Source organism: Equus przewalskii, chromosome 15 (genome assembly GCF_037783145.1).
Source record: "Equus przewalskii isolate Varuska chromosome 15, EquPr2, whole genome shotgun sequence".
NCBI classification, from domain to species: domain Eukaryota; kingdom Metazoa; phylum Chordata; class Mammalia; order Perissodactyla; family Equidae; genus Equus; species Equus przewalskii.
In genome coordinates this window covers 51,955,502-52,027,590 of record NC_091845.1, presented here as the reverse complement: position 1 = coordinate 52,027,590, position 72,089 = coordinate 51,955,502, and positions in this window count along the sequence as shown.

Genomic DNA, 72,089 nt, shown 5'->3' with positions numbered 1-72,089 from the left:
ATAATGATAGCAAACTTTTATAAAATGAATCCTTATTATATGCCTGGCATTGGGCAAATTGCCATGTGGTATTTAGCTCGTTAAATCTTTAAAAGGTAGAAACTATCATTAAGTTGATTTTATAGGCAAGAAAACCAAAGGTAGAGGTTAAGTAGTTTTTCCAAGGTTAAATACTTACTTTAATGGTGGTGCTAGGATTTGAAAGCAAAACCTGTCTGTCTCAGGGTCTATGCCATTAACCTCTATGCTAATTTGATAAATCAATAGTGTCAATATGTTAAGAGAGAAGGTTTAAATCCTACAGCTCCCACACTAAGGAGAGTGGGAAGAAAGAAGGCATCAACACAGTGTCTACTATGTACAGAGAAGATAGGTACCATGGAGCCCATCTTCAGGATGAAGAAATGCAGATTCAGAGATGTTCAGTAACTTGACTAGGGGCTGCTAGGATTTGGCCTTTGGGCTGTGGTACTCCAAGGAAGGTCATCACAGCAGAGGTTTAGGACAGGCCTACCCGGGAATTTGAGTGTGCCTAAAGTGGTGTCAAGGATGCCCTCAAGATAGCCAGGCAGAGGGTCTGGAGTGACTTCAGACCTTGAGTGGGTTGTCTTTGGTCTTTAGAGCATCATCTGGGGGTTTTTAGGGGTCCTGGGGGTCAGAGCATAATGGGATCTGCTGGCACATCCCCCAACCCCTGCAAGAAGATCAGCAGTCATGTTAAGTGTGGCTAAAGGGCTCCCCTGCCCATGGTGGAGAGGGTGCCCAAGGAGCAATGGTCACAGAACAAGTCTGACCTGTCAGGGGATGGGTATCTCTGCCTCCACAGGTATCACTCACTTCTGCCTATTTGTACCTGATGTGCCCTTCTGGTGGAGTCCAAGCTGCCAGATGGCTCTTCTGACAATGTGAGTGCATGGTGCAAATAGGCCATTTATGGTTGATATGAAAATGTTTAACTGGCTGTGAAATCTGTTTACATGATCACGAGAAATTTCAACATTACATTTGTCAATGAAAGAAAAGGAAGAAACTTAGATTGCTAAAGCATTTCAACTGCAGTAATTTTTGGAACAATTTTAGGAAATAGTTTTATATCTTTTCTCATCACTTGTATAAACTTGCATGAATCCTTGTATGGACAAAGATTTTTCTCATTTTTGGCCGTCAAGAATTTGAAAAGAACATCTTTAAATTGCCTTGATCAGGAATTGAACATAACCATTTCAAGCCTAAAAAGTCTTGTTATGGAAATAACCTCAAATTTCCTGTTAAAAATTTAAAAAAACGTTTCATTTGGAAGTTTTATATACATTCATACTTAGTATCTTCTATAACACTTTATATTTTAATTTTCTTATATTTATACAATAAAGTAAATGTAATAACTTTTCTCCAAGTCCCACATAGATGTACCCCATTCACTAAACTCCTCAAGTTTGCTCCAGTGTGCCAAATATCTTCATTTTCTATTTGTTCTATGGTGTGATACAAGCTGGGAAGTATTGTGAGTCAGTCTGCTTAGTAGCTTCCTTCTGGATTAGTTCTGGCTGGATTAATTAGGATGAAGGTACCAGCTCAGGGTCCAGGGGCCTAAGTCAATACCAAAGAAACAGAACAATTAGGAGTTAAGGTCAAATTAGGCTCAGGTAGATGGAGCTCAGGAATGGGGAAGAGGGGCTTGGCCAATATGAGTCAATTCAGGCAGGCTCTGAATTGGGAAAGGGCAAGAACATAAAGTCCATGGTGAAAGAGGATGCTGACCATGCATTCTTGGCCAGGACTAGTTTAGGAGGATGTCATTCTAACACCTGGTTCACTTGGCAGAGATGGAATCTTGGGGAGAAGAAGGAGTGGCCAAACTGGTGGCAGGAGGATGCCTGGGGGACTCACTGCCGTTGAGGGGGGCTAAGCTGAGGCAAAGACTTGAGAACACCATCACAGTTGTGGTGGCCAGCAATGTGAGTTCGAGCTTGTCAGATACCATGAGTAGGAGGAAGCTCCTATTGTGGACCTGCTGAGTAAGATAGAGCTCGTCCTGCTCTGGGGGGCTTGAGGCTAGGGATGGTTGGAAGATTAAATTCTCCAGGCAACTAAAAAAGGCTCCTTTCAGTTCCAATCCGTATGGAGGACATAAAGATGCATCCTGGAGATCCCTAGTGTGGCTAAAATGGTTAAAGTGACCCATTGGTCCAGTTCCACCCCCAGGGAGCTCAGGCGAGTATCTGTTTCCAAGAGCAGTGAGCTCCGTCACATCTGGGCCTGTGGAGAAACCACCTCAGCCCTCTTAGCCCACAATTCATGCCTGAGCAGGCCTCTATCACAGCTTTGTTCAGTTGCATGGGCAGTGGGGTGGTGGCTGTCCCCTCATGGATGGCCTATGACACAATTTAGCCGTCTGTAGTGGTTAGCCTTTGCTGCACAATAAACCACTCCAAAATTTTTAGCTTAAATAATAACCATTTTTTTATCTCACAGTTTTGTGGGGGTTGTTATTCTGACCTTGTCTGGGCTTGGCTGGGTTTGCTCACGTGTCTGTGGTCAGTTGGTGGGTCAGCTGGGGCCTGGCTGGTTCTGTATGGTCTCACTCACATATCTGGCCATTGGCTGGCTCCTTACCTGGTAGAGTGTCTTTCATCCTCAAGTGGGCTAGTCTGGGCTTGTTCACGTGGTGGCAGGAATCCAAGAACAGGAAGAGAACAAACTCCAATGAGAAGGTGCTTTCCAAGCCTCTGCTGGCTTCACATTTGCTTCTGTCTCGTTTGCTGAAGCAAGTCACATGGTCAGGCCCAGAACCAATGTGAGACGAGGAGGGTACTACCAAAGGGATATGTGAACAAGTTGGGTCATTTTTCCAATTAACCCACCACACCATCATTTCAATTAATGTTTGCAAAGGAGGATTGCCCTAGGAGGCAGTGAGTACTCCACTCTTATCAGGAAAGCTAGGAGAAGGGATCCAAGCAAGTACCTAGTTCTGGCTAGCGTAGGTGACTTTAAAGTCTTTCCTCAAACTTCTATTCCTCCATGTTTTAACTAACTCCTAATTTGGGGCACTTTGGGCATTGTGTGGAGGTTAGCCTGCAAATACTACTGCTCTCTCTACTTCTTCTGGGCTAGTTTTTTCCTTCTAGAATGCATTCTCTTAATACTGCTTATGTTCAGAAGCCAGTCACTTCTCTAAGCAGACTTCATCCCTTCCAGACTTAGAATTTATATATATTTTTTCTTTTATAGCCAATAGAGTATTTATCAAAAATGATGATGGTCTGACCCAGGATGAAGCAGGGTAAAGAGTTTTCTCAGGAATGTTTATATGGATGTTGTGCTGGGTCTGATAATCTTAATGTTTAGGCATAGTTTGTTTGGAAAATGAATATCCCAGCTTGAAACTGGAATGGATATTTTATTATGGATGCCAACGTTAATGGTATTTTTATAGCAACAAAGCATATCTTGAACCCAGGCATTCCTCTTTATTCCAGAATCTTATCAATAGTTATTTTGGCCAAGGTTTAGCACAAAAGATCGATTCTCTGTTTATTCCTTTGGCTTTTACATTGATTGTGTATTTGTACTGTTGTACTGAATATGGTTACTTATATATATGTACATGAATAAAATATGTTTAATAAGCATGCATAAAATATATGAACTTGAAAACTGTTCCCTGGTGGAACATTATGGTCTTAGTTGAAATATCTAAGTGACTTCCAAAAGAAATCATTAGTTCCACTCTAGTGTGTTTTGTTCCTGCATAGGAGGTCACACTACACACAACTATGATTCCTAAATTTTTTTGTTGTTGTTCTACAAGTCCCCTGAGAATTCTAGTAACTCTTATGTACAGGACAGAGCAAATAAAAAAGAAAACACAAAAAACTGTTGGATTGGTTCCTTGAAGGGCAGACAAGCCTTTTGATTCTACTACATTATTATGGTGGAGGATCTTTAAAATGAAGAAATATTGTATTGTGGTAGATTGCAAAAATGCTCCCTTTCCTCCCCCCCCCCCACCCCTGCCGTGTCTATGCCCTTTGCAAAGTGACTTTGTAAGTCCTCTCATCAAGAGATGAAGTTTACCTCCCCTCCTCTGAATCTGAGCTGGCTTTATGACTTGCTTTGCCAGTGGAATTTAGTGGAAATGACTGTCGCCAGTTTCGAATGTAGGCCTCAAGAGATCTTGTGCACTCATCTGGCTCTCTTGGGATTCCATCTTCTACCAATGTGATCAAGCCCAAGCTAGCTTGCTGGAAGTTGAGAGATGATGTGGACCAGAACCAAGTCAGTCCAGCTGTCTCAGACAAGGCCACCAAAGATTAACAAAGCTTTCCTCTGCCGCTGACTGCAGATACATGGGTGAGCACAGCCAAGATCAGATAAACCTGGCTCAGATCTGCTGAGTCACTCAGCCAACCTGTAAACTCATGAACCTTAACAAACACTTGTTGTTTTAAACCACTAAGTTTTGGAGTGGTTTGTTATGCAACAACAGCTAGGTGATACAGATAGGATCACAAGAAAGTGAGGGAAGGGTTCATGTCTGATTCTCTAGTTATTATGAGCTTCTAGAACAGGATACGTGTTCATTATTAAATGTTTATTAAATTTATGAGTACAACATGATTTATTTGGTTTCCTGGGTTGGAAGTATTTCCGATGGCATAGCTAGAAGGATGGTCATTTCCCTCATAAACTGTGGGATTTCTATAGGAGAGGAATGGGTTCTGTAGCAGAGGTGCTAGTTGTTCCACAATATCTGCTTTCACCTTCTTCTGTAGTTCTAGACCCTTAGTTTTCAGTTGGACATATGGCTTCCTGCAATAAACATTATATTTTCTGGCCTCTTTCACAACTATCTATATGACCAAGTTCTGGCCAATAGGATGTAAGTGAAGGGGAGGGGACATACTCTTTTTTTTCCCTTCCTTCATTCCTCCTGGTTGGAATAGAGATGTGCTGGCTGGGAGTAGGGCAGCCATATTGGAAAATAGGGTAGAAATCATGCTGAGGGGACAACAGCAGCAAATTTAAGGGTCTTGCATCCCTGATGCCTTTATGAGACTTTCTATGGTCAATGTTCTTAATTATTCACTTCCTATTCCTTGTAGGAGAATCATTCATTCTTGCTCATTGCCAGTGATTAACAGTACCTCCCTACAGACTTCCTCACTCTATTTTTAGGCTTAGCCCTGTGACTTGTTTTGGTCAATGAGATGTGAGCAGAGTGATGTATGTCATGTGCAATGAAGAGCTTTAAAAGCCACTGCACCTTTCCCAACTCTCTTTCTCCTTCTCTATGTCACAAGCCAGCATATCCCAAATAGGGGCTGATCCTTCAGGCTGGGTCCTAGAAGAAGGAAACAAGTGGAGCAGAGTCATAGCAGCCAACCTACTCTTATGTGAGTGAGAAATACACATTTATGGTTGTAAGGTTTTGAGGATGGATTTGGAGAAGGCTTATCTTTAGACTTCTTTCATGTGAGGTAGAAATTAACATCTGTCTTGTTTGAAATGTTATTTTGTGTTTCTGTCACTCATGGCTAAATTGAATTGTAGCTAACTGCCTTTTATCTTATTCCTGAGTAAGAATGGTGTGACCATTCATTCAATGGACACATACTCAGTATGGAGGGTTAAGACTAGCACTGTGCAAGGCACTGGGGACACAATGGTGATCAAAAAAGACCCAGTCTCTGTTCTCATGGTGCTGACAGTCTACTAAGGAACCCAGACATGGAATAAAAAAGACAATTCAGGAAACTTTCAGGGAACCATAAAGGAGTAGAGTAGGTTTACCTGTGTGAGATTGGGAAGTCAGGGAAGATCTCTTTGAGGAAGCGGTATTTAGTTGACATCCAAAGGAGGAAAAAGAATCAGTTAGGTGGAGAGTTGTGGAGGACAGAGAGAAGAGCACACCAGGCAGAGGAAACAGCAGGTGTGAAGGCCCTGAGGCAGAAAAGAACTTTGTGTATTTGAGGGATGAAAGAAGTCAGAGTGGCTACAAGGTGAATGAGCAAGGAGAAAAATGGACAGATGAAGCTGGAGAATGTGGCAGAGGCCAGACTGCATAGAGCCTCATACACCATTCCAAGTATTTTGGTTGTTTTTTTGAGAGCATTGGGGAACCATTGAACATAACCTAATATAATTCAGTCTGTGCCTTAAGAGCACTTGTTTGGCTGTGTGAAAAATAAACTGAAGGAAAATGTATGACTCAGGGAGGCCAATGCTGGGGATCCCTTATGGAGTACATATGGATGTATATATTGTTTTACCCTTTACGTTTAGATCTCCAATCCATCTGGAATTGATTTTGTCTATAGTAAGTGTCAAGATTTACTTTTTTCCCAAATAGATATCCAGTGACCCAGCACCATTTACTGGAAATGTCCTTGTCCCACTGCTCTCCTATCACACCTTTGTCATAGATCTGTTTCTAGACTATCTATTTAGTTCCATTGGCATATTTTTCTATCCTTTCACAAATGCCACAATGTCTCCATTACTGTAGCTGTATGATAAATCTTGATATCTAATGTATAAGTTTTCCACCTTTGTTCTTCTTTAAGACTATCTTGGATACTTTTGCCCTTTGCTTTTTCATGTAAATTTTAGAGTCAGTTTGTCAATTTTCTCACACACAGGCACCCACACACACCCCTACTGACATTTTGATAAGGACTGTATTAAATCCACAGATCCTTTTGGGTGAAATTGAGATCTTTACAATCTTAGATCTTCCAATTCATGAGCATGGTACATACCTCCATTTATTTAGGCTTCTTTAATTTCTCTCAATAATGTTTTGTACTTTTCTGTTAAAGGTCTTACATGTATTTCTTTAGATTTTTTCCTCATGATTTTTGGTGCTATTGAAAATGGTGTCTTTAAAATTTTATTTTCTAGTTGTTGACGTAAATAAATGCAAGTAAGTTTTGAATATTAATCTTTAATCTAGTAATCTTGCTAAATTCATTTATTAATTCTAAAGTTTGTGGATTATTTTTCATGTATATAATCATATCATTTATGAACAATGAAAATATTACTTCTTTCATTCTAATATATATGCTTTTTATTTCTTTCTCTTGTCTTATTGAGCTAGTTAAAATCTCCAGTACAGTGCTGAATAGAAATGGGGTGGCAAGAATCCTTGCCTTGTTCTCAGGCAGCTGGGAAAGCTCAGTGGCCAGCCATGACCACGACTTCATTTTCTTAAGTGTTGAGGAATATGGGAGGGACAAAGTGAGACAAAGAGAAAAGGAGAGAGAGACAGAGAAAAGTAGAAGAAAGAGAAATGAAGAGATGCCCTGAGATCAGATGTGACAAGCCTCCAGTGCTGTGATGGCTGAGAAATAACAGGACTTTGAAGGAGAAATGGGAATGCTATGCAAATAGCCTGAAGTAGCCTCCAAGGTTACAGAGTATGCCGGCTGGCCCGTTAGTAAGGCTCATGGATGCTATTGTTTGGTGAATGTGGTTATTAATTTAACAATACTATTCTTACTTTGAATGCCTGTATTTGAATGGCCCATGTGTGCCTGAGGGCCATGTGTACTCCTGGGGGGCTTTTCGGCAGGCCACTCCACGTATTTGCATTATTTACCTGGCGGTTTATGGTGTTTGAGATTTCACCCAAGGATACATCCTCAGCATCCAAAGGTCTGTTAAAAACAATCTATTAGAATGCCTATTCTACAATGATGCTAGGAAACTGTGTTTTCACTGGGTTGTGCTTTAACTTATATTGTGTTTATGTATGAAATTGAAGAGTTGAATTTTTGACAGTTTGGTGAAAATGAGCGCCCTCAAAAGGGACAAGTGCTTCGAAATGTCAGTGGGAATAAAGTTACTTGGAGGTGTTGCCCCTGCCTTGGAAGGATATTTCTCATTCGTCATTTATGCATTCATTCTGTTTGCTAATCATTCATTCAGTCATTATTATGGAACACCCATGGTGTACCAGGTACTAGGGCAATGTTGTATTGGTAATTGTTTAACAACCAGCTTTCTGAATGAAATAGCCCTGATTTGGAGCATTTACCAATTTCTTTGATACAAATATTACCATCATGGTTGGTGTCAAGGTATCAACATTATAACACTGAACATGGAGTTAGGAAGAGATGCTAACAATGAGCTTGTTCAAGTTCATGTGAGGCAGCACCCACGCATCTCTGTATTCTAGACACTGCAGATAAACAAATGACCAAAAGTCTTAGACAAGAAGTCATGTTTGAGTAGGAGTTAGCTAGCCAAAGGTAGGAGTGGAGTGAGGTGGTTAAGGGGGAGGAATTTCAGGCAAAAGAGAATCTTGTGCTAGGACCCTGTGGCTGCAGCACAGGCAGCAAGAAGAAAGGTCACCTGATGAGAAGATTAAGTGGAGTTTTCCTCCCCTGGGTTCTGGGAGATCCACAGGGTTCTGGGAAGGATTGTCTGCTGTGCACTACCTGTAAACAGAAAGATCAGGTAGGTTTCTAATTTGCTTGTTATGGCTTACACTTTACCAGTGATTCTTAAACTTTACAACACATTAGAATCACCTCAAAGGCTTATTAAAACAGGGCTGCTGGAATCCACCCCGGAGGTCTGAGATGTGACCAGATCATGCTGCTGGTGCCGCCCTGAGGACTACACTTTGAGAACCATTGGAGTAGCCCATTTGGTGCAACCAAAGCTTGGATTTGATTGGCCCCAGAGACCATGCTCTTGTTACTCTTTTGTTTTTCCTAGTCTTTTTACCTGGAGGGATTATGTCTGCTACTGTGCAGCAAATCCTTTGCTGCATATTATGTGTCCTATGAAAGACAGTATTTCAGAAATGACACTAATATCAGTAAGCCAAATTTGAGAGTCATGGTTTGAAAGACAAAATCTTTTTGGCAGATTTAGGTGACTATACTTTGATGTCAGTACTGGCCCGTTTGCTTTGGGTAATTAAGGTTCCCACAAATACCCAAAAATTGATATCCCAAGAATGGAATTGTCTTGTAGCACCATCTAACATGAAATTGTCCCCCTCATTTTTCCACGAAAGGACTATTTATTTGGATACCTCTTACCCACTACTTATAAATTCTGTTCTTGACAAAATACTAAAGAAATCAGTGTCAGTCCATCAATCATTTATTGAACACCTATGATGTAGTGTGATGTTGGCAACCTCTTTTTTAATTTAGAGCTACTTTCTACTTCCTCTGACTTCCCAGCCCTAGCTAAAATCTCACTTGTTCCTTTGACTGGGATGCTTGACCAGCTGAAAAATGATTTTTTTATGCTGTGTGAAAATCCCATTATTAATTTCACCTGGTTGCTTACAGCCAGCACTTGGATGCCAAGTACTTCTTTGGATATGAGAAATTTGGCCAAAATTGCCTTTGAGGACTCTTACCTACAATGCATCTTATGAAGTTCCCTTGGTTACTGTCTTCTATCCCTAAAGATGAATTTTGGTTCACAAGATAACCACTTTACCCTAGAGATCATAAAGTGATTCAGAAAAAAACACTACACCATGTTTCTTTTCAAAGTATTCTTCATTACCAACAAAAACCTTGAAAAATTTTTCAGATATACAGTTATCCATGTCTGGACCAGATGCATATACATCCATTTACTTATTTCGAATTCTTAAATAAGAAAGAATAGGGGTGAGGCAAGGCTGGGAATGGACTATTTCATTTGATATTGACCACCTGCTGTCTACATAGTTCTTTTGTCCAAGACACTGTTAGTATGTTGAAGAAGCAATGAGTCACAGTCTGTCTGGAGAGATAAGACAAATTCACGTGGTCCAGGTAATTAACAATGCAAGACGGTGTAAACCAAATGGCAAAATGTGTCATTTTAGGCACTAAACATTCCCCAGGTTCATAGAGCAGGCTGATCCTGGGGGTGCAGAGTGGGTAGCAGGCCTCCTGGATGAGGAAGACAGGTTTTTGGATGTTGGGCTCCGCCCCTGCTCTTACCCTCTCCCTTCTATAACCCTTGCGGTGGTAGGAGAGGGCATTCTGCTAAAGAGTGAGGCACTTTGAGGGGCAGAGGGGGCATGCTGAGGAGCAGTGGGCAGGTGAGGTAAGGTGGGCCCACATATTGGAGTCACTTCAGCAGCAAGCTGAGGACTTTGAACTTGAACCTACAGTTAATTAATATGGCCTTAGGGATTTTAGAGGACAACTTCAAGGTCATAACCTTATATTTTAGTAAGACTAGTTGTGTGGCAATGTGCAGGGGCTGGAATTGGACTAGGCAGAGAGAGAAGTATGGAGACCTAGGCACAATCCCGATGCAGGTGAAGATGGCCTGAGCAGTGTGGTATCCATGAGAGAGAGAGACAGGGAGGGACGGACTTTGCAAAGGCAAAGCGTGAGAGCGCCACTTGTCTTCTTTTTATGCACAGAAATGGGAAGATTGGTACCGCCACTGAGAGAAATGGGCCAGGTAGGACGGCTCCAGTCTGACTAGGACGGGGACTGATGCTTTCTGTTTGGAGTCTCTGGTCTGTGCACTGAGAACTGACCATCCTCAGCAGTCTGTTCAGTGGGTGGCTGGAAGTAGAGGGTTGGCATCTAGCTGAGGGTTGGATTGGAGGTAGCTACCCGACAGTGGTTAGCAGAGACACTCGATCTGGCACTGTGAAGTAGAATCAGATTGCCAAGTGACAGTATGCAATCGAAAAGGATAGGGACAGCGTTTATTTGCAGACTTTTTGTTCATGGCTTATTATGTGCCAGACATGGTGCTGAATACTTTGCATCTACTGTCTTGCTAGGTCCTCACCAAAACCATCACCCTACAGTGCAGCCCACCAGCAAAGGAAGACGAATGGCTGAAGAGAGGGAACGATCCAAAGTGGAGAGTCTTTGTGCAAGGATGGGGCTGAATGGTTGAGAGCACTAGCTGTGACCTTGGGCAACAACTAACTTAACCTTTCTGAGGCTCCATGTTTTCAGCTTAATATAAGGATAATAATAATCACCCCTATGTTCTGTTATCTATTGCTGCATAACAAACCACTCACAACTTAATGTCTTAAAAGGCCAATACTCATTTGTTGTACTTGTGAATCTGCAATTTGGGCAGGGCCAGGTCGGGACAACTTGTCTCTGCTTCAGAAGGCCTGGGGCCTGTGTTGGGCTGGCTTGAGGGGCTGGGGCTGGCCGAGCATCCCTCTCTGCACAAACTCTCAGGGCCTGTCTGTGTGGCCTTTCCACATGCTCTCTCCATCACGTCAGCTCAGAGTTCTAAGAGCGAATGTTCTAAGAAACAGAAAGTAGAGGCTGCCAGTCCATTAAGGCTGAGGCCTGGAAGCTGGCACAGCTGGCACAGCTGCACTTCCACTGTGTTTCTGTTGGTCAAAGCAGCTTTAGATTCAGGAGAAGGAGACAGACCCCACCTCTCAAAGGATGGCCCTCTTTTGTGGCCCTCTGTAACTGTCATTTCATAGTGTTGTTGAAGATTGAATAAGACAGTGAACATGAAGGACTTAGCAGACCACCTGGAAGATCCTAAGAGCTCAGTAAATGGTAGCTATTGTCATTATTCAAGGAAGCATCAGAATTATCAGAGAGGGACGAGGGATTGAATAGAGGTCCTGTGACTCAATGACCAAGAGGCCATTGGTGATCTTATAGAGACAGAGACAGAGAACTTAGAGAGACTCCTTGTTTTCATGGCTGTGGTAGAGGTGGGGTGGCCACTGTGCAGCAGGTAAGGAGTGAGTGGGTGGTGACTCCAGGAAGGCAGTACCTGGGCTTGAGAAGGTCAACTACGGAGGACAGAGAGAAACTGGAGAGTAGCTGTGGGTGGGCAGGGGGTGGGCTGAAGCCCTCCAGGGGATGGTTCTCCCAGGATGGCTGAGGTGTGGGGGTGGCCTGGAGTGGGGAGACATGCTTGTGTGAAGGACAAGGAGAAGGAGAGAGAGGTGCTTGGAAGAGGAACGGGGGTGAGGCAGAGGGACTGAGGGAAAGTGTGTGGGTATGTGTGTATTTGAAAGGCCAAATTTATTCTAAGCAAGCTATTTATTTAAGATTTTCATGCAAATGAAGACAACAGGGATATAAGCTCCTTAGAGGAGGACCTTTGAGAGGAAGAAGGGTTTACAGTCCTCATTTCAGGCCGGCAGACACGCAGCTGCCCATGCCAGGCTAAGGGCAAAGCTTAAGCTGAGTGGGGGTCTGGATGGGTGGAGAGGGAAGTGTTAAGTCTGTGGTGTCAGCGGTTGGGGATGTCGACTGTTCGCTTAAGAGCAGAGAGTCACATAACCAGGGTAATATGAAGCCAAGGCCACATGAAGAGCAGTTTGGGAGGCCTTGAGAACTAAAATATTTATGGTTTTTCCCTTACCCATGCGTAATTTACCAAAAAGAAAAAATTAAATTATAAAATTAGTATTAAGAAGTCAATCAAGTTTATGATGTTTCCCACGATGCTTTGATACTTTTTGCCTTTTGCATTTGCATTTGATGCATTTTGAAATAGCAATTGTCAATGTTTTAAAAACATGAAGTTTTGGTACCCTTGCTTTGTAGGAGGTTAAGTCTGGGCTTGACTGGCCTGGAGGATAGCCTGGTGCTGTGTGCAAGGCCCGCTGTCCCCAACTCTAGCCCTGGTGTGAGCTGCTGGCCCTGAAATGCCTTCCTTGCAGACTCAGCTTTTTGGGTGAAGAGTCCTCCCAACTCCTCAGCCCCCTTGGCCAGACCAGGGTCTTGCCCGGCTGTCTACTGTCCTGTGTGAATATGCTGGAGAATTTATCCCTGGGGATTCCTTTTGTTTCCGACATGGGCTTTACCAGGGCAGGGAAGTCTTGGTTTGTTTCTTGCTGTATCTCCAGAGCTTAGTCTAGTGGCTGGTAAGGTAGCTGGCACTTGATCGTTTATTACGTGTATGTAAGAATGAAGGGGACATCATGGGGGACAGGGCACAAGAGGAGCACTGACAGCAGACCTTGGGTATTTTACAAATGTCACTGGCTCTCGGCAGAGGGGAAGAATGAAGTAGTTCAGATAATTAATGGCCGATTCCTTAAGAAATGGTTTCTATGTTCCAGGAAGGGAACATGGGGGAAAGGAAGGGTTAGTTCCATGGATCCTGGGTAGGTTTTTTTTTCTCCACAAAAACTGAGAAGTTTATACTTCTATTTGAAATGCAGAGTGAAACTGTGTACGGCCCTTTAAAAAAGTAGAATGCATTTACTTCGGCACAGGCCATATGGGACTTGGGAGTGGGCGTCCATGGTACCAAAATAAACTCCCTGGATTCGCAGCCATGAGCAGTAAGTCTGGAGCAAAGTTTCTCGTTCACCTTAGAAAACTTGAATTTATTTTAAACAATTTAAAATAGAGTAGGCTTTTCCCTTTATAAAACCAGTGCAGGCCTATTATAGAAAATTGGGAAAACACAGAAAAGGCAAAGTCTTGTTAAATGAACTTCTCAGAGCATAGGTAGGGTGCTGGGTGACGGCTGCAGGGAAGACCCCGGAGACAGCAAGAGACTAGAACCTAAGGGACATTTCTGGGGCAACTTTGAGAAGTGGGCTGTGGCAGGGTCCCCTCTATCTTCTGAAGGCTGCGAGTCCTCTCCTGGGCTTGGGGCAGGGTCTGTGCTGTCAGCCTGTACCTGTACCTCCACATTACAGTATCCGAATGTCTGTAATCCCCAAAAGAAGACGTGGCCTCTCCTTGGGGGAAACAAAGTAGACTGGTGTTCTGCAAAGATCATCTATTTTCTCCAGCAGCTTCTGGAGGGTGTCCAGGGAACACAGGGAAGCTGTAATCAACCCTGAAGGCCAACGGGACTTTTTCTTCCAACCAACAACTTGTTAGAGGCTTCCTACTTCGTACTGAGCCTTGTGCTAGGGGTACAGTGGTGAGTGAATAGGCGTGATGCTGGCCCTCATGGACCTTACGATTCAGATTATATCAGCTTAATTTACGTGTATCGTCATACTTAACTGAGAGAATATGGGCCTCTGATCATAGGACCCCAGGAAAGCCTGCAGCCCCACCCTCTAGTCCTACCCAGCTCTGTCATTTGGGGAAGGGGTCCTCATCACCTTCACCGACCCACTGCAGAATCCTTGGAGTTTTTCTTAGTTGCCCTCTGTTTACTTTACCTCAGAGGTTGGTGTTCTAGGATTTGAAGGAAGCAGCACGGAGTCTTCATGGAGCTGGGTGATGGATGCAGGCCCAGCCATCCTTTCCCTGCTAGTGGCGACGCAGGTGGAGAAACCTGGATCCCAGCAACATGGTGGGTGAGGTTGAGCTCAGCAGCCTGGGCCTGCCCACCGAGCAACTCTTTGTATCTCCTCAGTGACGCAGGCAATCAGTGTCCTCATTGTACCTCATCTTTTCTTCTCACAGAACTTGAATCAGGAAGCTTCCGGAACTTACATAAAAGGGGCTGGTGACAGCTTAAGCTAATACCCTATCCATGGGATTTCCATCACAAGAAAGATCTAAACCTTGAGTCAAAAGGGAAAATGCTGATGCTGGCTTCTCGGACAGTGGTTAGGAGAGAAATTTTTTTGGACTAGCTTGTTTGTAGGAGAGCCCTGGATGTAAAATGTGGAGGCCTCTGGGACAAATACTGTTCACAATACCCATATTGCCTCAAAATTCAGCCCTAAAGAGGCATTTAGAGAATCTCCTGAGCTACCTGCTCCCTTCACAGCACAGAGCACTGCAGCTGTACCTATGATTAACACAACTCCTCAGCTAGGCTTTCCTTAAACAGCTCTGGTTTCAAAGATTCTGTTTCATCATCCACATAACCATGAAAATATTTTAGAGGCTCTGCCATTGTGGCATCTAAATTCTACTTTACTCATTGTCTCCTACCTAGAAGTAATTAAACCTATTTTGCTTATTTATGTTCTAAAGAGTTTTGAGAAATACAGCAACTGGATTTCTCAATATACAGCCCAGGGTGGCAGCACTCTGATCGCCTCATAAGGAAGGGCCATTCGTTGTGAGTCAAAAGTCCTGGTTGTTCAGAACAGCTCCAGCTTCAAATATTCTATCCCAACAGTCAGACCCATAGGTTCTGAAGTTTGGTTTTGAAAATATATCTCCATCGCTGAGAGGCAGTGAGTTTTTTACAGGGACAAGGACTTCATCTCTGTTTCAGGGTCCCCAGGGGAACTTAGAGGCAGTCCCACTTCCCTTCCAGAAATTGCTGTGAGATTTCACACAGGGAAGGTGAGACTGGCCCTTTTCATTTATTATTTTTTCTTCTACGGTTACTGCATTTTTTTCTGAAGACAAATGTTTTGGTGAGGCTGAAATGCAGCATGGGTTCAATTCAGACATTGACTTAGCAAATGAAATGAGACTCGGGTACCAGCTGAGTTGGAATCAAATCGTAGGGTTGTTTCTTTGGGAAAGAAGATCCCTCCCTTGGTCCGTATGTCAGCTGTCACTTCACTGTGGGTTCACTCGTTGTGGTGGTGGCCTGTGGAGGCGTGGGGCTGACCTCAATCAATCATGAGATCCGGTTGTGAACTCTATGTGCTCTATTTTGGATGCCATTTTGGAAATTCTATGAATCCATCAGGACTTTGAATATTGTCCACAACTCATTCTGTTTTTTTCCTTGAAAATTTATTATATAAATATTTTTACAATAAAGGATTAAGAAAGATAATGTAATTTTTTAAAAAATAAATAAAAATAATACAATTATTATTACCAGACATTATCATAATTTTTATACATATTCTTCTAGTCATTTTTACGTCTGTGGGTTTTTGGTAGCTTTAAAAGACAGGCACATTGGGGGCCGGCTCTGTGGCCGAGTGGTTAAGTTCGCGTGCTCTGCTGCAGCGGCCCAGGGTTCGGATCCTGGGCACGGACATGGCACCGCTCGTGAGGCAACGTTGAGGCAGCATCCCACATCCCACAACTAGAAGGATGTGCAACTAAGATATACAACTGTGTACAGGTGGGGTTTGGGAAGATAAAGCAGAAAAAAAAAAAAGATTGGCAACAGTTGTTAGCCCAGGTGCCAATCTTAAAAAAAAAAAAAGACAGGCATATCCCTATAGTAAATGCAGTTTTCATCCTAACCTTTTTACTAAACATTATAACGTAATTAGTAATTAATATTTGTTATTGACTATTCTTGACTACCAGTCATTATCTGATTTTATTTACTTAAGTGTTCCTCTATTGATGGTCATTCAAGTTGTCTCCAGGGTATCATTATTATAAAGAAACTGTAGTGAATGTCTTTGTGCACACCATTTTATGACATTTAGGATGATTTTTAATTTATTTAATTAATTAGTTAATTAATTTTTTGGTGAGGAAGATTGGCCCTGAGCAAACATCCTTTGCCAATCTTCCTCTTTTTGCTTAAGGAGGATTTTCCCTGAGCTAATCTGTGCCACTCTTCCTCTATTTTGTATGTGGGACACCACTACAGCCTGGCTTGACAAGCAGTGTGTAGATCTGCACCTGGGATCTGAACTCACGAACACTGGACCGCTGAAGTAGAGCATGTGGACTTAACCACTATGCCACCTGGCTGACCCTTAGTATGATTTTTTAAAGGATATATTCCTAGAGCTAAAAATTTGATATTCTATGGGTTATAGGTCCTTTACTGATGCTGTAAACATTTTTAAAAATTCTATGTTTAACAATTTGTAATTCCTGCTTTAAAAGTTTTTTTAGACTAAGACATAGAATTACGTCACTGTGACATAGAACTCCATGACCGAATATGTCAAGACCTTGATGGTTTATTCATCCTTGTGATGGAAAAATTCCTTCTGAGGAGAACCCTTTCTTGGCCAGGTGGCTCTTCTCCTTGGAATTGCCAAGCCCTCCCATGTGTCGACTGACGTCAGTGCATGGGGCTCTGCCTAAACAGATAGCATTTCCTCTCCAGCTATTTTGCAGAGAATGTAACCAGAAATTCTGCTGCCCATCTCTTGTCAAAAGCCTGATGTGGGAAATAACCTCCAGAGGATTGCTGGAAGGATACTATTATGGACTCAATGTTTGCGTCCCTCCAAAATTTGTATGCTGAAGGCCTAACTCCCAGTGTGATGATATTTAGAGCTGGGACGTTAGGGAGGTAATTACAATTAGATGAGGTCATGGGGATTGAGTCCCCATGATGGGTTTAGTGCCCTTATAAGAAGAGGAAGAGACACAAGAGCCGTCTGTCTCTGCCATGTGAGCATACGGTGGGAAGGCAGCTATCTGCAAGCCAGGAAGAAAACCCTCTTTAAGAACCAAATCTGTTGGCACTTTGATCTCAGACTTTCCAGCCTCCAGAACTGTGAGAAATAAATGTCTGTTGTTCAAGCCACCCAGTCTATGGTATTTTGTTACAGCGGCCTGAGCTGAGTCAGACAGATAGGCAGGCCTTCCACTCCTTAAGCCTTCTCCAGTTTACCCTTGGATACAGCTGGATCACCAGAGCTTAGACCAACTTGTTCTGGGCCCTTTAACATGACTTTTTCTGAACTGTGGTTGGAACGTTGCTCTGCCTCCTGGGAAGGGGGGATGCTCTAGGAGCTGGCAGGACAGGAGTATCTTCTCAGGCGCTCTGTAGCTCTCATCTGGTTTTTCTTGGACTTTAGGCCAGTACTAATGTGAGCAGCCATTAGTGAGCTGGTACTAATGGGTCTAAAAGAACTCTTAGCAATGAAATGGGTCTGTGTTCGCTTGACTGGAAGACTCGTTGAATGCAAGATCAATTTTTTAGCTAACTTCCTCTCATCTCTGTTGCAGGATGGGTTCTCAGGGAAGCTGACCCTGAGACTGTCTTAGTGTGCAGGAGGCTTTTTAGGAATTGCTCTTGGGATGCATACCTGTGGAAGGGAAGGGAAGGAGGCAGGACTGGGCAGAGGGAGAAGCTGAGCTATGATGCAGTCTCAATGAAGTCCTCAGGATGAGTCCACAGGGAGCTCTTCGGCCAGCATGGCCCTTCAGGGTTGTCCAAGTTGGGGTGAAATGGACCAGGAGGACCAGTCATTGGAGCCAGCTGCTCACAGAAGCAGGTGTGACCTTGGGTAAGGCAATTGCCACAGGGGGCTGACAGCTGAGGGTGGTCTGCCAGGAGCACTCTGAGCAGGTGGGGGAATGTGTTCGGTAGTCCTAGAGGGGGATCTGGACAGTGTATCCCATCGTCCAGCACACTCTCATTGACAATGGAAGCCTTTAGGCATCACCTGATTTGGGGCATTGCTAGGCCTGTGGGTGTTTCTTTGCGAGAGAATTTAGCCTGCGTTTGTGAATATTTTCCCTTTTGTCGGCACTTGGTACTATTGCCACCTGCGATTGAGGAAACCCACATCGTGGTTAGCCTCCTAATTTTATAATTGCCTTTCCAGAATAATAACCTCATCCAGGTGTTTTGTAACACAAAACAGCAAGGGAAATTAATTTCAATTAGAAGGGGAAAAATACAAATTGAAGTGGAGTTGTGGAAAGAAAAAAAGCCTTACACGCTCTTCTTTGAGTGTACTTCATTTAGGTAATTAAATTCCTGCAATGCGACGGAGCCACTGGCAGTGGTGCCCTTTAAAGACCAACATTTAAAAAATACATGGCTCTGTGGCATGTGGAGCTGTTCTGGCTGCCCGACACACATCTGGAAATGAAAGGGGTGGAGAGAGAGGCAGGCAAGGCGAGAGCTGCAAGGGAGGTCATAGAGACACAAAGACGCGTTCTTCTTTTGGGTTTTCACACTTAATTTTTTCTTGGCATAAGAACACGAGCCTTGTAAAAATGATTCCAAGTTAGTTTCCAGCATTTTGAAGAGGTGTTGAGGGAATTGAAGGCAAATGGGGCCCTACGGGCTTTTATTGAAGAAGAAAGTGTAAGGATTCTTCTTGTCCTCTCCTCCCTTCCTTGAATGAGACAATCATGGATCTTGTTTTCTCTGGCTGGCTTGGCAGAGTTTCAGAGGAGATGTGTTACCATCGGACATAAGGAACCCTTCTCTTGGGGAGCTGGCAAAGCTGGCATGCAGCAAGAGAGAGACAAGTTCATAAAGGAAAAGGGAGCAGGGAAGAGGGACCTTCTCCCCCTTCTCGGTGAAGATCCATGTCACCAAGAAGCAGCTGGTCCTCAGGCTCCTGGAAGGAGCAGCATAGGGTGGGTGGCATGCCAAAGGCTTTGACCGCTGCTTAATATTCCAAATGAGTTGACCCATATAGATGGAGTGTTCAGGAAAGCTCAGCACGGCCAAGGCCAGTTGGAGTAGTTCTTTTAAACAATTAAGTCTCTGGGAGGTGCCACACTATCTCTGAAACAATTACACAGCCTCTCCCCCTGAGAAAATTTTTCTGACTTTCCAGTTCTGGCCTGAGAGAGGAAACTGAAAATCTTTTGTCAGATTTATTCTTCTGGGTTTACCCCAAATGTTCCATTATAACATTAGTTCACCCGTAATGAAGGGTGAGCTGACATGGAGAAAGTGGCATTAAGGTTGCAAAGACCTTGGCTTCTCTAGCACTCCGTGGTTAATATTAACAGCTGGAGGGTGGTTGGCTCTGGAAAGACACGTGTTTAAATCATTCAGGGAAGAGGCCCATTAGCTGAAGTTTCTTGGGCTGACGAGCTTCCTTATGTTTTTGAAAGAGGCGGGAAGCCCATTTTTATACCTGTATAGATCTCCACATTTTTGATGCTTGTATTATTACTTTATGAGGTCAAGATTGTAGATTCACCTTTCCAGAGATTTTTACCCTCCTGCGCTCTGCTCTGTGTGACGGGGGCACTGGGCACCTTCAGTGCTATCAGTACACCTTACCCCCTCCTCCCTTTAAAAGCAGGACCCATCACACACCTGATTTAACAAAGATCAAGTTAAATGATCTGGTGTGCTCATTTTAAAGAGCATGCTCCCACTTCTCTGGGAACCAGTCCACACGGTGAATATCAACTTGCATGCGTTTGGGAGTTCAGACTCATATGGCATCCAGTAGTCCAAAACCTCTATACCTGCTGGTGATGAATCCCCCAGGAACAGGCTTCTGAGTAAAGGTGGTTTTCTTGCTCATTTGGGAATTTTCTAGCACTTTCCTAGCCCAGTCTCCGGTGGCACAAGGGAGGAGCTGCTCTTTGAATGTTTCTCCTTTCTTCCTGGTTATATTGTTAAAATTTTTTGCATAAAGACCAAAGACATTTCTCCTATAAGCAACACTTTGCTGCCACTTGCTTTACAATTCCATATGTATTCTTCCTAATAGATGGTCTTTCAAAGGAGGGGACACCAAGTCTTGGAACAACAAAGTTTCTGAGTTGATCTAACTTGACTATAGATGAGTGAACTGATGCTCAGAGAGGTCAAGAAACCTGCCGAAGATCACACAGTAGTGAATAGAGACCTGACCTTCCAGCTTTGTGTTTGGTGTGGTTTGTACCCTTCTTCCTCAGGACTAATTTTATAAAAGCTTCTGGAAACAACAACTTACCAGAGTTTTTTCTATTTTATTGGTCACTCTTACTTTATCATTTTCTCCCTTCTTTGTATCTTTTTGAGTCAGTTCTTTTTCCGTCTTTAGTTTCACCATGAAGCTCATTAATTTTTAAACTTCCTCATTTCTAGTATAACATTTAAGAATATAAATTCTCATTTACATACTACTTTACTTTCTGTAACTTTTGATATGTATTTTTATCATTTTTTTCTAAAGATTTTATTATGTGCATTGTGATTTGTCCTTTGACCCTTAATATACTTAAAAGTGTGTCTTAAAATTTCCAAGTCTATGGGTTATTGGGGTTATCTTTTTCTTATTGATTTCTAATTTAATTACATCACAGTCAGAGATCATAGCCTCTCTGCATTTCATTCTCTGGGATCTATAGCGAACTGCTTTGCAACCTTTTATGTGGTCTATTTTTATAAACGTTTCATGCTGCTTGAAGAGAATATGTATTCTCTAATTGTTGGGAATGGCATTTTATACAGAGCCATTAGATCAAGTATTTTAATTGTGTTCTATATCTTCACTAATTTTTTATTTGCTTAATTAGATACTCAGACATGCACATTAAAATTCCTATTATGATTGTGGATTTGCTAATTTTTCTTTGCAATTCTGTTAATGTGTGCTTTATATATTTTGAAGCTGTGCTGTTAGGAAAAAAATGCAGTGTTTAGACACTGGAGCCAGACTGCCCGAGTTTGAATCCTGGCTATGACCTTTACTTGCTCTGGACCTTGGGGAAGTCATTTATTTCCTGTAATTCAGTATTCTCATCTGTAAAATGGGCGGTGTCCTGGGGATCATTGTGGAGATTAAGTGAATTAATACATAGGAAATGCACTTAGAACAGTGTCTGGCACATGGTAAGTGCTCCTTACTATGTAAGTGTGAGTTCTTATTCTCACTGGTGAATTCCCCTTTTGTCCCTATGTAATGACTATGTATCTGTATCTACATGGATATAGATATCTATCTCCATATCTGCATTTTTTTGTTTAGTCTTCCTTTTCTGATATTCATGTTGCTACACTAGCTTTTTCCTCCCTTACTTGGAAAGATATGCCCAGCATATTTTTTTCCATCCATGTACTTCTAACATTTATATGTCATTATGTTTCAGATGAGTCTGGTAAATAGCATATGGCCGGGTTTATAAATATTCAATCTGAGAATTTCTGTTTTTCTTTAAATTAATACGTTTAATCCAATTAATTTATATGATTATGAATATGTTTGACATTATATCTGCCATCTTATTTTATGTTTTCTATTTACCATGCTTTTTCTCTGTTTTTTTCTTTCCTACATTCTTTTAGATTAATAAAATATTCTTTATTGCCTTTTAGCTTCAACGGTCTTTGAAATTTATTCATTCTATTTCTATTCTTTTATTGGTTACATTTTAATTTTTAACATGCATAGTTAACTAAAGCAACAACCTCAGCAATAACCTTATCCTGCGTAATTCAAAGACTTTAGAACATTTTAATTCTGATCTTTCCTTTTCCCATACCCATGTTTCTGTTGTATAGTATTTTAGTTCTATCTGTTATAAGTCCTCCAAAGAAGTCATTATTGTTGTTATTAATTTTATTTTTTCATTCAATGCTTGCATAGCCTTACCCATATATTTACCAATTTCCTGCTTATCCTTGCTTCTTGCATCCCGCTCCTACCTTAGGATTCGGTTTTATTTTTCCTGCGTTATTTCCTTTAATAGATATTTTTGTTATGACGTGAGTTTTTATTTCCTCAGCCTTTGTCTGAAAATGACTATTTCTCCCTTTTCCTTGAGTCAGGTATTAGCTGCTTATAGAATTCTGGAATGATATTTATTTTCCCTTAGTCCTTTAGACGTATTAGTTCATTGTGTTCTGGCTTCTACTGTCACTGGTGAGAAGTCTGCTGTCAGTTTAATTGTTGTTCTCATAGATAGTCTATTTTTTTTCTCAGGTCCCTTTTATGGTGTTTCTTTTTGACTTTGATGTTCTGGAGTTTCCGTATATGTGCCTAAGGATAGGGTTGCAATAATGAATCATTTTTTCAGCTTATTATTCTTTAACTGAAGATTTATGTCTTTCATTAATTCTATGAGAGTCTCATCTATTTTCTCCAGGAATATTTGCTTCTCTTCTCTCCTTTTAAAAAGTTTTTTGACATTTTCCACTTCTTTGTCTCATTTATTTCTTCATCTCTCTCCTCTAATTAACTAACTTTTGAGCTGTGTTTAATCTGTTGTTTATCTTGTGCAGTGAAATTTTAATTTCTAAAAGTAAATTTGCCAATTCTTTTAAAATATTTTTCTATTCTTTCCATATGATTTTATTTCTTCTGTTAGCTCTTTAATCATTTTAAAGATAATCTTCTATGAGTCTTTTAAGATTGCTCTTTATCCTGAGTTCTATTCTGCCTGTTTGTTGTGTACACCGGGTCATTATCACAACGAGCAGTCAAGTGGTTTGTCATTTTGGATTGTGAGTTCATTTTCAGCAGAGCTTTTCTTTCTTTCTTTTTTTCCTTTGGGAGTTTTGTGGATGCTGGGCTGTGAAGCATGTTGCTGTGAGTGGGTTTTCATTTGATTTATTCAGGTGTCCTGGAGACTTTTTTCTTAGGATCTTTAAAGTTTTTGTTATTGTTTATATCTGTGCTTGGGGATTTCTGCTCCATACCTGTTGTTATAAATTTGGACTCCACATCCCTGTTTGATATAAGGCCTTGGTCTTTCTTTCCTTGTGAGAAACTTTTTGTCCTATCCAGAGTCTCAGGTAGGGACTAGGTTTCTTATTATTTTCCTTAGCCAGTGGGTACAATTTTTTCTAGTCTTCTCTTTTATGAAGATAATAGCTTTTCCATGGCCTGGTGTTGGGAGTGATTTCTGTTTTGATCCAAAGCTGTATCTCCCATTCCCATGGAACCATTAAAACACAAGATCGCTGGGGCCTGTGTTCAGTTTGACCTGCCTCTGGAGTCTCATGACACCGGCATTTGGTTTTATTTTGCACTTTTGTTTTGGGCTCCGAGGAATTTCTCCTTTATTTTAATTTAAGCTAGGTATTTAATTTTTTTCCTTTTGATCTATAATTTCTATGTGGTTGTATTGATTGAAGGTAGGAGAAGGGCTGTGTTAGCTCAGTCTACCATGTTTCTAGAACCCAAAGTTCTAAGTTTTATTTCTTATTATGGGAACATTAAAAAAAAGGAAATAATAAAAGATGAGAGAACAAATGACAAATAGGAGAAAATACTTGTAATATACATGATATAGGATGTTAATCTTTAATGAAAAAGAGACCTATAAGTCAACAAGAAAAGATGAGCAAGCTAATAACAAATTGGATGATTTTAATCATAGGAAAGGCACAAAAAACCTCAATCTTTGTGGTAGTAAAAAAATGCAAATTCAAATAACAAAATACCTCATTTTGGCTATCAGACTGAAAACTTTAAAAACAATTATAGTGTCAAAGGGTTGTTTAAGATGTGGGTGTATGAGCAATCTTAGGCACTGTTGATGGCAGAGCTGAGAGTAATTTTTTTAGAAGGACAACGGGCAATATGAATCAGAAGACTTAACAACTGTAAAGTATTCTTTGGCATTATGACTTCTAGGAATTTTTTTTTGCTTAAGAAGATTTGCCCTGAGCTAACATCTATTGCCAATCTTCCTCTTTTTGCTGGAGGAAGATTCACCCTGAGCTAACATCTGTGCCAATATTCCTCCATGTTTTATGTGGGATGCTGCCACAGCATGGCTGCCAGTGAGTGAGGAAGATCTGTGCCAGGGAACCGAACCCTGACCGCTGAAGCAGAGCACATCGAACTTAACCACTAGGCCATGGGGCTGGCCCCTAGGAATTTTTATTAATGAACTAATTGGGTATGTATATAAAGATTTGTGTATAAAGATGAAGCATTGTTAATAATGGCTAGTAATTGAAACAAATTAAATATCTAAATAAGGAAATCATGGTCTATCCATACAATGAAATATAATGATTAGTTAAAACAATGACAAAAAAAATTCATTAGAGTTAAAAAATGTTTAGTATATATTGTTAATTAAAAATCAGATGACAAAGTAAGAGATATGGTAGAATCCACATTCATCTTTATTAATTTGTATTTAAACAAATCTAGAGAGGCAAACACCAATATGTTAACTTGATGTTGGCAGGGTGGGTGATTTTTATTTATTTCTGGCTTTTAAAATTTTTAAACCTGTACTTCATATATTGTTTGTATAATTAAATGAAGTTAATTATTATGGTATATCCATAGAATGAAATTTTTTGTGGCTATTAAAATCTGTGATTCTGAAGAATATTTGATTATACGTGTAATGCTTAGAAAATAATATTGACATAAAACAAAGTAGGATGCAAAACACAGTAGATTTCCTATATAATGGAGTATATGAAAATGCATATATGCATATGGAATGGAATAGTAAATATATGAATATTATTTGTTAGATTAATCATTATTAACATTAAAATCAATAATGGTTATTGATAATGGTAGGCATATTGGTAATTTTTCTTTCTTTAGTTTTGAACAACGTCCATGCATACTTTTGTTAATCAAAAAACTATTCAACTCCAGTTTTACTCCCAGAGAAGTGGGAAGGAGGCCAATGGGAGAGGTGGGCGCCTGTGTCAAGAGGCCAGTCGTCTTGTGACAGCAGCAGAGGAGGCCAGTGGTGGGGCAGACAGGCCTGCCTGGTTTGTCTCCCAGGCCAGCCTCTTCCTTGTTGGGAGTCCTGTAAGCTTAAAGGGTTAAAGCTTTTTGAAATTTCCATCTGCAAATGAATGAGATTATTCTTCTTAGAGAAAATTTGTAAGGAGAGTTGCAGTGGCATCTGAAAAGTGTAAAGAATTTTCCTTTTTTTAAATGCCCATGTAAATTCACCTTACCCCAAGGGTTTGTGGGAGCTGTGAGAGGGGTAGAAACCTGGGTGAAGTGGCCCAGGGCATTCTTACGGTGGGGTTTGTTTAGATTTGCCCTAGTGGGCCCAGGGGAGCCAGAAGGCCTCTGAGCAGAACATTGGAATTTAGGTAAGACACGCATCCGGATTGCACATTCACCCGGAGTTCCTTTTGAGCTGGCAGCTTTCCTGAGGTCTGAGGAGACTTCCGAAAGCTTCAGCCGACCTAAGTGCTCCATCAAGTGGGCAGTGTAAGACTCGGGGGAGCATATGCGAGGGACGCTGGGGCAGACTCTCTACCCATCAGCCCAGTTAATTTGTTAACCCCGGTGCCTCTCTACCCATAGGGGTGGTTAGTTCACTCGATCTTGATGGCTGTGTAGTGGGATGAGTAACTAGTTCAGAGGGCTGTGGGAAAGGTCCATCTTGGTCAACTCTCTGAACCATGAGACTTTTGTTAAAAAGTTGAATTTTCTAACTTGCAAGCATTTATAATAGCTGAGAGAGAACTACCACGCTTCCTTTAATGATTGCATGGGGCTCATTTGACATGAGTACATTTACTTTTTGAATTCAAATGAATGTTCTTAATCTGCTTACAAATGAGTGTGTTCTTAAACATTTGCTTGGTAATTTTGTGTTTTAGAACATTCTTCATAAATTATCATAAATCACAGAGGAGACACTTTTTCTCTACCATGGTTCAATTATCAACAGTTTTAGATGAGTGCTACAAAGAGGCTGGGAGGCTTCTGAGGAAATCAGCAGAGAGCTGCCTTCCGCCCGGGCCCGTGTGAGTGTATAGATCTCTGGTGGGATGCTGTGGAAGTGGACAGAGTGGTGCCAGGCCTGGGCAGGGCACAGTGCAGGGGATGTCAGTAACGAGAAGCTGGCTGGAGACTGGCCTTCCACTGCGGCTCTTGGGAACTTTCACGGGGGCTGGCCTGAGGTTTGCTCTGGGTCTTGCAGTGCTGTCTGGATGTCCAGTTCTGGTCACAAAACTTCTAACACATATGGTTAGAATATTTTCTCTTCTTAAATAACACACATTACAAAGAAAGTCGAAGTCTTCCTATTCTAGGTAATAGAAAGCATAAGAAATACTATTTGTAAACCGATGAGAATTTACTGAGTATCTTTGAAGTTCTCATTTGTATTTTCCCCACACTGAAACTGTGTCTTCGACAAAATCATGTTGGTTATGCAGAATTAAGAAGTGAATACACCCACAGGTTTGGCACACATGGGGTTTCTATTTCACAATCTGTTTAATCTTTTTGCATATTCCAATGGAGGCTCACTGTAGGAGTATGTGTGTCTCTTCGACTTGCAGTCAAGTTATAAAAAAAAAATCTAGGTCTAGAGTTTGAAAGTATAGAAATAAAAATACTCGGAAAAAACCAGGATAACAAACTCACAAGGAAGGCAAGTGTTGGCTTCGTTTTAATTTTCTTGCAGAGTTTGTGGAGTTCCTAAGACCTACCTCAAAGTATTCTCCATCTTACATCGAAGACTACAGGGACCCGCATCGTTCTGTTTCACACGAAGCTAAAATTAAATCTCAAGTAAAGGTTTATATTTTATTGCTTGGTGACATCTTGCTCACCACAGACACATAATCTGTGATTTAAAAAATTAAAGATTTGAAAATTTTCTTTGGAAATTGTTAATGGACCATGGGGTCACTTAATGGGAAAGAAAAGTAGGGAATTACCAAATTCTTTGAAGACATTCTCTCTCTCATTCACTCATTCATTTATTCTAGTGATTTTATTCTCTTTAACCCTAATTTTCTAATACTGCTCCCTCTCTATAAGAAACCATTCTCAGATCTTACAGGATGTCCCTTCCTCTGCTGCTGAGCTCTCTACTCCTTGCATTGTTGTTGTGTGTGCTTGTATTTTAAATTTATGTAAATAATACTGTGGAATAGATCTGCTTGTGTCCCTTACTTTTGTCACTAAGCCCATTTTTAAAAGATCCATCTGTATCTGTCACATTACATTCAGTCTATCGCTGCTAATGCTGTATTTTATGGAATGCTTCCCTTCATTTTACGTCGCCACTTTTGCAGTGATGGACATCCAAACTTTCTCCAACTCCTTTCCAGGGCAAAGAATTCTGATTTTATGGACTTTTGTGAGAATTTATCCAGATTTCTAATTTTTACCAGTCTTAACTGTGGTAAAATGATGTTTCATTGTTGTTTTAATTTGTAGTTTCTCGTGATTGAGTTTGAGCATCACTGCAATGGCAGTATGTAGAGTTTCCTTTTTATCAATCACCTATTCACATTTTTGTCCATTTTCCTACTGGGATTGCTATCTTCTTATTTGCAAATGTTTCCTGTATTTTTTATATGTTAGTCCCTGATCAGTTTGTGTGGTACAAGTTTCTTCTCCCAATCTGCTGTCTGTCAACTTTATCCATAGTATTCTTTGTTGACCAGAAAGAATGAATTTTTAAGTAAGCGAATTTGTGAATTTTTTTTTGGCCTTGCAGTTTGTGCACTTGGGGTTTTATTTAAGAGGTCCTTATCCACCTTTAGATGACTAATTTTCACCTATTAACTTTATAATTTTATCTTTCACATTTAGGTACTTATCTGTGTGGAATCCACTTTTGTATATGGTGTTAGATAGAGTCCCAGATTTCTTTTCTAAATATAATGTGTTAACTTTCCCAATACTACCTGGTAAACAATCTCTCCTTTTCTCACTGATTTATGTGTTACCTTTATTAAATGCTGGGTGTATATATATATGTGTGTGTGTGTGTGTGTATTCCTGAGACACACCTGCTCGATTTCTATTTGTTTACTTTTGCTCTAAAATTAAACTGTATTTTGTAATTACAGCTCCGGTAAGTTCTCAGTCTTTTTTCTTGTTTTTCAAAGTTGACTTAGTTTTCTGGTGAACTTCTGTTCTTTCATAGAGGTGATAAAAATGACTAAGTACCTAAAAAATCAGGTGGGATTTTTATTGTGATTACAGAAATTTGTAGATTATTTGGTAGAGAATTGAAATGCTGATAACATGATCCTACTCAAGACCGTGGAATGCCACTCCATTTCTGTATCTCTTTTTCTTTGTCCTTTATTAAAATGTAACAATTTCCTCCGTTGTGAATTGTTAGACTCCCTAGATACTTTATAAGTTTTGTTGCTAATGTGAAGGTTATCTTACTTTTTATTATATTTTATAGTTTGTTACTGAGTTAGAAAGAAATGATTTTGACTTTTGTAAGTTGATCAAGGTCTTGTAAGCAACCTCGGTCAACTGTGTTACTTCTAATAGTTTGTTGCTTTTTCTCAGTGATTATATCACCACAAATAATGAGTGTCTCTTTCTTTCTGATGTGAACATCTCATATTTCTTTTTTCCCTCTTGACTTCCAGTACTATGTTAAACAATAGTAGAGTTAGTAAACATACTTGTTTTTCTTTTTTTCATCTTAAAGGAAAGACATTTCACTGGATTCCCCATACTCTTCTTTTTCTGGTTTGCTAAAAGATTTATTTTTCCATAAATAGTTGGTGAACTTTATCAAATTCTTTTCCTGCATCATCTGAGACAATTGCATATTATTCTTTCCCTTCTAGTCTATTAATGAGATCATTTACATTGCTGTTTTTTCTAATGTTGAACCATCTTTTTACGTCTGGGATAAACCCAACTTGAGCTTGATATAATATTTTTATTTTTTATTTTTTAATTTTTTGGTGAGGAAGATTAGCCCTGAGCTAACATCTGTTGCCAATCTTCTTCTTTTTGCTTGAAGAAGATTGTCCCTGAGCTAACATCTGTGCCAGTCTTGCTCTGTTTTGTATGTGGGCTGCCTCCACAGCAAGGCTTGACGAGCAGTGTGTAGGTCCCTGCCTGGGATCCGAACCCACAAACCCTGGCCCACCAAAGCAGAGTGTGCAAACTTAGCCACCGGGTCAGCCCCTTGATGGAATATTTTTAAAAACTAGGGGTGTTTTTAGAGCCTCAGCTCCTACATCACTTTTTTGGTAAAGCTTTTCTAATCTATCTCTTTTTGCTCCCGGACCCTCCTTTCTATGTGTTCTCAGAGCCCTTTGTTATATTACTGCTCCGGAACTTACAGTGGTCTTGCTTATTGCTATTCCTCTCCTTACCGCATTAGATGGGGAAATATCTCATGTTTCACTTTTTAAAACAGTTTTTAAAAGGTATAATTTATATACCATCGAAGTTACCTATTAGAAGTTTACAATTCAATGCTTTTTAGTAAATGTAGAGTTTGGGCAACCCTCATCACAGACCAATTTTAAAACATTTTCACCCTAAAACATTCCTTTGTGCAAGTTTGCAGTCAATTCCTCTTTCCATCTCCAGTCTCAGGCAACCTCTTTATCTGGTGTATTTGTCTCTGTTAATTTGTCCTTTCTGGGCATTTTATATAAATGGAAACATATAATACTCTATCTTTTGTGTTGATCTTCGTTCACTGGGCACAATGATTTTGAGGTTTATCCATGTTGTAGGATGAATCGATAATTTGGTTCTTTTTATTTCTGAATGCAATTCCATTGTATGGATGTATCACAGTTTGTTTATTCATTTACTAGTTGGTGGGTATTTGGAATGCTTTCAGTTTTTTAGCTGTTGTGAATAATGCTGCTATGAAAATTTTGTGTACGAGTCTTTGTGTGGACATATGTTTTCATTTTTCTTCGGTAGATTCCTAGAAGTGGAATTGCTGAGTCGTTTGGTAAGTTTATGTTTAACATTTTAAGAAACTTCCAAACTGATTGTACCACTTCACGTCTCCACCAGCAACATGGGAGCATTCTAGTCTCTCTGCATCTTCACTAACCCTTGGTATTGTTTGGGGTTTTTTTGATTATGGAAATTGCAGTGGGGGTGTAGTGATATTTAATTTCCATTTCCCTAATGAGTAAAAACATTGATCATCTTTTCATGGGATTATTAGTCATTTGTATATCTTTCATGAAGTGTATTCAAATCTTTTCCCAATTTTTAAATTGGGCTGTTTGTGTTCTTGTAATTGAGTTTGAGAGTTCTTTACATATCTGGATACATGCTTTGTAATTATTTCTCCCACTCTGTAGCCTGTCTTTTCATTCGCTTAGCAGTATCTTGTGAAGTGAAAAAGGTTTTAATTTTAGTAAAGTCTAATTTATTATTTTTTTCTTCTATGAGAGTGCATTTGGTGTCATATCTAAGAGCTCATTTCCTAACTGAAGGTCATGAAGATTTTCTCCTAATTTTTTGAGTTTCTTGGATCTATAGGTTAATATTTTTAATTAAATTTGGGAAGTTTTGGGCCATTATTTAATCAAAATTTCTTTCTGCCCCTTTCTCTCTTTTTCTTCTTCTTTTTTCCCCCAATTTTATTGAGATTCTCTCTTTTCTTCTTAAGGAACTCCTGTCACACCTATGCTGGTATGCTCGATGTTGTCCCATGGGTCTTTGAGGTTCTGTTAATTTTTCTTCAATCTTTCTTCTTCCTCTTCTTGAGATTGAATAATTTCCATTATTCTCTCTACAAGTTTATTGATTCTTTTTTCTTCCATCTCATATCTGCTATTCACCCTTCTAGTGAATTTTCTATTTTTGTTATTGTACTTTTTACCTCCACAATTTTTATGTGCTTTTTTATATTTTCTATCTACTTATCGTGGTTCTCTATTTTTGGATTATTCTTGTCATATTTTTCTTTAATTCTTTAAACCTAATTTCCTTTCATTTTTTCATTTTTGAATATACTTATGATAACTACTTCACAATTTTTGTCTGCTAAATCCAACATCCAGGGGCATTTAGAGATAGTTTCTATTGTCTGCTATTTTCCTGCATATGGGTCACATTTTTCTATTTCTTTGTATGTCTCATAATTTTTTTGTTGAAAACTTGAAGTTTTAGATAATATATTGTAGCAAATCTGGATTCTGAATGTTCCCCCCTGGGGTTTTTGTTTGTTTAGAACATTCCTATGAAATCTGTCTCCTTTGTGGCATGTGGCTGCTGATGTCTTTGCACACACACACACACACACATATATATATATATATATATATATATATATATATATATATATATTCTTGTTTTTATTTTTAAGCCTGGTTTCCTGGGGTTTGTCCTTGTGTCTGCATAGCTTAGTGGCCAGCCAATGATTCTTCACAAGTTGTATTAATGCACCCTTAGCCAGTAAGACTTCCACCCAAGGATGATGATGCGTGTTTTGTTTTCAGAATGCATCCAAAGTTCAGACAATTTAAAGTCTGCCATGGCTTTTACTTTTCATAAGCCTCTCTCTGGTCTCTCCTGCACATGCATGCCAACTCGAGGTCAGCCAGAAATATGTGGAAAGATTATCAGATGTCTCTATGAGTGTCTCATTTCTTGTATTTTCCTATTACATTTCTGGCTAAGTTCTCTAGTTCAATGTTTGCCCCAAATAGGACCGCTACCTCAGACTGTTGTAATGACCGGACTTCCTCATTTGCTCACCACTGAGGTTGCTGCTTATCCTTCACTAAGTACCAGAGTTTCACCTTTAGCTCCCAATCAAGTCATCCCTGTCTGGCAGGGAAGCCGTTGGTAATACGCAGCCTGCTTCACCTGTTAGAACTACTGTGCTAACTGATCTGAGATGGTGACAGGAGGTTGATGGGATCAGCTCCAGGCAAATACGCTGCAGATTCCCACTGTTCTTATCCAAAGTCAGTAGTTTTTGTGAATACATCTTCTCAGTTTGTTGTATGCCTTCGGTGGATTGCCAGGGTCCTGAGATAGCTGTTTTGGTAATATTGTCCAGTATTTTAGTTGCTTTGAGGGAGAATATTTGGTGACCTCTTTTATCTGTCATGCCGGACAGAACCTCAATTGTTTTTATATCCCTAGAAACTATTTTCTTATTTGTTACACAAACAGTTCTCAATTTATGATAATGAATCTCTGATATTTAAAATATGATTTGCCTTAAAGGTCAATTCTAGACAAACTTCCTAGGTTGAGAGTTTGCCTTCAGAGAAAAAATAGTAGTTGAACTTCTCTTAACCAGCCTCTACTAAGCCAATTCATGACATTAACTGATGTAATTGTATAATTTAATTAAATATTATGTAAGCCAATGAACATTGAGTATGAAAAGAGAGCTATTTCTTTGAAAACAAAATTCCATGCTTTGAAAAGACTCAATAAATGTGAGTTGCTAAAAAATTACTGTTGAATTAGGTGTGGGTGAGACAACCATAAATGATTGCAGAGAAATACAAAAATATGGAAGGATTTTGCACTCAGATTACCTCATAATTGTCCTTAAATTTTCACTTTATTTTAAAGAAATGGAAACTGGAAATTGTAGCTGATGGTTATGAATGTGACCTTTGAAGGAAGATGATGGAGAAGTTTTATCAACGTTCTAATATTTGAAGAAAACATCTTGGTCCTACATAAAAAGTTAGCAGAGAAAAGCATGTTTATATTTTAAGTTATCATAAGCTATTTAGGGTTTATGAATCACTGTTTTTTTTTTTTTTATGATTCCCTGCTTTAGCTAAGTTTTTGATTAAACAAATTATTACTAATCCCAATCAGGAAAGTGGTTTCTCTATGCTTCCATTGCTCCAGGACCTGGGGAGGACTTGGTTAGGCTTGCTGCTGTCTGCCTGCCTGGGAGGCTCCAGCAGACTCTGCAACTGGCCTCTTGAGTTAGCTTAAGGCTCACCCTTCCATCTCCTACTCCCCAGTAGAGGGAAAGAAACACAGATTTGGATGGGGACCATAGGTATTGTGGAACCATTGTACCAAGTCAGAGAATCTTCATTGAGATAAGCAAAGAGCTTCAAGCTCTTTCACCTGTTTGGCAACTTGGTGATTCTGTTGTTGATGATGCTGGGAGGAGAGTCTGAAGCTGCTCCTGGTCTCATCCTGGGAAGACCCAGTAGTGCTCAGCTTTATACCTTAGGGAGAAATAGTATCATTTCCTTGACTTTGTCTTCCAAGGTCAAGGTTACTTGGTGGTTGAAGATTAAGATGGACCAACCAAGAACCTTCATTCAGGGCCTTGAAGGAACTCTTTGAGTGACATGGGGACATGTGGTCTCCCTCAGTTCACAAAGGTAATGTTTTCAGACAGGAGTTCAAGGCTGAAAAGCTGTGGCAATGATGGTGTGCATTCATCCTGATTGTTTTCTCTTCCTCTTTCCCTCAAACACCTCAAACAGGCAGTGGTGACTGCCTGTTGGCTGGTCAATGAATCATGTGTTTGGATTCCACGTCAAACATTTCCCTCTGTCAAGGAGATGGATGTGAGTATCCTGCTCCCCACTTGATGCATCAGAATTTATTCATCCCTAGTCCCACTTCCTCAGCTAATCTGAAAACACATTCAGACTGAAAAGTTAGGGCAGATTGTCTTAATATCTTTGTTTTTGAATAGACAGATCTTTTGAAGGCAGAAAGAGGGGTAACATTAATGTGGGGCTTTAGGCACTGATGTTAGTTGATGGGGGAGAAAATTTTAGGTTGGCAAGACTTTTAGTGCTACTCAAACCATATTGCAGAAGAAGCTGCTCGATTTGTCCAGACTCTAGACTAAGGCAGAGCTAGCTGTGGTGGACACCCTAAAGAAAGGAAACTCAGAGAAAGCATGTGAGATTGTAATAATTTTGAAAATCTGGTTATCTTAATGGATTGAGAGATCATAGGAAACTTTTTATATGTTGTCCAAAAGCATTGTGCTCATTGAAATTATATATGCACACCCATTTTAAAAAAAAGTGTGGAAAAGGCAGAATTCTAAAGTTCTTTGTCTTATATAAAGTCTCATGACTTAGCTGAAAAAAGCTTGGTGCTTTTTATTTGCTTATTGAGTCTGAATCTATGTCTTCGTTCTTAGACTTTTGTCAACGGTGAGGAAACCAATGAAGCTTTGAATGAAAAAGTGACCTTAGGTAGACAATGTGGCCACTCTCCCTCTAGAGGCACTCGACTCAAGAGAAAAATCTTAATAAGGCTGCTGAGATCCTGGAGCACTTATGATTTTCTGGAAGAGTGGAATTTTGGTGTGAAACTTATAAGAGAGCCATGGACCAAGAGGCTACGAGTTTTCTGCCGAATCAGAGCAGGGCTCCCAGTGTCTTGGGGCAGAGAGGAAAAGAGAAATGGCTTGACTCACCTCCTACTCCCTTTTGCCTTCTGTTCCATCTTGTCTCCTCCCAACCCTTCTTTTGCAGGCTTTTTGCATGGTTACCCAGTGAGGAAGGAGAGAAAGAAGCAAGTAGAAGAGAGGGAGGTACATGGGGCTCTTTTGGAATGGGTTTCCCTCTTTTCCTCTGAAAATGAAAGATCTCCCTCAAAGGAAATAATGCCATTTCCTCTACTCTTGCCTTACCCTGTCTCAAACCTGCTTTCTCCCAAACAGCACCCCATCGCTTTATTTGTGTTTCCTTTCTGCATCGCTATTGATAGAAGATATTTCTATTCTCTCTCTCTCCCTAGCTCTGTCTCCCTCTTCCTTTTTCTCTCTCTAGCTTCTAGCTCTCATCTGGTCTTGCTGAGAGAACATAATACTGCCTTATTTGTGACTCCACAGTCATTGCCATGGCAACCGACTCATGGCCCAGGTATGAGCCTGTGCCTTCGCTGTAGGACTGTGCGAAAGAAAAGGCCTTTATTAAAGCTGAGTGTCAGCAGGTTCCCCCCCACAGTCCTTGCCCAGACAAGAACTTCTGCAGGAGTCAAAGGAGGGGCACATGAATCAAAGGAAGGGTTCCCAGCTTTCTCAAAATTTCCCCAGTGTAAATGAAATACCTGCAGCCCAGTGCACGTACGTGCGTGTGTATATATATACACACACACCACTTCTATTTCTGGACCTTCAGCTATAGAACATTTTTCCTTTTGAAGGGAATCGGTTCGATGCTGTGGCCTGGAACAAAAGCTTGTGTTTGAAGTGAGAGATGGGCTCAGCAGTTCAAGCCTCCTTATATAGGATGGGGGTGGGGGAGGGAGTGGGGAAAACAGCAAGGACAGAGATGGATAAGGTTATGAGAGTGGCCATGTGGGAATAAGGAAGAAATGTTAGAGCCCCTGACTCAGTGATGACTAAGAGAGATAGGGAGAAAAGAGGGTTTCCACTGGGGAGTTCTTAAAACAGAAGCTCATGAAGCAGCATGACTTCTACGCACTAAAGTGATATGAAATGGCAAGGGAGCCTGATAGCACTCCGCACTTGTCTCTCTTTTCTTTTTTCTATCCCTTTTCTGTGGATCTCTGCTTTTTGTTATATTCCACTTTAGTCTGGGTCAAGGAATGTCATTTTGGAAAGATGCTAGAGATATCCTAGTCAAATTACTAGGGACCCTCTTTCTGCCTCCCACCTCCCCTCCACCAGAGCTCTTTTGAATCCAGATAAAGAGAAGACAAGGGAAGGGTCTCTTGCCCATCGCTCCTGAGAAATGTCTGCTCATGGAAAACAAATGGAACTTGCTGCAGTCTTGAGCCAAGAGGGTGTTCTGGATTTGTACCACAACCAGGATGAGTTAATCTTTATTAAGCAGATGTATAGAGGACCAGCTTGTCTCCATAACATCTCCATGGCCATCCACTCCCCATTTCTTTTATTGATCTGCCTGTCTAAACAAGTACTTCTCAACTCGGTGGGAGTTTTCCAATTAGATAAAAGGCAATTCATGTTGCCTGCTGCCTCCATGCTGCACTGACAGCCCCAAACCAAGAGAGCATATTCAAGACTTCTTGGCAGAACAACCTGGTTTAATCAAGGCGGCCCCCTCCCGAGCATCCTCCACAGCAGGACATTTCTCTTAATATGTGGAGGCTTTCTTTATTGGAGGTGGAGAAAAATGGGCTGCTTCTCCGGGAGTGGGGTTTCAAGGTGAGCTGTGTAGTTAATGGAGAAGATGCATGGCCCACTCTCTGGGCTGGTGTTTTAGAAAAGGCAATTTGGCAATTATTTTTTGGTCACGAAATGACTTGAGGGTTTTTGGATCTCTGAGATTCCTGCTGGGAGCTCTGGCCTTAGAACCTGCACAGCCTTCTGGAGGGTGGGGGAGCCCTTCTGTCCCTGGGTGAGTCAGAGCTTGGGTAGCACAGAGTTCTGAGGGTTCTACCCACTGTCAGGAGAGCCAAAGAGAGGCTGGAGGGGTGGTGCCACAGAGGTGAGCCCTTCCATCCTAGGATGTGCATCACTGTCCATTGGTGAGTATAGGTGGCCCAAAGCCTGGACATCAGCAGGGGCCTCCCATGGCCTGCTGAACCTGGTCTAACTCTTGAAGTTCAAAGTCCTTTTTGCAAGGCAGCTTCATTTCTCCGGACTCTTAAACCTCTCTATTCTGGCTTGGCTCATCTTCCACATAGCCTGGTGACCACATTTTCTGACTTTTGGTTCTCCTTTTCTTCTTACCTGTTAAAGCTGCCCTCACCTGGGAACTTTCTCAGCTACTATCTTTCTCCTTCCTCCAGATTCCTTTCATACTGTTAGTATTGTCTTGCTTATTACTTAGTCACTAATTAGAGCTCCTATCCTTTATTGAGGGCTCACCATGTGCCAGGCACCATGCTGGGTGATTTACATGCAATTAACAAAGGCAAACCTTGCAATGTTACTATGAAGTTGGTGCTATCACTATCCCTATTTTTCCAATGAGGAAACTGAGGGTAAGCACCTTGCTCAAGGCACATAAGTATTTGTACCCACATTGGTGTGATTCCAACCTAAATTCTTAGTTTTTAGCATGCACCATCAAGGATGAATAATAATCATAATTGTAATGAAAATAAATTATTTGCGTTTGAAGCCACATGGCACAGTCATGTTTGCACGACATACAGCTTAGCAACCATAATCTTTGACTCTGAGGCTTTCCCAGATAGAATGACTTGGGTCTCCAACCCCTTCTGTCTCTAAAGCACCAGCACTTCTATTGGAGACCAGTAAAGCTTTCCTGTAGCTACTGTGGGTGCAGATCTCTGTGACAGGGCCTGGGGAACCTATTCGGTGGGGACACTTGAAGGCCTCATTGGACTATGATTGGTAAAGAGTTTGTGCCCCTTAACTGTTGTAGCTTCTAAATGGAAAGCCTTGGATAGTTAGGCTTATAGCTTTCTCTATCCCAAGGAACTTGGGCCAAGTCGTCCGGGGTGAGGGAACATTTATAAATACGGCCCTCAAAAATGGTCACCTCTGCCAACCTCAAGCCAGTGTTTCAGGAAGAAGCCCAGGCCTCTCAATTCAGATTCCTCTCTCTCTAGACAAGTCCCTTCTCCTGTTTATATTTCTTCCAAAGACAGGAGACGTCTTGGTTCTTTTTCTTTTTTCAACAGTCTCAGTCCTGGAGTTCTGGAGTTCATGTACCAATCCCTAAAATTACCCTTTGCCATTGGTCCTAGGAGGGCAGATAGGTTTTATGCAAATAAGATTTTTGGCAGATCGTACAGGTGAGTCAGATCTGTCAAGTCTGATGTGATGATTAGGTGCCCTCTCCACATCCTCAGCTCAAGTTTATTATCTTGGCTGGCTTGACAGAACCTTGAAAGTTGGGGAGGTAGTCAGGCTCTTCTGTAGCCACTGCATTCCTGAGCAGTGGGCTGCACATGGAGATGTCCAATAACCAGTGTCCATGTTGGTACATTGTGAACCCAGGGCAAAGCTGAAGGCTAAAATACGGAATGTGGTAGGATGTCATTGATAGTAGGATGACGGCTTTGCCATTGAGTCTTGCACCCTTCCCTCCATTCCTGCTCCGGACTCAGCATTTGAATAATCCGGAACAGCTGTACTGTCTAGACCCAGCAGAGGAGGTGGGGTGTCTCCATGAGCTCTCCCTCCTCCCTTCTTTGCTTGATCTCCCCCTCACAGCACAGTCTCAGAGGAGAGGCACAGGTTGATTCTCGCTTGCCTGGATGGCTTGGGTGGACAAAGCTAGGTCCTCCTCTGACCCATGATAATTACAGTGTCAGTGTGAGGAGAGCCGGAGTGGTGAGGAATGAGACACCTTTTGAATACTGAATTTCTGGGTCTTGACTTCTCAGTGGTGGCATCTTCTCTCCCACCAGGCACTGTCACAGCATCATTTCGACTGCTCCTGGGGAGTCAGAGCCAGAGAATGATGGAGCTGTGTTGTTCTGAAGCCTTCGGCACCTGCTGCTTAGAATCTCCATGAAGCCACTGCAGAAGGCTCTGGAAAGAGGCACTTGACCTTCCCTTACATCTGAAGAGAGAAGAACCAAGGACTAGTGTTGGAATCAGTGCCCGTTCTAGCTGGAGGGGTTCACTTTTGCTCTTGGGAAGAAAAGGAAGTGTTTGAAGATTCAGTAAAGCTTCTGTTCATTATCAAACCCCAGCAGGACTTTATGATAATTTTTATAACTTCTTCATTCAAAACTCCGGGTGCTTTGAAGGTTAATAACTCGTGTTTATCAAAACTTCCCTTTAAGGAACTCGGAGAGCTTTGTAGACATTATCTAATTCAGCAGCACCACAGGACAAGGGAACAGGAAACAGGGAGAGGATGAACAGACAAGATTGTGCCAATTTAGGAGAACTGATAATATTAATAGCTCCAACAGGGAGTTTAAGTGAATTTTAGAAAATCGCAAAACAAGTAGTGAGCCATCCAGGAAGATGTCTCTTTACACCCCAGCACCGGCAGCCTCAGACCACCACCTGGCTCTAACCCTCTGGGGAGCTCGGGGCAGCTGGACCTCGGTAGCTCACTTTCCTCTTCTGTAAAATGGGACAGTGAGTCCTACTTCTGTGTTGTGGTATCTAGTGTGGTAAAGGAGAAAAGGTACCAGCACAGTGCTTGGCACATCGTCAGTACTGGGTGACTGTTACCTCCCCTCCCACCTTCTGTAGGGAGCCGCGGAATATCTTCCTGGTAGACTGGAAAAGTAAACTGCATGTCTTGTACTCTGTTGAGCGTGAGGAAGAGGAGGAAGGATGCAGGCGGTGTCTGGGGATGAGGGAACAACTCAGTTTTGTGAGAAGACTGACCCTCCCTCCCCCAAATCCGGAACAAAAGGTGCACATATCTCTGAGGGAAAGTGAAATGGGGATTTGAAGCAATTTTCTAATTATTTAGGAGTGAAAAAAGTGTCTCTGCCTGAGTAGTCTTTTGGGGGTTGAGTCGTTTGTGGAGGTTTACATTTCTGAAATAGTTACGCCAATCTTCCATTTTGCTCTGTCTGGAAGAGGAACCATCTATAAGAAGATTTATGGCCTGAGTCTGGTTTGAAGCACTCCAGAATGGCAGGAGATTTCCAATTTTTGAGCAGGACAGGATTCGAGAGACTTTTCTCCCAAGACTCACAGATAAGCATGAGTGTACCAGCAACCCTCTTTAGTAGCCGTGGCCTTTTAGGATCTTGAAGTGACATGGAGAAGCAAAAAGGAAGGACTCACACAACCACAAGCTCCTTCAGCACTTTACTGGTGTTCTCGTGACTGACCAATGTGGGCAGCCAAGACGTGCACTGTTCCCACCCAGGCTCCCCCACTGCACATTCTAAACTAAACTTGGGTAAGATTCCTTCTCTTGGTTCCTCTGTCAGTTCCTTTTACTGACTGTAGGCCCTGTCGATCCCTGGGAATCCATGGGATGATTGTGAGAGGCACAGACTTTTGACTTGTAGCCAGAGGTCTGAGGTCCCTTTTGGTCCCCCTCCCTGAGCACATCTATCTTTGGCACACTCTAGCCCTGGAGGGCTTTGCTGGACATCTTGCCATCAACAGTATTGCTTGGATTCACCCCCTCTTGTCCTGCATCTTAGAGCAAGTTAAATTTGGAAGATTTGCATATGCCAGCCACTGAAAAGATAAAGCCAGATGATGCCAAGGAAAAAGAGATTGCGGAGCACTGTAGGTGGTTCTGGTAATAGAGAAATGATGGCTGGGAGTTCCTATCGTGTTGCTTAATCTCAGGGCCAACTTATACCATCTAAAAAGAGTGCAGAATAGTTCTCTCAATTCCGGTGGGAGCCAAGCTCCCCAGCAAGGCCATCTCACTGACACCACATTCTAAACATGATGTAGATACAAAAGAAGGTTATCTTGATTTTGTTTACTGATAACTAGGCCCTTGCCCTTCTCTATAGACTCGAAGTAATATTCAAAGTTTAGAAGAGGAAGCAAATTTTCTCTGTTCTCTAGCCTCATCTTGAAGCCACACAGGTTGCTCTATCATCTCTTGAGACAAATTTCTTTCCTGGGTACTACCTGGAGAGTGATGAAAGCTGCCTTCCCTGGCTCTGAGCTGAGACCTTGATGCCAGGCTGAGAGTTGTCCTGGGACACTTGCCTCTGAATGTCTCAACTCCAGGAGTTTTAAATCTCAGTCATAAACATTTCAGAAGTGTGCTTTTTCCTGCACTGGATATATATGTTCAGTGACTGAAGAGCCCAGCCCAAGACCTAGCATCGCTATTGCTGTTGACTGTGTAATTCTCCATTTACAGATGACGTTTGCTTTTCATTGTTCTCCCAGGCTCTAACTGGGGAACGTTTCATGGAATAGCATAAAGCACAGGTGTTCAGGACCTATGCAGCCGTTAGGAGGGAAATTCAAGTTGGCATCCAACAAAGAGATCACCTGTGAGGTTGGGAGTTAAGAGGAGCTGAGTGAAGAGCAGACCTTGGTTCCTAGTTTAATGGGCACTAGTTAGACCAAATTTAGTAGAGTGAATTGCAGAACCTGTGAAATGGGGAGAGAAAAGCCACATGTAGTTCAAGACCAGTTCTGAGAGGTCCCTGGCAAAGCTGGTAGCCAATGGGTATGGCCAAGGTTGGTTGTCAGGTCTCAGGTCCACAGTCTGACTGGCCAGGGAGAATTGCCCAAGTCGTATGTGTCTGCCAAGTGCATTGCTAAACCCTGAGCTGCCATGCAGGGGCTGGTGTGCCCACCTAGTAAGTCGAGTTCTCCCTGGCTGAGAGGCCACTGACTTATCCTGAGGAAGAGAGTTCTTAGGCTAGACATCGATAAGGACTCCTCCATTCCCCACTAATTCTTGATTGCTTTCCAAAGAGCTGGACACTTTTTTTCCTGAGAAGTTACCGTGCATTCACTTGTTCACTTACTTATCAACACTTCCGAAAGCCAGGTACTGGACGGAGTGCTGGGAATAGAGCAAAGAACAAACACAGTCCTCTCCAAGGATTTGGTGCCCGGTGGGGAAGACTGGTCCATCTACAAGTGCTTCCCATCTGAGGGTGCTAATGGCTAGGACAGGTGTTCGCACATATGAAGGAAAGAATTTAACTCGGACTCCGTGTGTGTGTGTGTGTGTGTGTGTCTGTGTTTTGCAGGGAAGGTTTACATGGAGAGGTAATGAATCTCAAAGGGCAAGATGGAGGGAAAAGGAGGAAGGGAGGCTGGCGGTAGGAATGGAAGAAGAGTGAAAGCAAGGAGCATAAAGCTAGTAGACATGGGAGAACATGACCCTATTAACCGAGTGAGCAAAGCCTTGAGCCCTCGGAGAAGTCCTCTGCAGTTCTAGAGTGAAGAAGGGAGCAGCAGGAGCCTGTAACCTCTCACCATCCCACAAGGAACGGGGTCTGGAGAGGCTTTTCCTGGCCTGCTCCAAGGAGAGTTGTGTGCACAGTAGAGTTGCCAGATCTGGCAAATAAAAATGCAGGATGCCCAGTTAAATTTGAATTTCAGATGAATGACAATTTTTTTTTAGTACAAGTATGCCCTATACAATATTCAAGATATACCTTTCCTGAAACATGACTTGTTGTTTATCTGAAATTCAAATTTAACTGAGTACCCGATGTTTTGTCCGGCAACCTAGTCTACTGCCATCTCAGGACTAAAGAGTTTGAGGAGGCCCCAAGGGTTTGGACATCCTGGTGGTGGATGACTTGGCAAGATGGTGCTCAGAGGTTTTCTGGGTTCTCATTTCCAATCTTGAAGAAAATTTTGCAATTTTTGCCATTACAGCACAAATGAAACCTTGACTTGTTACGTAATTTCTATGGCTAATTCATTCATACATTCACTTTTAATTCAGTCAAGAAATATTTAGTATGCTCCAGGCTCTGTGCCAGGCACAGCGTACTCAATGTGAGCAAACAGACTGGAGCCTGTTCCTTGAGGTGTTTTCGCATCCTTTTGACAAATCTCTCACATTTTGGCAGTTGCCATATTTTCCCTGCCTGAACCAAGGAAGACACTTGCTTCCTCTCTCCTCATCCTCCCCCACCCTTATTGACCCAAAATGATTTCTCACTGCCCTGCTTCTTCCTGCTACCCTATTTCCAATGGCTCAGATGTGCTGATCTCAAAGTTTAGTCTGCATCAGATTCACCTGGGGGCTTTGTTAAACCATGGTTTCTGGGTTCTTTCCCCAGAGTTTGATTTAGTAGGTTGGGGTGGGGACCAAGAAGTTGCTTTTTTAACCTGTTCCTAGATGAGGCCAATGTGAGAACAACAGTCTTAGATGACGGGATTCCTGCAGGGACCTGGCAGAGGAATTATTCCCGCCACCCCAGTGCCATTTCCTGCTTTTCATCTTCATGGTCATCACTCTGGATTCCCTAGGGCTGAGGGTGAAACAGGCTAATCTGATATTTGAGAGGTCATAAGGGCTGTTTTGGGAGTAGGATTTCCTGGTTAACCAGTGGAAGTGTTAGAAGGTAAGTCTTTCTGGGAAGGGAAATTTTAAAAAATCTTATAAACAAACATTAAAATTTTTAATGTAATGAAAGTTGATTGTGGAAAATGTAGAAAAATCCTAAAAGAGACAAACTAGAAGATAAAAAATTATTCATAATTCCACAGGCATAGTTCCTCTGAATGTTTTATATATGTATGTGTAAATACATTTATATATTTCATTCATTTATTTGTTCATACACTCACTCGACCAACATTTATTGAATGCCTTTTCTGTGCCAGGCACTGTTCTAGGCACTGGGGTTATAGTAACGGTGGAAAAAAATCTCAAAGATCCCCACCCTCATGGAGCCTACGTTCTATTGGGAGAAACGGACCGTATGCAAGAATAGAAGTAAAATAGATAATATTTTAAAGAGTGATAAATGCTAAGGATAAAAAGTTAAATCAGGAAAGGGGGATATGAAATACGGAGGAGGGGAGGGTTTGGGATGATCAGGGAAACTGACACTGAGAACGTGATTATAAGCTGAGACCTGAAGGAAGTGAGGGAGTAGTCGTGAGGCTATTGGTGATCGCACTCCAGGCAGGGGAAATGGCAAGTGCTAAGGCCTTGAGGAGGGACTATGCCTGGAGTGTCTGAGGAACAGCCTGGAAGGCAGCGTATCTGAAGTTGAGAGCTGTAAGGGCACAGATTGAGGCACAAGGCACCAGATCCCACACCCCTTGTGGGTTGCAGTAAGGGCTTTGGCTTTTCCCTTTGTGAGATGGGGGCCATTGGAACATGGGAGTGATACCTTTCCATTTCCTTAACAGGACCACTCTGGCAGCTGTGTTGGACAAACTTTAGAGGGACAAAGGTTAAATCAAGGAGACCAGTTAGGAAGCTACCGCAATATTCCAGGCAGGATACAATAGTGGCTTGAACCAGGATGGTGGTGGTGGGATTAATAAGTGGTCCAGTTCTAGATTATATTTTGAAGGTAGATCCAAAAGAATTTGCTGATAGACTGGAGAGTGAGCAAAAGAGAGAAGTCAAGACTGAGCAGCTGGAAGAGCAGAAGAGCTGGAAGAGTAGAATTAATCAACTATGGACAAGGAAAGACTGCAGAGGGAGCTGGCTTTGAAGTGAATGTCAGGAGCTCAGTGTGGGACAAATGCAGTCTGAGATGCCAATTAGACATTACCTGGAAATGTTGGGCAGGCAATTGGATATGTGAATCCAGAGTTCAGGGGAGAGATCTGGCTAGAGATATGAACTTGGGATTATCACAAGTGGTGTTTGAGGTGTATTGGTGCCCTGTCTGGAACCCCTTCACTGGACAGGTACGTTCCTCCCACAGCTGCTGTGGGTGTTGCAGCTTATGGCTCAAAGTTGTCCCCTCTTCTGGAGAACTGCCCTCTGCTGGTAGATAAAAGAACCCACCCACCCTTGTCCCACCAGGGAATAGTCTGTAGTGAATGATTGACCAAGTGTGAGTGACACAATTCACGTTCCAGAGATTTCCGTGAGATCAAGTTGGAGCTTGTCTTAAACTGAGACCACCGATATCCTTCCTTCGCCTGACCTCTCTGCTCTCCTAACTTCCTAGGGGTTTCTTCTGAGACCATCCTCTCCATAAACCACACGCCGTTGAATCTCTCTCCCAGGCTCTTCTAGGGAACCTGATCTAACAAGAGAATTCCTTTTAGTTCCTGGGGTGTGGGGATGTTTGTGTTCTCTGCCTGTGTGAGCCATTCTTCTGGAAGTGTCTGGGCTTTTCAGGTTGTATATTAGCTGATTGCATGATGAGTCAGGATGGATTTGAGATGCCACCAGCCTCCCAGCACCCTGTCGTTAGCAATGCAAGGCTTGTTGTGGGCACAGGCAGGAGGGCAGGCTGGTCCTGGGGGGAGGCAAGTCATTATTTCCGCCTCGGTACATTCTAATCATATTTCCCTCTGTCAAACCGAGCAGTACTTTCCATCTTACTGCAGAGTCTCTGCTTTCCTTCCGCTCGGATCAGAAACAAATCAGCATGCTCGAGCCTGGCAGTAGATCATTTAGAGATTTTCATCTCTATAGTAGCCAAGGGCTGGCAGCATCTTTTGTATTTGCGTGTGAATACACGTGTGCATTTCGCTTTTAAATAGTATACGGCACTACCTCCCATTTTGAAATACTGTATATTTTGCACTTTAATTTTCAAGAATTATTGAGGTCACAGAGAGGGACAAATCAGCATAGAACCAAGTTCTAACTGTGAATTCTACCCAGCCTAGTGATTCAGGTATCTGTCTAGTCTTCTATCCTTTTCTTTTAAATTGAAGTATTACACACATACGATAAAGTGCCCAGCTATTAAGTATATAACCATAGATATTTTTACACATGTGGATGCCTATGTAGGCACTAGCCAGATCAAGATATAGAACATTTCCAACACCCTAGAAGGTTCTCTTGTGTCCTTTCCCAGTCAACCCTTGCCCTTGCCTGAAGTAACCGCTATTCTGATTTCTATCACCATAGATTACGTTTCCTGTTCTTGAACTTAACATAAATGAAATCATGCAGTCTGTAGTCCTTTGTACCTGGCTTCTCTGATCTATTATTTTGTCAGTAAAATCCATCCATGTAGTTGTATGTTGCAGTAGTTTGTCTTTAAAATTTCTGCATTGTATTCTACTGCATGAATGTACCACAATTTACTTATTGATTCTACTCTTATTGAATTACTTCCAATTTTTGGCTACCTCATATTAGCAAAACTATCTTAGTGTCTATAAACTGATTTAACACCCCTCTCCCCAGAGGAAGCCTGCACAATAGACAGGATGGGGATTTATACCCTGATCTTTGTTTTTGGATGAGGAACTTTCATAGGGAATTTCAGGGACTCATCCAAGGTGACATGCCACGCGGGGACAGGGACAGGACTAGAACTTGGGTCTCTTGACTACTGGTCCAGTGATCTTTCCCAGATCCCTGCTCGCACTGCCCCTGAAATTCTTGGCATCCACAGTCCGTGATAGGGGACCTCTCTATGCCTTGGGATGATTATAAAAACTGCCTTCCTGATTTCTGAGACCCTGCTGAGGCACCTCATTTAGCTGGAACCCATTTCCTGTTTGAACAAGTGCAGTTTTCCCAATAGCCCTTCAGCACGGAGAGACGTACTTGACACTCAGGTAGCAACAACAATTAAGTCTCTTTCAAAAGGAAGCAGCTGAAGCTCCCACTTGACAGTGCCTGGCGACTAAGCAGTTCCAGCAGAAGCTTATGCCTGTCAGGCATAGGCAGGGAGCAAGAACATGTGGGGTGGATGTCACCTGTAAGGACACCTGGACTTAGATGTTGTCATCACAATGGTACCTGTTCTGCGAGATTTGGCAAAATCGACAGGATGCTGTCCTCGCCCTCCTGCCAGCTCTCAGGAGCAGGTGCTGGTGGGAGGGAAGTGTGTCAGTATTTAGGGAGAAGGATGAAAAGAAGGCCTTGGAACAGACGATGCCCTGAGCATCGCTTCTGATGGTTTCTGAGCTGAGTGCCCAGAGAAGGAGCCATTTTTCTTCTGTCACTCTGCCACACACCTCACAAATCATCGCAATGCCTGCTGGCTTCCTGCAGGATTCGAAAGGGCCTGATCATAACAGGCTGCTGGCTGTGGCTGCTGCCTCTGCTTTCCCTTTCCTCATCGGTCCTCCTTTCTTCCACCATCTCTATTGCTTTCCTGCTATTTTCCCCTTCTCTCATTATTCTTGATTTTTTAAGCAAGGAAGCGTATCTAGGATGGAGTAGTAAGGATTTACAGAAGGTTTCTGGCACAAACATCTTCACACTCCCTATGCTTTTTATGTCTTCTCATTATGTGTTTACAGATGAGCAAATGGAAACTCAGCGAAATTAAGAAGGGTGATTAACTCATTCTGGTTTTCCTAGGACTTTTCTGGTTTCAGCACTGAAAGTCCTGCATCCTGGGAACCCCTTTAGTTCTGGGCAAACAGGTAGAGGTAGTCACCTGAAGGTTAAGTGACTTGCCTAAGGTTACAAGCCAGGATATTCGAGGGCTGAGATTTGAACTCAGGTCGTCTAGTTCCCAAAGAGGTGTTTTTCTGGCTCTCTGATGTTGACTTTTCCTAGGTATTAGTTTGAAATGATGTAGTAAGTGCTTTGGGGGATAGGTTTGGCAGCCTAAGACGTGCATGCCAGAGCTGCCGCTGAGGTGGTGCAGGAGATGATGGGGAACAATCTCGAGGTTAGCTCCATTTGCAGACAGCCTCAGAAGAGTCCCCACCCTCAGCCTGCCTGGGTGGCCCAGCTGCTTGAGGCTGAAAAGAGGAAAACGGCTTGTTTATCTAGCTAGGCCAATGAAAAGGGAGCAATAGAGTACTTTCAGTCACTTCTCTTCCTAATCTCCCCATCTTGACTCAATTTGGGAGTTCCCAAGGTTTGAGAAAGTGGTGTAGCTAGTGATGAATGTGACATAGTGATGGTTTTGGACTATGGCCTGCAACCTGCTAGATTCTTAATTTTTGGCCAGTTTTGGGAGAAGTTATCTTGGTTCAAATGGGTCTCAAAGCTTTTTTTTTGCACACGTTTGCTGTGCCCAGCCACAGCTCCACCCCTAATAGGGGCTCTGTCCTCTTAGAGTGTGCCCCCAACTCTCTGGTTCACCGGAGCAAGACTAGCATCCCCACTGTCACTCTCCTCGAGGCTAATGCACCTCTATGGACAACTTCGTTTTCTTTTCTTTTTTTTTTAAATTTTTAATTTTTTTAAATTGCAGTAACATTGGGTTATAGCAGTATATAGCTTTCAGATGTACATTGTAATATATTTGGAATTATGTGTAGATTACATCATGTTCACTACCCAAAAACTAATTATAGACCATCACCTCACAAGTGAGCCTAATTACCCCTTTTGCCCTCCCCACCCTTCCCCTATGGTAACCACCACTCCAATCTCCAATGCTATGTGTTTGTTTGTCGTTGTTTTTATCTTCTACTTATGAGTGAGATCATATGGTATTTGACTTTCTCTGTCTGACTTACTTCGCTCAGCATAATACCCTCAAGGACCATCCATGTTGTCACAAATGGCCGGCTTTCATCATTTCTTATGGCTGAGTAGTATTCCATTGTGTATAAATACCACGTGTTCTTTATCCGTTCGTCCGTTGATGGACACCTAGGTTGCTTCCAAGTCTTGGCTACTGTGTATAATGCTGCAGTGAACACAGGGGTACGTGTATCTTTATGCCTTCGTGTTTTCAAGTTCTTTGGATAAATACCCAGCAGTGGGATAGCTGGATCATATGGTAGATCTATTCTTAATTTTCTGAGGATACTCCGTACTGCTTTCCATAGTGGCTGCACCAGTTCGCACTCCCACCAGTAGTGTACCAGGGTTCCCTTCTCTCCACATCCTCTCCAACACTTGTTGTTTCTTGTCTTGTTAATTATAGCCATTCTGACCAGAGTGAGGTAATACTTCATTATAGTTTTAATTTGCATTTCCCTGACAGCTAATGATGTTGAGCATCTTTTCATATGCCTGTTGGCCATCCGTATATCTTCTTTGGAGAAATCTCTGTTCAGATCTTTTGATCATTTTTTAATTGGGTTGTTGAGCTGTATGAGTTCTTTGTATATTTTGGATATTAACCCCTTATGTGATATATGGTTTGCAAATATCTTCTCCCAATTGTTAGGTTGTCTTTTCGTTTTGCTGATGGTTTCCTTTTCCATGCAGAAGCTTTTTAGTTTGATGTAGTCCCATTTGTTCATTTTTTCTTTTGTTTCCCTTTCCCGGTTAGACATGGTACTTGAAAATACACTGCTAAGACTGATGTCAAAGAGCGTATTGCCTATGTTTTCTTCTAGCAGTTTCATGGTGTCGGGTCTTACATTCAAGTCTTTAATCCATTTTGAGTTGATTTTTGTGCATGGTGTAAGGGAATGGTCTACCTTCATTCTTTTGCATGTGGCTGTCCAGTTTTCCCAACACCCACTTATTGAAGAGACTCTCCTTTCTCCATCGTATGCTCTGTGCTCCCTTGTTGAATATTAGCTGTCCATAAGTGTGTGGGTTTATTTCTGGGCTCTTGATTCTGTTCCATTGATCTGTGTGTCTGTTTTTGTGCCAGTACCATGCTGTTTTTGTTACTATGGCTTTGTAGTATATTTTGAAATCAGGGAGTGTGATACCTCCTGCTTTGTTCTTTTTTCTCAAGAATCCTTTGGCTATTCGGGGTCTTTTGTTGTTCCATATAAATTTTAGGATTCTTTGTTCTGTTTCTATAAAAAGTGTTGTTGGAACTTTGGTAGGGATTGCGTTGAATCTATAGATTGCTTTAGGAAGTATGGACATTTTAACAATGTTAATTCTTCCATCCAAGAGCGTGGAATATCTTTCCATTTCTTTGTGTCTTCTTTGATTTCTTTCAACAATGTTTTATAGTTTTTGGTGTACAGATCTTTCACCTCTTTGGTTAAGTTTATTCCTAGGTATTTTATTCTTTTTGTTGCAATTGTAAATGGGATTGTATTCTTAATTTCTCTTTCTACTACTTCATTGTTAGTGTATAGAAACACAACCGATTTTTGTATGTTGATTTTGTATCCCGTGACTTGACTGTATTCCTTTACTGTTTCTAAAAGTTTTTTAGTGGATTCTTTAGGGTTTTCTAGATATAAAATCATGTCATCTGTGAAGAGTGACAGTTTCACTTCTTCTTTTCCAGTATGGATCCCTGTTATTTCTTTTTCTTGCCTGATTACTCTGGCTAGGACTTCCAATACTATGTTAAATAAGAGTGGTGACAGTGGACATCCTTGTCTGGTTCCTGTTCTTAGAGGGATAGCTTTCAGTTTTTCTCCCAATTCTATTTTCTTTGACCCAACTTATTTACCTTGCTTACTCAAGCAGGATTTGACCAATTACCTAAATTAAAACTTTTTCTGTTAGATTTTACTGTTTGGTGCAAAGTTATGTGATTCACTTTCTATTTTAAGCCAAATCATGCTTATTACCTGGTCCTTGTACTTTAGCATGATCCCCAGCGATGCACAACAGTTCTCTGCAAGGGGGAATCCTTACCCTCCCCACCCTCAACCCCCTTCCAAGGCTGACATCCACTTCTCCGCCACCCAACCAAGACTAGGTCATTCAAATAGAACTTAAGGGAATACTGTCTGGATACATTTAGGCACAGAGTGGAACAGGGGATTGAGCCACACCTTAAATTCGTAGGCAAGCCAATCAAGAGATGTATCATCTTTGTTTTGAGATTGCTGGTTCTCAGAAGTGATAACATCATCCAGGGAGGGTAAAGTTGTGTGGGAGGAAGGAGGAAGGCTGGGAAAGGATTAATGGCTTGTCATCTGTGTGCCAGGCATCATACCTGTGTCATCTTGTTTAGTTCTCGTGACAAAACTTATGAGGTACTGGATTTACACAGGAGTGAGTAAGTGACTTGTCCCATGTCTCAGATAGTTATTAAGTAGAAGAGCCAATATCTTAACCAAGTCTGCCTCCAAGGCCCACACTTTTCCTAGAATCCTACAGGGAGGAGAACGAGGAATTTAGAACAAATTTCTTAGGATTCCTTCTATTGGATGACATTAGGAGATGTGTCTATATACCTAAATATATCTCTCTATAGTTTTTCTATCTTTTAAAAATGGGGAATACCCCTTGAAGAACTTAAAATTTATTTTTAAAAACAAAAGACTTTAAAAAATTGGTAACTATCCACTAAATTATGAGCTGGTTTATATAAGCAATTTTAAGCAGAGGTTGGGAAAGATAGTCAAGAATGGTCCAAACCTATGGCAAGTCAAATTTATCCTTATAAGTAAAAAAACAATATATAATATCGGAACCAGCCAGATGTGAGGGTGAGTTCTGGCTGCTACTGACAAGCTGAGTGGCCTAAGACAAGTTCCCAAACCTTTCTGGGGCTCTTTCCTCAGGTGTAAAACAAGAATAATAACCCCTGCTTTGGGGAGTTGGCAATTATTTAGTGCAGTGAATTGTCAACAGAGGTTAATTCCTTCCTTTCCCAGAATTCCTCGCGTTTCAGAAGTAAGTCTTCTAATGACGGTAAAGCGTGAAGAGCCATTTGGTAGGACACCAGAGGAGGGCAGAGGATGAACCAGCTGTGCTCCCTGTGAAGTTTCCTTTAGGGGATGATTTCTGCGCCACGGACTCATCCGGCACCTAGCTTTCTCTTTGCTTTCCCTTTTCCTGGCCATCTTTTTGGTCCGTTACACCACCTCCGTAGAAGCTGAGCAGAGAAAAGAGACAAATCAATAGATCAACATTGCTCTATTTCAGCCACCCTGAGGGAAGGTTCGGTGGACAGGAGTTTTATATGTTTCCCTGAACATCTTGGACTGTGTAGGTTTCCCTTTTACGCTCTTGTCCTCACCTCCATCCCAAGCTGCGTGAACGTCTCTGACATCTGCTGACTTCTTGTCCCCACAAACTGGGGGATGGAGCTGGCTCCACTGGATAGACCCTTGACTCTGATGTGGGAAGGATTTAGCACCCCAGCCAGGTACACAACTCCTCCCACATAAGGCTGGTAGAGTCTCTTACGTGTCTCTGGGCGTCTGGCCTGTGGCTTTCTGGCACTGGGCCTTCAGGGTAAGACCAGTGCCCATGTCGAGTCCAGTTCAGGCTTGGACTCAGGCAGAGCAAGAACAGGCAGGCGAGGGTTCTGTGGCATGTGCCATCTGCCTCCTCCAGGACTCCTCACACTTTGTTCTGCGCCCCAACCATTTTGACTGCTCATGGCTCCTGAGCAGTCACACCTCACTGCCTGAAATCCTTTCTCCCGCTCTCTTGCCAGGCTCCAGCTCATTCTTCACAGCTCAGCTGGGCATTACCATCTCTAGGACGCCTTTCCTACCTCCTTCCTGGCCCGTCTAGGTAAGGCAGCTTGCTCCGAGGCTCCTTGGAACTAGATCTCACCTTTTCTTGGATTTCATCACACTGCATTATGAGAGTCTGTTGATGCCTTAAAAGAAGGGGTTGCAGCTTGTCAGTCCTAGCCCTCTCTCTCTTTGTGTTTCTGAACCTGACCCTCATTCTTCTCCCCTGCTATTGTCATCCACTGACATCCTCCTCTTCTTTAGCCAGGACTATTGTCGTACTCTCTTATCTACTCTCCAAACCAACCCCACAGTGTCCTTCTAGAATGCAAATATGACTGGGTCACTCCTTTTATAAAGCTTTCATGGGCTCCCTTATGCCCACAGAAGGCTGCACTAGCCCGTCAGGTTGGGTCGCACCAGAAGCAGACCCTCAGACAAAGAACAAAAAGCAAATACTTTATTTGGGAGATGAAGGGAACATGAGAGAGGATGGGCACCTGAGACAGGGAAGGGAAGGCAGGCAATACAGGGTGTTAGTGAGCAGATTACTACTGTGGACGCTCGGAGCTCAATCCTGCAGGGTGCCTGAGAGACTGTAGAACGTGCCTCAGCGATGTCAACAAAGGGTTATAAACCCGAGTTTTCTCCCAAAATTCCTGCTGGTCATTTGCTGTGTGAGCTCCCAGGGCTATTAATAACCTGACGCTCTGGTCTGTCCTGCACAGGGGCTCAGCAAGCTCCAGTGGCCAGAGGATGCCTTAGGCAGCGAGGGCAGGTACCTGCAGGAAGAAGCTGTCTGTGGAACAGTGAGTGTTGAGGGGCAGTGGGAGGAGTACTGACAGGATCCCCCACAGCCTGGCTTATAAGGCCTTGCGTGACTCAACCATTTCCCACCTCCCAGCTCCTCCACCTGCATCAGTCCTTGTGCTCCAGCAGCCCTGCTCTGCTTGTGCGGCCCTGCACACCCCAAGTTGGCTTTTTGCCTCCATGCTGTTGCTCAGGATAAGCTTTCTGCTGGGATGCCCTTCTCTTACTTTTCCATCACTTTAACATCTACATATTTATCAAGATTCAGCATCACCTCCTCCAGGAAGCCTTTCTTGATTAACTCCTTCCCCAACCTGATTTGGATTCCGTTTTGCAGCATCTTTCACAGATCTACTTCCTTTACCACACCATGGGATCTGTGGCACAGGCACCTCATCTGATTCCTCTTTAAGTCCCTAGTGGTGAGTGAGCATGTGGCCTGGCACATAGTAGGCACTTACTAAACATGTGTTGGACTGAACTGTGCCTCTTGGGTTCATTGTTTAGTACACAGTTGGGACTCTATATTCGTGTCCTGAATTGAACTGATGTTTGCCCCAGCTGCCTCTTTTCATTGGCAGAGGCAGCAGGAGAATAAAATAGAGTCTTCCCCTACCTCAGGGGGCAGAGGCACTTCACTCTTCTACCTAGAGAGACTAGAGCTGAGCAATGACCAAAGGGAGGCATGGAAACCATAGGAGACAGGAAGCATCAGGGAAATGCACATGCATGTGCACACACAGAGAAATGTGGACAGATGGATCCACAAACCGATGGAGAAAAGAGAGAGAGAGCTCAACAGACAGAGTGAGAGGGACTGGACCCAGAAGAAAGGGAAAAAGGATTGAAAGGCAGAGGAATGAATGGAGAGGAAGGAAAAAGAAGAGAGAAAAAGTGAAGAATGGATGGTGGGAGGAGGGAAAGGAGAAAATAAGGTCAAATAATGTGCTAATTGGGAAAGTGAATAAAACCCCCTGGAAAAAGGTTTACCATCTCTCAGGACGGCAGAGATGGGCATTGGAGCTGTAGCTATTTTTCCTTGTTTCCCATTGATGACCCAAAGTGGTGTGTGTAGGGGTGTTGTTGAGTGAGGAGGGTGTGGGGGCTGCGGCTGGTTGTCCTGAGCCACGTGCACGGGCACACATTGGCTGCTATTGTCTGGTGGCACCTCCTTTGGTGGCGAGTGATGTGTGGTATTTGCTGGGCCCTCTCTGAGCCCTCTTTCAACCTGCAAGGAATGGAGCAGAGTGGTGTGGTGGCTTCCATGTGCATGCTTTTGGCCTTGTGCTGTGGATATGCTGTGGCTCATGAAAGAATAATGACCCACATCAATTTTTAAAGCTGCCTAATGCTCCTCTGAGCCCAGCTGTCTGAAAGTTTGCAAAGCAGGCAACATGGCTCCCTGGGAAAAGGCCACATGACATGAGTGAGTGTCAGGTCTGCTGCTGCGACTGCTAGTGCCCTGGATCATTTCTTGGTGGGTGTCACAGTGCTGGGGTGGGGAGAGAAATGGTTCGTCCCATCATTTGGGTTGGAGGGCAGGAGCTGAGAGAACAGCGCTTTGCAGGAATTCCCTTCTTCCTGAGTTCCGAGGTAGACTGGACTCAGGAGCCTCGGAAGAATTTTGAAAAAAGCAGGTTCTTTGATTAAACTCTTTACTACAGATAATTTTCTTCCCTACATATGTTTGATAGTCTCTGTGCCAGTTATTAAGCTATTGTCTCTCAGCTCCAAACCCAACATTCTGCACTCTTCTCAGTGATGCTGGGGGGCTCTGCAGACCACGTTTCTGCCTTGCCGACTGGCTCTCTGTTAAGCTTTGCCAGTAGGGGGCACAAGAGGGAGAAGGGATTTGCTCCTTCCTGTTTCCTTGCTGTTCTGCCCAGCAGCGAGCACCTCAGCAATGCTTCCTCACCCCAGCAGAGCCGGCTCATTGCCAGAGCAGCAGCTGAATGCAGGTGGTAGTTTTTCCAGCACTCACAGAGCCAGACTCACCCCACCTCCTTGGAGACACGGGCACCAGCCAGGTGGCGTCTCCTCCTCAGAGGTCTGGGTCCTATCTCTGAGGGGCTACTCCTCCAAAATTCTGAGTTTTAACAATTCCAATATCTTTCCAGTGTTCTGCCAACCCCAAGGGCTGTAGAGGTTGACCACCCCGTCCTGGTTTTCCTGGGTTTTGGAGTGCTGAAACTCCCATATCCCAGCAGCCCGCTCAGTCCCAGGCCAATCAGGAAGGACGGTCAGTAGCTGCTTCTTGCACCTGCTACCTCAGTTACCTCACTAGCCATTTTATATCAAGATAACAATTCTTTATAATAAAATGTCTCTGTTCAAATACTGCTATGATTTCTGTCTCCTGACTGGAACTTGGCGCATCCTCATATGGAATTCTTAGGAAGTGGTGTTAAATCAGAAAGCATTCATTTCTTGTGGGGCAAATCCAAAGCGTTCCACTAAGGAGTATTACCTTGTTTTATTGCTGCTGTTTTGATCACTGTGGCTGTAGAAGCAGCTGCTGCTCGGGCAATAACAATACCTCACCTATGTAGAGCATCTCACAGTTCACAAAACATAGCCGGCCACTTTTCCTGGCTTGCTTTTCACAACAGGTCTGCGGGGTAAATATTATTATCACCACTGAATTCAGAGAGGGGGAGTGACTTGCCCACAGTCATAGTTAGTCACAGATTACTGAGTTTCCAACTAATTTTTTAAAAAACTCCAGTTCTTCCTCTTTTTACTTTGCAGTTTTTCTTGAATTGAATTCAATTGCAGGCAAGCAGTAGTTACCTTCCATTTTCTTTGCTTCTTCCCACCCTGCCTCCCCTGCTCTCCCCCGCAGGCTTCTGAACTTTATCTAGCTCTACTGGATGAAATGGACCACAAGGATGTATGGACTAGGGGAACGAGGCTCTTTGGATCCTACACACTCTGCTGGACAACTCCTTGACGCTGGCAGGTCCAGTGGGACTGCATTTAACCTAAAAGCTTTCTGGAGCCTTGGACTTAGACCTGCTTCACTTAAAAGGCATTTCCCAGAACACTCAAGTTTATTAATACCATAAAACAATCTATGTTAAATAGCTGGATCATTTCATATTCAGAGACATCCCCAGTCTGAACTGCTTTATTTGGATGGTGACTGAAGTATTCCTGTAAATGATTTTGCTGAGTGGCCTTGGAGAGCTTTGCCTGGAAGAGGGAGGTAGGGGGAGCAGTAGGAAGGCAGCTGCGGGCGCCTGCCTTCCCACTGTCCAGTGCCACCTGTGTGGTGCCACGGAGAATAGAAACATGCCTGATGTAGTCCCTGCTCTCAGACGGCTTACAGTTTAATTATGAAACTGGAGGCTTTGCTTAAAGATTCTGAAGCAACAATACGATGCTGCAGCCTTGTTCGAGTGGAAGGAGTGCTGTATTTTGAGTTAGAAGACAGGTAGAAGTGAGAAACTTGAGCAAATATCAACCTATCTGATCCTCAGTTTTCTTAACTCTAGAATGGGGATAATAATACTTAATGTCATTGGTTAAGATGTGGTTTTGAAAATATTAGGATCCACAGATGGCCAAATTCTACCTTTTCTATCACCTCTCATGTCCATTGGGTTCTCAAGGAAGTTATCCCCACAATAACAGAATGGGATTCAAAATGGTACTTTATTGTTATCTAAGCAGGTATTCTGAGCCCCTAATGTTACATTACTTATCTATGGCATAGTGGTATTAGATAGTACACATTTATTATCTCACAGTCTCTGTGAGTCAGAAATTGGTGCATGGTTTAGCTGGGTCCTCTGTTTAATATTCTTTCATGAGGTTACAGTCAAATGGCTGACCAAGGCAGGGCTCCAATCTGAAGGCTTGACTGAGCAAGGATCTGCTTGGGCTCACTTATGTGGTTGATGGCAGGATTCAGTTTCTTGCAGGCTGTTAGACTGAGAGCCTCAGTTCCTTGCTGGCTGTTGGCCAGTTTACCTTCAGTTCTTCGTCACAGGCCACTGTGTGTGGCCGCTTGCTTCATCAAAGCCAGCAAATGGGAGGGTCTGTTAGCAAGGTGGAGTAACAATCTTATGTAGTCTAATCATGGAATCTTATCACCTTTGCCATATACTGTTGGTTATAGGCAAGTTATAGAGGAGCCCATCATCAATGGGAGGGAAATACACAAGAGTGTAAATACTAAGAGGTGCTGATCACTGGGGGCCATCTTAGAAGCTGCTTACCACGATAGGGCTCTTAGATATAAGCTGGATAGAGCATGTGGCTGGGTCTTGAGTTGGTAGGGGACTCCCACATATCCCTCCCTCACTCCACCCTATAAAATCTAAATCTTGGGACCCATTCAGTAAGGTGTACCTGTAGAGGGAGATGCAAGCCTCCAAGTGGTCCACTTATCCATCTCAGGCATATTTGGTGAAAGAAAAATGTGGATATGGTTCATCTGCCTTAGAGGCCATGCCTAAGGCAGCAGGCAGGAGGAAAGAGTGGAGCCTGGGATCTCACATTTGTGACATAGTAATGAGCCAAATAAATGTTGTGGGCTCTGATCAATTAGATTAGTAATTCCCTCACCCTTGCAGGGTTGCCAGCAGTGGGATGAACAGGAGTTGCCTTGTTGAAATCAGAGCTGAGCCTGTTGCATGGTGGCTATGAATGCTAAACGGGAGAGTTTATATGACAAGACCAAGTACATTAAACATCACTTTAATATTTAATTTTTAAATGAGTTTTGCACATAAAATAAGCTACAGGATAAGAGATTACTGTGGTCAGAGGGGCCAGGAAAGATCTCATGGAGAAAATTAAATATAAGATACTGATAAACAGAGAGAGGCGAGGTGAGGGAAAAGGTGCAGAGGTAGGGTGCATTCATTTATTCATTTAATGAACATGAATTGAGAGCTGACTCTACGGCAATTCAAACTGAAAATGTGGAGCTAAAAATAACAGTGTGGACAAATGAAGGAGACATGGGTGAGCAAATAACTTAACTATACAATGATCCAAGAAACAATTAAAGGAGGTACAGAGTTGAGAAGTAGCCTAGAGGAGTGGAGGGGTTAATCCCACTCAACAGAGGAGGGAGGGAGGAAAGCGATAAAAAACAAGACAGAGGAAACCACACAAATAAGATCTGAGATGAGTCTTGAAGGTGAACGAAGCAGGTTATGGAGGCAATAGATGAGGTCTCAGGTTGGAGGGGAAAGTTTTGTGCAAGAAAAAAACAGGGGCTGTACATGCTCTACCCAGTAACAATGATGATCAGGGATCTTGTTGCATCTTCCTTTCCTTTAGCTCTTATATCAGTTAGCTATAGCCGCATAACAAACCACTCCCAAATTAAGTGGCTTAAAACATCAACCATTTATTTTCTTTTTTCAACTTTATTGAGGTATAAGTTATACATTAAAAAACTGCACATATGTAATGTATACAATTTGATGAGTTTAGACATATATACCTGTGACACCATTGCTACCACAATCCAATAAACATATCCAAAAGTTTAATTTCCTTGTGTCCCTTTGTTTTTTTTGTTGTTATTGTAAGATCGCTTAGCATGAGATATACCCTCTTAACAGATTTTTAAGTGCGCAACACCGTTTTGTTAACTATAGGCACTATGTTGTATACAGATCTCTAGAACTTATTCATCACGTTTAACTAACTTTATGCGCATTGAGCAACAACTCCCTGTTTCCCCCTTCTACCATCCTCTGGCAACCACCATTCTACTTAGCCGTTTATTTTCCTTTAATTTTGTGGGTTGGCTGAGCTCAGCTGAGAGGTTCTCGTGCAGTAGGTGGTGTTGACTGGGGTCACTCATGTGTCTACATTCAGCTGGAAGCTAAGCTGAGCTATAATGTCCAAGATGGCTTCACTGAGACGTCTGGTGCCTCAGCTTAGGTGTCTAGAATGGCTGGCAGCTGGCTAGGCCTCAATCTCCAGATGGCCCCTCATCACATTTCTATATAGCTGCTGGATCCTAAAAGAGTGAAAGTGGGAAATGTATGTCTCTTGAGATCTGGACTCCAGAATTTGTATAACATCACCTTGTCATATTCCGTTGATTGGAACAGGTCACAGGGCAGATTCAACGTTAGGGGAATAGATTCCACCTCTTGATAGGAGGAATGGCACATGTATACTGGGATGGGCAGATCACCGGCTGCCATCATTGCAGACAATCTACTGCAGCTGCACACTTATCCTGGTACTTGATGTAAAAAGCAAGATTCAGCATTAACCATGCAGCAGGTGAGGTCATTCAAGCAAATGGAAGGGGTCCCCTAGAGGGTTGAAGGCTCTGCCAGCTCTCAGAGGCCTATATTCCCACTGAAAGTCATGACGTTTTTGCCACAGAATCTGCCAGTCCTGGCTCAAGGAAGATAAGCAAAAGCTGCTTGCTTCGTTCTAGATAGGATGTTTTATTTATCTTTGAGAAGTAAGCCAGAAATGGAATGCTGTCAGGATTTGAAAACGTTTCTTTACATTTGATGTGCTTAAATCCAAAGAAAGGGAAGGAATTTTGCTTCATCAGTAAAGCTTCAATCTCCTTGATGAGCAGATGCAACACAAACTGAAAACAAAAGGCATAATATTACCATGGTGATGGCTAATTGTGGTGAACCTGCACCTGTCAGTTCACAGCGACACAAATAACACTCGGGTAGGCTAAAGTGCTAAGATACAGAAAGTATTGTTCTGTTTGAAATGTCGTGAAAATCAGTCTTCTCTGATTAGAATAACATTACAAATACTAGCAAATTAAATATAGTTTAATGGTGAATAGGAAAAGGAAATCATTTTCCCCAACGCTATTTGAGAATCGGGTTTAGTGTTACAGTGCAAGGGACTGCAATATGGTTGGGATGCTCTGAACTCGAGAGAAATTTTAAATAACGTATGATTTTTGGGGTCCTCTTATCTCGTTCTCAGCAGCTTTTTTTGCATTGGCAGCCTCTTTCCTGGATGCCCAGACATCTTCTCAGTAACTGAAATTGTGGGAGGAACTACAGGGAAAACAAAAAGACAGATCCTGTTTTTAAGGAGAAATATGAAGCCGAACCTTATGGTCATAATCAGGAGGCCTCAACACCTGCCAACTTTGGGCAAAAGATTTCCTTCTGTGAAACTTAATTTCCTCATATGTAAAATTGGGAGAATATGTACCTTGAATAAGATGATGGATATAAAGCTTCCAGAACATAACAGTTGTTTAACGTCAATAATATTAGAAAAGGCCAGTGTACATGAAATGATGGTCGAGTCAGGAAGAAAGACACCATAGTGATCGGCTAAACTGTGGTTTGAATTCTGTTATGGAAAAATTCAGCAAAGGCGATGGGGCTTCCTGAACAGGGGGAGGCTTGAGCTGGGCATAGCAGTGGAGCAGACGGAAGGTGCTGAGAGGCTGTTCCTGTGAGGCATCTCATGAGGGAAGGAGTGGAGGCAGAAACAGGCATGTTGGTGGGCAAGGGGGAGACTTAAATGATTTGCATGAAAGAAATGGTGACCAGTTTTGGGGCCTCGACAGGGAGGGCTATGAAACCCAGGCAGAGGAGTGTACGTAGTGAGGAGGCTGCAGCTCTGAACCACCTTAGGAGACTGCACATATTCCCAATTATTTTATGTTTGTGTGATGTGCTCTTTTTCCTCCTTGAATCCATCTCAGTGCCCTTTTTTCCGTCTATTTCCAAATCACACTTTCATCTTCACTCTATAGTGTGCTGTTTACTTCCAAGTGCAATTAAAGGACTGGGCCAAAAAGCAAATAGAGCACATCTTACCAACTCTACCTGCAAAATGCATTGTGTTTGCTTAACTGTGACTCAGATTTGGAACGACCTGAAAAGGAAAGGGCAATAATGTTTGGGTGCTGACAGCACCATCCATTACCTTGCTGGGAGCCAACAAAGGGAGCCAGTGGAACTGTTTGAGCAAGGATGAACCAGGAAGCAAACGGTAACTCAAGATTGATAATAATTCCTCTTGCCTGCGTTGTGATTTACAAGTGCGTAGAATGCTCTCACAGCCAGTAACTTATGTAATTTTTAGGACAACCCTAGGAGGTTGTTAACAAAAACGTTGCTGTCCTTATTTTACACGTGAGGGAGCTGAAATAGAAAGAAATAGAGGGCTTGCCCAAAGTTGCTCAGTAAGTAAAGGGTGAAGGCAAATGGAGGCTCGGGATGTTCGTCACATTCACCTATCAAACATCTGTTCTGTGTTTACTGCTCTTGACATCCCTGCTCCCTTCACCCCCATCCTAGTGGTAGACTGGAAGATGCTAGATTAGGGAGTAAGTAATTGGGAAGCCAGTCAGAAGTCTACTTTGGTGACTCAAATATGAGGTGAGGAGGGACTGCATAATTGTAGACCTTTGCTCTCTCTCCTGATCCCTGTGGGCATTGTTTCAGTCTCCCACGTGGCTCCCTTTCTTCCTTCCACTCCTTAAGCATTGACATCTCCCAGTGCTTGGCTATTGTCTCTATTCTCTTCTCACTCTTCGTTCTGGCAAGGTATGCCATTCTCCACCATAGCTTTTATCGTCAATTCTGAATCCACATCTCCAGCCCAGACCCATCTCCCAAAATCAAGATCCACTTAAGGACACTCTCTTGACTCACAAGTCCCACCCCCTCTCTTTGTCTCAGGGATCATAGGAACCCTTTATTCCTTCCCTCTCCTCAATCCTAAATTCTCCCTCTCTAGTGAATCCTTCTCATTCATATTTAAAATATTCATTTGTTCCACTAAAAAATTAAAACAAAAATCATTTCCCCAAATTTTCTTTGAATCTACTTCCTTCTACAACTACAACCCTACTTTTCTTCTCTCCTTCACAAGCAAAATTTTCTAGAGTGTTTTATATGCTTACTGACTCCATTTTCAGCTCCCATTCATGCTTCTCAACCCACTCCAATCCTTGCCCCTATCACCCCACCATAATAGCTCTTGCTAGGATCTGCAAGGACCTCCATATCACTAAATCTAGAGACGTTTTCTGTGTTCACCTTATGAGTCTCATCAGCAGAAATCAACCTGGTGAACCACTCCATTATTCTCACAACATTCCTACCTCGGCTGCTGTGATGTGCCACTCTCCTAGTTTTCCTTCTACGTTTTTGGAGGCTCTTTCTCTTTTTTCCTTTGCTCATTCTCCAATGAAAAATGATTAAGCGGTTCAACTCCATGCCTTCTCTCCTCACTCTATACATGATAAACTACATTCGAGTCTTCAGTGACCACCTATACAGAGGCAATTTTCTCACTTACAAATCTAGCCTACATGTTTCTTCTGATCCCCAAGTCTGCACAGTTTACTTATTAACAAACTTGTTAACAAACTTCTCTCCTTGGATGACTTCAAGAGTCCTCAAACATAACGTGTCCAAAAGTGAACTCATAGTTTTTCTTTTCAAATATGGTGCTCCTTTAATGTTGCCTATCCCAGTGAATGGACTTTCAATAAATTTAAGTCTGAACCTCTTCATGTCTGCCTTGACTACTCCAGTCTTGGACACCATATTCCATCCCAGCCATCACCATACTTCCCAAGAAGCTCTTGAATCCATTCACTTTGCCCTACTTCCACTGCAGCCACCAAGTCGTAGTTGTGTCTTGCTTGATTACGGAAAAATCTCCTAATTGGTTTCTCTGGTTCACTCTTGTCCGCCTCAGTTCATTTTTATACTAAACTGGAAGTGACCTTTTATTATCTCAGTCTTTGCTAAAAGCCCTCCAATATTTCAAAGCACTCTTTGAATAAGTCCTTCACATGCTCCACTCCATCATTCATCTCTTACCTACCTCTGCAGACTCATCTTGCACTGTTCTCTTCCTTCTTTCTACTCCAGCTCCTTCCTCCCTCAAGGTTTCTGCACAATTTCCTCATTTACATAGATTTCTCACCCACTCCTCACTTATTTAACTCTTCCTTGTCTTTGCACACCTAGCTCAGCAGTGGCTTTCACAGAGGTGCTTCCTTGACCTACTATATGTGGTCCCCCATTCATATGCCTTTATAGTCCCAGCTTTGTTCCCTATGTAACCCTTTTCAGGGTTTGCAATTCTGTATTTACGTGACTGTTTGTTTAATAATGGTCTTCCACATTTGACTACCTGCTTCATGAGAATAAGACCTGGTGACTGTTTTCACATACATTGGATCCCAGGACCTAGCAGAGTGCCTGATGCATAGTAGGCAGTCAGCAAATACTTGTTGAGTATGAAATACAGTCACGCGCTGCATAATGATGTCAGCGATGGACTGCATATACGGTCCCGTAAGATTAGTACCATATAGCTTAGGTGTGTAGTAGACAATACCAGCTGGGTTAGGTAAGTACGCTCTATGATGTTTGCACAATGACAAAGTTACCTAACTACACATTTCTCAGAATCTACCCCTGTTGTTAAGTGACCCATGACTGTATATACAGCTAGATTTTGGTCACCTTCACACGAATGAGTATCTTGAAGGCGTGCCTCAAACTGAACTCAGCCTTTCTCCCTTAACCTGTACCCTTCCCTCCTTAACCTGGAGTTCCCCATTTAAGTGAACGGCCTAGCTGTCCACCCACTCACCCCACTAGAAATGTGCATATTGTCCTTGTTTCTTCCACTTCCCATCACGTTTAGCCGCTAAAGTCCTATAGATTCTATCTCCTTAGTATCGCGTGTACTGTGTGCCCTTCTGGACCTCACCTTGCCTGTCTTAGTGAAGAGATTCTCTTGCTTGAAGCATTGCAACAGTTTCTAATTTGTGTTCCTGACTCCAACCTTGCCTCCTAATTCCCTTTTCCTTTCACTGTTGGAGTCATCTTTCTGAAATACTAATATGCACCTTGTTTCCTTCTTAAAGTTTCAATAGCTTCTATTTGGGTGAAAGATAAAATCTAAACTCTTTAGCATTCCTTTTATGCTAACTGTTGCTAGCAAGTCTAGAGTCTCCTTTTCCTCTTTTTCCCTCCTCTCTTCCCTCTCTTCGTTCCTGACACACTGATGCCCTTTCTGTAGCCCTCAAATGTTGCCAGGCTTGCTTGTACCAGTGTGTTTTTGTTCATGCTCTTCATTCTTCTTAGGATGATCTCCTTGCCCACCTATCCTTCTAGCTCAGCAGCCTGACATCACGTCCTTCTTCTGGGAAGCCTTTCTTGCCCTTCCTTAGGCAAATTGCACACTGCTTATTTTAGGTTCCCAAAACACTTTTTATGCACCTGTTCTAAAGAAAGTACCTATTTCTGAGCTCGGATTCCTAGTAGAAGGGTGTCTGCAATGCTTAGCAGTCATGCCTGGCTGCCACTCAATAAATGATTTTTAAATATATGGATATGTTTTCATCAAATGAGGTAATAGGTTGTCAGCCACAGCTACCCACCCACTTAGACTAATTTATGTAAACAGGATTTATGGTAAGGCTCCCAGGAAATCCCCTGAAACCCAATTGTAGGCAGCGCAGCTGGACTTCACAGAGTATTAGGAAGCTGTCAGGCAGCTGCTCTCTTTCTTTCTCTTTCTCTGGAGCTTCATTCTTTCTTGTCTGCTCCTATTTGCATATCTTCTCCATTCTCCTCTTGCATACCAGCTTTCTCTGGAAGGCTCTCAGTCTCTGATGCTCCATAGCTTTGGCAGGCACACAGCTTTGGGTCGTGTGTCTGCCCTTGACACATGCTACAGTGCCAATATCCGACTTTCAACAGTCCCTGCATCTCAGTTCAAATTATCTAGGAAATTTATTGGTTCTTGGCCACCAACGGGGTGGCTAGCTTTGAACTGGTTCTTTTTAGTGTTGCTAGGGGAAAAGTCACTTGGCTTGAAGCTATTGGTTGGAGGAGTCTCTGAGAAGGGCTGCGGGAAGAGCAGGAAAATTGATTGATTACTAAAGAAGGAATAAAATCATAGTTTTGTAATTTGCTTATCAGGACCACTGCAGCTGGGTGTGATGTGAATAGCTGAAGCCATGGACAGTCAGCTTTCTAAGGCTTCAGTGCCCCAGAGAGTCTGCTGTCCACCTTGTCCTTATACCAACTCCTTCTCCTTCATCACAACTCCAGCCTTAGTGCCTTTCAACCCGGCAAAACAGCTTCACACATAGGACATCAAATAGAAGCCAACTGCTAACTCAGCAAGGGTACGGCTCAGCTTTCAGATGTTTGCTTAAACCAGGTTTACTCAGACAAAAGTGATTCTGGGCAAGTAGTGTGCTTTGTCTTGAACTGGAGTCTCTGGAGGGAACAGCTCTAACTTCAGGTACAAGAGACACTGGGCTTTAGCCGCTGGCCGGGCCTTACGTTCTCCAACTCTTTCCCAGGAAATGACTTTCATGGATTTGAAAGTATCGAGAAGAGGCATGGAGTAGAAGAAGACAATTGTGGAGTCAGACAGGCTTCTGCTGCATTTTTATCTGCAATCTTTGTGTGCTTCTATTTTTCCTTCTCTGATTATGTAAAGTAATTTCTGAGGGAACCCATATATAGAGCTGAGTTTTCTAGGCCCATTTTGGGCTTATGATGCAAACAAGTCCTGGGATGCCTCATTTATTGCCTCCAACCCACAAACTGGTGTGTCTTTTAACTCAGGACATCCTGAGTCTCTGGGCCATCAGATAAGGAAGAAATGGATTGTGTTTGAGGTCCAGATGTGGTGAGACTGATGTTGCCAAGTCCTGTTTGGACATCTGGATGTAGGGCTTTAATTCCAGTTTAAAGGACGGTGCTTCTGATATTATTTGGGCATCTAGGGGCAGGAGAATCAGGCCCAAAAGAAGACTTTTCAAGGAAAATTATTAAACATTCTAGGCTCTCAGCTTCTTTCTTTATGAACATGGACCATCAGGAATAGAATGTAAGGGGGTGTGGGGCCCGTCAGAGTCTTAGGCATGGTAATCGTAACACACAATTAGTTGAAGAAGGGAAAGACTGCTGCTGTTTTCCTGACTGTCCCTCGTAATAAATCTTGTGCAAGCTGTGTAATTTCCAGAACACCAGAGGGCCAGTGAACAGACTGAAGAAGTTTGAAATTTGGTGGTCTCCAAACTGTAAGCTGAACTAAGCCTGTCTGGGTGCGACGCCTGTACTCACGATATTCTGTGGTCAAAGAGGTGGACTAAACTCTGCCTACGAGGGAGTAAAACAGGTGTTATTTGTAATTAAAAAAAAATTTACTGGAACAACACTGCTCAGCATTTTTAATATGTGAATATATATATATATATATTTTTTTTTTTAAAGATTGGCACCTGAGCTAGCAACTGTTGCCAATCTTTTTTTTTTCTTCCCCCCAGTACATAGTTGTATATTTTAGTTGTGGGTCCTTCTAGTTGTGGCATGTGGGATGCTGCCTCCGTGTGGCCTGATGAGCGGTGCCGTGTCTGTGCCCAGGATCCGAACCTGCCAAACCCTGGGCAGTTGAAGCAGAGTGTGCGAACTTAACTGCTTGGCCATGGGGCCGGCCCCTAATATGTGAATATATATTAAATCTGGAGGTGCATGTAGTATGTGGCACTTAGCAAGCTTGTTTTACGATACATCCTCTTTCCCTCTTTCTTTTTAGTAGAACATCTTATAAGGTGTCATTATATGAAACACAGATATAATCACGTGACAACTGAGTTCAACTAATACTGTTCAACACTGTGCATGTACATTGCACTGTGTTAAGTATTATAGGAGATGAGACAGCATTTGTGTGCTAGCCAGGACTCCTTCAATTGTAAGAGATTAAGACCCAATTTTACCTAGCTTAAGTAAAAAATGGAATCTATTGACTTATGTAACTTGGAACACCAAGGAGTGGGCTGGCTTTAGGTGTAGCATGATCAAGGTGTTCAAATAACATTGTTGGATTTCTCTATTTCTTGTCTGTTCTTGGTATTATTATGAGATAGTCTCTATTCATGTGCCAACTGTCTTAGGTTGGGCTCCAGGAAATAGATTATTGAATAGAGAGATGCATGAAGATTTACTGGGGAGAGCTCTTGGAATTACGCATGTGAGAAAGTGAGAAAGCCATGATTGGGCACAGGAAGAAGCTGACAACTGAAGTGGTTGCATCAGAAGCCTCAGCTAATCCTAGCGGGAGCTCTGGAACCATTCAGAGTTGTCCCCAAGTTGAAGCAAAGAAGCTGTGCCTCTGTATCCCTCTATCAGCAGGGCATTGGCTATGGGTCACTCTCTCTGGGAGGGAGCATAACTTTGATGAAGTGTTTCCTTGTGACAGAAAGCAGTTTCTGGTGAGAGATGGAGTTCTGAGCCATCTGAGCAGCCAACACTCTGGCAGTTGAGGGAATAAGTGTATCGGCCCTGAGAAGGGTAGCTGGACAGAGAACCACGGGTCCAGGATAGTCAAGCAACATGGCCCTGTCAGCTCAAGCCTGAACCTTCTTATTCACTATTTCAGAAGGAGAGAGATTATCTTTTCAGGTGACGTTTGTGAAAAGGGAATTTCATTATCTGGCCTGGATTCCTATCACCCCTATGATGGAGGAGGTGGAGGTCATGTGGTTGACAGATCCACCATATGTGGGTGGGACAGTCCCCAAAAGGAATACATGCTGCACAGACAAAAAAGGGGACCAATGTCAACTATAGCCTTCAAAATCTTATTGCACCAGACAATGAGAAAGAGCACATCCACAAGTGATGAGTAATAGTACAAAAGATTTTATGGCAAATACTTCTAAAAAGTACGACCTGGGGCCACTTGGTCTTCTTGTTTTATAGGTTAAGATAAAGAAGGGAAACTTGCTTCTAATTTATATTTAAATTTACTACTAAGTCTATATTTTACATTTTAATTTTGAAGATAACTCTACATACCATACATACCATACATACCATAGTGTAGGCTGGGCCATTTTGGTTAAGAATGTTTTTAGAAAAGACAAGATAAAAATTACGTAAGTTGGAATAATTTCCAACCTAACGTACACGGAAGTACTCATCAGTAAATATTGTTCTCTAACTCTATTCATTGTTCATATGAAGATTTATGCTACTTCATTAATAGTGGTATACTTGCTCATATTTGTTGTATACTTATTTGCCAGACTCAAATAAGCAGTTGATATTCATCATTCAATCAATCTTTAAGATAACCCTGACCTAAGTACCATGAGTGTCCCCATTTTACAGGAAGGGAACTGAGGTTAAATGAGGTAAAATAATTGTCCAGTGTCTTATAAGTAATAAATAGGATTTGACTCTAGACCTGGTACTTAACTCTCTGCTGTGTTGCCTTATTACTAATGTTGACAGTTTTTGATTAGATCTTCTCAAAACAAAATCTTACTCTAGTTGAAAACCTAATTCCTGTATTCTTGTGTGGTGAATTTGAAATCTGAAGATATAACAAAGTTGCATCCTTTGACTTATTTCATGACATATATTTACCTGCACAGAAATCTTGTCTTTAATGTTTTAACATTAAAATTGATTTTACAAATAATATTGCAACAGCATGAAAAATAACAAAGGCTAAAAATTTAATCCTTGATACTACCATTCTTCAACCGTTTGTCTCTTTGTGTTTCCTCATGGGTCTGGTCCACAGGAAGACGTTATTTTTGCCTACCTGTATCCATGACAGAGCTATTGGGTTGAACCACATGGAGTTTTCAATGTTTGATCATTTTTCTTACAAAAATGGTAACTTGATATGGCTCAACTTAATATTTTTCAGGTGTAATTTAACACGTTATTAACATTTATCATGTTGCTGTGTAGCCTTCGTACTTGTTTCATTGAATGTCTAATGTTCCATCAAGTAAAATTCACTTAATGATTCTTTGTCTGTTGTCCTCAGTTTTTACTATTGTTAATGAATATCTTTGTACACAGACGTTTCTCTCTCCTTTGAGTTATTTCCATAGGATAAATTCCTAGTGATGGAATTACTGAATCCAAGAAATTTAGTGTTTTATGGCTTTTGATATGTATAGTTAAATACTTTACAAACAGAATCTATTTAAATTGCAATCAACAGTGTATAAATGTACTAACTTCATCAGAACCTGGTTAGCCTTGAGTATTATCATTATTTTTGATAATATAATAGGTGTAAAATGGTACTTAATTAATATTTTAATTTGTTTTTCTTTGATCACAGCAAGGTAGAGCATTTTTGCATGTTTGTTTACTAATTTCAATTCCTCCTGCATAGATGATCAGATCATATTCTTTGCTCATTCATCTGTTAGGAATCTTATTTGTATATTATTTGTGCATCTTATATAATATAGATAGTAAACCTTTATCTTTCTTTTAAAAGCATCTTAATTCCTTGTTTTTCTCAATTTTCATTATCTTGTTTTAGAAGTTACAAAATAAATCTTTTATAGCATTTAATCTGAATTTTTCCCATCAATTAAAACTTAGGAAGTTTAAATTCCTGCATGTATTTAAATATATCTAAATATATTTATTCTTTGCCACATTTTATAAGATTTAAAAATATTTACTTTTTTAGTGACCTAAAATTTATTTGATTTATGGTATAGGTTGAGGATGTAAACTAATTTTGTTTTAAATTTGCTAATCAGATATCCTCGAACTATTTCTTAATAAGTTTTTCTTTCTGTGTTGTTTGCAGATGTTTCCTCTAAGAGTGCAAATGCATTTGATGTGATACAGTCTATTTCTGGAGCATGTTTTGGTTCCACACTTTTTTTCTTTTGGTGCTAGATGTATTTTAATACCTAACAGGATGGTTTCCTCTAATACTTTTCAAATTGAGAACATTTAAAATATTTTCCTCCTAATTTCGCTTCTATTTTTTAATTCTTAGACTGAATAATAACATTTCACAATTTCGTAATTTGGTCAGGTTTAAAAATAATATATTGGTTCTCTTTCACTGCTGTAAAATAATACCACAAACATAATGCTTTAAAACAACATGGATTTCCCTCCCTCCAGCTCTGAAAGTTAGCAGTCTGACACTGGTCTCACTTGGTTAAAATCAAGGTTTTGGTAGGTCTGTGTTCTTTTTTGGAGGCTCCAGGGGAGAATTCATTTTATTGTCCTCTCCAGCTTCTAGAGGCTGTCCACATTCCTTGGCTCATGATTCCCTTCCTCCATCTTCAAAGGCAACAATGCTCCATCTCTCTGACTGTTTTTCTCTCTGAGCAGAGCCAGAAAATATCTTCCAATTTTAAGGACCCATGTGATTAGATTGGATTCTGGATAATCTGGGATAATTTCCCCTCATCGCAAGGTCTTCACCTTTAATCACATCTGCAAAGTCTCTTTTGCCGTGTAAGGTAACATATTCAAAGGTACTGGGGCTTAGGATGTGGACATATTTGGGGGGCCATTAATTTGCCTACAACAAATAGCATCAGAATTTTGTCTGGTATTCTGTTAAACAGATGTTAAGTGATCTTGGTATATCTGGAACTTGAGCAATATTTCACTTTCACATCTATCAGTAAGGTATAGTTCAATGTTCATGGTGATCACCTGGTGACATTTTGAGGATTATTTTAGTAGTTTTAAAGACCTTGTCTCTTTAATTGTACTCCTTAAACCTCCATTTTGTGTCTTCTATTGTGAAAGGACCTCTCTTTGCCCATATTCCTTCCTAGTACATTTTCCTAACAAGTTATTGTTTATGTCCTTAATTCTCTATGAAAATTTATTCCTTAATGTAATCTTAATTTGGCATTCACTCTACAAGGAGAAACATATGCTGGCAATACATGGTGTGATGTGAAAGGAGCTCCTGGGGAATCAGTCCAGCTATGCCATATTGAGAAACCTGCACTTTCATTATTTATTCAAAAAGATGCAAAAATGCTGAGCACTGAGATGACCTTCAAAGCTTAAGAAAGCTTGCTGAATACTATGACCTAGTTTGCTCGATGTCCTGAGCAGAAGGACACCCAGCAGTCCAGGAGCTGCCCTGGCAAAGGGAAGCGGCATATGGGCCTGGGGTGGAGAGGCAAAGCTTCGCTTAGGGACCCTGCATGGCCCCTCTCTCCAAATGATTGATTAATTTCTACTTCAGCAGGTTGCAGTTTGCTATCCACTTCCTTCTAATTTTGATATTCATGTTGAAAGCAGGCTCATGATGTAGGGGAAGGAGCTTGGGTTTGGGAAACAGGAGGCCTGGTTTAAGCCTCAATTGAGAGGCTTTGTTGAACCATATGGTTGTGAGGAGGTAATTTAATTCCTCAGGGGATCCATTCTCTTATTTGTAGTCAGGTGGTTAGGACTAGATCTGTCAATCTATAAACTGAAGGAGATTTTAAAGAAGGCAAAAATCCATTTGAAGAAGGAACAAAGCACCAATCATTTCAGTTCCTACTTGTTTTGGTCTTTGCATTGATTCTGGGGTAACACTCAGGAAGCAGAAACTCTTTTTGACCCTTTTACTCTAGAAATAGCTTTGACCTTGTGAGCTAATTCTCATCTCATCTCAGCCTATGAGCCCTTGAGAAGTCTCAGAATTCCCGGCTCTAGGTAGCGATGGTGGGACTTGACATCCCTTCTAAATGATAGGCATATAGGATTAAAGACACCTTGGTCTTCTGACACTGGATCCTCCAGCCTGTGTTCCACAGGAAGCTGTTGCTGCATAGGTCAAGAGGAGAAACCTCATAGGCTTGTCTTCAGGACCCATATCAAGTTTGGATGGATTTGGCTTCCCAAGTAGTCCTTCCTTATGGATCTTGTTAATATTCTGCCCTCCCACTCTGTGCATTGGCACGTCTTGCTATTTTGTCTCTTCATCAGCTACTGCTCCCCCCTTGCAGATCAGGGGCTGTAATGACTGACAAGCAGGGAGTAGACAATGGGATCCAGAGAATGTCTTGGAGCATCAATGATCTCAGCCCCAAACTTATCAGATCACAGTACTTTTCACAAACTTCCACTTGCGGTCCATCTTCTACTTAGTATTAGTTCTTCCTGCATAGAGCCTGGTGGGTGAGGTCCAACCCTATATGGAGGACCAGGAAGCACTGGCATCAGATTGAACTGCAAACGCAAGTTTTTCTTCCTTCCTCATATCCAGGATTCTTTTTGTCTCCTGTTGTAGGAAGCATCCAGACTGCTGCTGGAGGTGAGAGCTGACTTCTCTGATCAAGGTTATAATTTGCTGTTGTCAGAGACATCCAGGTCATCCCTGATGCTTTCCTGGGTTCAGCAAGGGAGTGAACCACGAGCTTTATAAGTCCCAGGAATCATGCCATAGCATTGCATAGCATAATTTGCGGTTATGGCAACAACAGCACATCTTTATTGAGAGCCTTTATAAACCAGTCCCTGTGGATATGGCGACTCATTTTGAAGAGTGCAGAATCTTGTTTGGAATTCAGATATAGAAACAGTTAATTTTAGTGTGGTGTGACATAAATGTTAACAATAGGGCACATATCTTGTTGACTTGCTGGATTGAGAAATTAATTTCTGGGAGGCCAGT